Consider the following 71,576-nt stretch of genomic DNA (forward strand, 5'->3'; position numbering starts at 1 on the left):
GCCGGTGGAGACCCGAGAACAGCCCAGCAGATTGGCTGAAGCTTAGTCATAGGCCCCAGGTCCTGGATATTATTACCCGCCCACCCCGACAAATGTGTAAAAGTCTCTTTTAGTGAATTTAGGGCCCGGCCTCTTTGATCTGGGGGAAGACTATTGGGGGGTTCCAATTTCCTACATAGAGCCAGCAAAGCCTCCTGAGACACAGATGTCAGCTAATCCAGGGGTCATGCAGAAATGGGGCAGGGGCAGGGGTCAAAGAACAACACCCGCTTGCTCCGAGACGCTGGGGAATGATGCCAGAGCCCTCGGTCTCATAGGAACATGTCAGACGTGGTCTACACAGGCATCACCCAAAAACAGCACAGAATCGGGGCTGGACAATGAGCACTTGGCATCACCGGCAAGGCCGGCTTTCAGGGCCGCAGAGCCAGTGGTTGTGGCAGGCAGCTGTGGGAAGAGGCAGACCCAAGAGTGGAGGGTGCAACAGGGTGTGGCCCAGCAACCAAACCTCAGCTTGAAACTGCAGCCCACGCGATGTCACCGGGAAAGGTGCTGGGTTCTCACTCCACCGGAGACTGTGTGGGTCTGAGGGGCGAACAACTACTAAGCACATGATCTTAGCGCAGCGGAGGAGCAGCTCTGTGCTCAGAGCGGAGCAGGGGTATTCGGCCCGGGTCTGGAGTGAGCTGCGGAAGAAAGAACAGAGCTTATCGACACGGAGAGCCCGGCCATGCAGGTGAAGAAACGTGGACCCTGTTTGTTGATACATTTGGGTAAAGAATGCCAGGAAATGGCCTCTAATGCTGTAGACTTCCATTCCAGCCGCCCACCGCTTTCCCCGCCCGCCCATCCTTTCCCTTTCGCCTGTTGCGCGCCCTTATTATTATTGTTACTCCCACCCTGAGGTGCCAGTGTCTGCACACCTGACCGAGGCACTGCCTCGCCGCAGCTCTGACATGGTGAGCTGGAAACTTAGAATCCTTAGAATCCCAGGGTGGGAAGGGACCTCAGGAGGTATCTAGTCCAACCCCTGCTCAAAGCAGTACCAGCCCCAGACAATCCTCGCAACTCTGGTGTGGGTGCACTGGCTCTCCTGGGACATGGCCGGTGATTTGGTAACGACAGGCTGTAAGGCAAGATCGTTTACCTTTGTAATTTTTGTTTGTTTCTTATGCAAATTAATAAAAAATCACAGCCTCCTCCCAACGCTCCCTTCCCACACACGTAGTGTTAGCAGGCTCTGTAGGGGAGGCATGCAGGCAAGTGGAGGAATGCTGGACCACAGCAGGCTCTGGCATGTGGGGTTTTGTTGGGGAGATTCCCACTGTTACTTCCCAGGCCTGGGACTCTGGGCAACTCACCTCACTCTGGGAGCAGGTCTCACCTTATCCAGGAGGGCAGTGGGCTCACGCTCCTACTGTGCACAGAGTGCCAGCGCCTTCAACGACTGCAGCGTCACCCTCCCGGCCGGGGCCAACGCTACCCGTGGCTGGCGGCTGAGAGCTGGCCAGAGCCGCCCTGATTCTCTGCAGCACCAACCCTGCGGGAACCTACTGTGCATCCAGCCCGCGAGTCATTATTGCTGTGGCCCATGGCTCCTCTACTTTGACGGCTCCTTTGGGATGGAACCAGAACATCTGGGACAATGGTAGGGACGCACGCAGCCGGGGCAGTTCCAGCCACGGTGCCCTGGAGGGACCATTAATCAAGCTCTTCCTCATTCTCTCATCAAGCCACGGCCAGCCGAGCCGCGGTAAATGGGATGGGTGATCCCTCCCCGCCTTTGTCATTATCCTCTGATAACCCTCCGCTGGCTGGGACATGCTGGAGTGGTTTAACTGGAAAGGGGATTTCGAGGTGACCGCTCTCCTCTCAGAACCTGGTAGGGAGCCGTGGAGTCTGCAGGAGAGCAAGTGGAGCCCGGCATTTCTAGTTTCCTCCCTGGCCCTGAAGCCCGGGCCGCAGCCAGTCAATTGCGCTGATGGCTGAGGCTTGTCAGCAGGGACTCTGGGACAAACAATTACATCCGCAGGCTGATTAACCAGGATGACAGGCAATTAAGCTCAGGCTAGAGGGTTGTTCAGAGAGCACAAACGGTGCCCATTAGCATATTAACACAGAAGGAGGCGTCTGATGTGGGCAAATGGAAGGGAACCGATGGACTCACGAGTTACTGGCTATTTCTTTCAGTCTTGGAGCTGTGAGAGTGGCAGCCAAACAGCCAGCAGGGCTGAATCTCTCTGCATGGGATTTTCAAAAGCCCCAAAGTGATTTAGGAGCACAGATCCCTTTGGGGCACAGGATGATCTAGTCCCATTGGTCTTGTGCTGAAAGGCTAAGGAGCCGCCTGGTGGGCTGGCTGGTTCTCTGGAGAGCTGGCGTGGCTGTGGGAACAGAAGAGCAGTGCTCGATCTCCACAGCCCAAGCCAAAGCTACTGAAATCCACAGGAGCCGGTCCACCAACGTCAAGAGGCCTCGCGCTCAGGCCCTGAGTGTGTCTCTGCAGAGGCAGCCAGCCAGAGGGAGCCTAGCTGTGCTGGGGCCCTGTCCCACAAGATACCATCGACAGGCCCCCTAAATGGCAACCACCTGGTGTCTATCAACCTGGGCTGGATTGAACCAGGCGCCAGATGCCAGTGACTTGTTTTCATGCCCAGTCCTGGAGCCAGCCGGTCCCGTCCAGCTGCACGAGGATCTTGCAGCCACACCTCCCAGCTGGCGGCAAGTGTGCTCAGACATGGAGAGCCAGGCAGAGGCACTCACGGGTCCTGCAAGCTGCTCTCTTGTAGAAAGGCCCCAGAGCCACAGCGAGGTGGGAGTCCCTCAGTGGGAGGAGCTCTCTGTGCCCCGCCAGGCGGAGACCAAATCACAAGAGCCGGCCAGAGGTTGCCTGTTTGATGCACCCTTCCACGCAGACTTGTGGCAGCCCAAGGAATCCGGAACTGGTCCTCCAGCGGGAAGGTGCCTAGGAACAGGAGAGAAAATCCTAAGTGAGCTAGTCCACATCTCCCGCTGAAATGCAAGAATACTAGAACAGCCAGACTGGGTCAGACCAAAGGTCCATCCAGCTCCAGTGTCCTGTCTGGGCCGCACAGCGCCAGTGCCAGTGCCCCAGAGGGAATGAATAGAGCAGGGAATCATCCAGTGATCCATCCTCTGTCGCCCACCCCAGCCTCTGGCAAACAGAGACGAGACACCATCCCCGGCCTAGCTCACATTAGCTATTGACAGACCTATCGCCATGAATTTATCTATTTTTTTGTAGTCTGTTGTCTTGGCCTTCAGAAGACCCTGGCAAGTGGAGTTCCCAGAAGTCAATGGAATGATCATGACAGGATCAGACGGCAGCCTGCCGCGTTGTCAGAGCAGGAGCCAGGCCCAGTGGGCGATGCAGGCATGCAGGTTGGGGAACCTAGCTGAGGGGCAGCACCAGAGTCGCATCACAAGAGCCAGGAATCAAAGCGGGAGGGTCAGGAGGACCAATGCCAGGGCCAAGGTCAGGCTGGAGGTCGGGCCGAGCCCGGCCGGGTCACTGAGGATTACGGGCGGTGTCAGACAGAGGCGAGGAGGACTGGCACGGCGGGAACAGGAGCCAGGCCGTGGGAAAGGCAGGAGCCAGGAACCAGCAGGAACAGGGCTGGCTGCAGGCAGGCATGTGCCGTGGCCCAACAGTGCTGCCACACCAGGAACCCCACCTGCTGCTCAGACAAACTTCCTGTCTCCTGCCTAAATAGCGCTGGGGCCAATCGTGAGCCGGGCGATCCTCCAATCAGAGCTCCTGGTGGTGACTTGGCTGGGGGCCATAGCCTGGTAGCTGCCTGCCCCACTCCCAGCCCCATTGGGTGGCAGCCGGTCAGGGCCCGGGTTCATGTCACAGGGAGTGAGGTGAGCTCACCCGGGTGCCTGCTGGGCTTTGGGGCAATGCCGTTGTGTCTAAAGGCAGTGGATTGGGATCCGTTCCTGGGGGTTCTCTGCCGCTTTGCCCACAGAGCCCCAGCACTCACCGGAAAGCCGCAGGCGCCATGTGGATCCCTGGCGAACTGGCTATTCGCTTTATGTTACTTGGCTTCGCTAAGCGCTCTGTCTTTCCAAGCTGGTGATGTCTGGGATGGCCAGTAAACCACAGGGCCCGCCGTACGCGCCGCTGCCGCATGCTGATAAATTGCAGGCAAGGGGCTGCACGCTGGTACTCTGAGACCATTCCAGGCTAATGCTCCAGGACTGGGCGGTGGCTCGCGCCTGTGAAAAACAAAGGGGCCAGGTTGGCTCCATCTGCTTCGGCAGCAGTGGCCAGTGCAGGACCCACACGGAGGAGGCCCGCTCGAGGCTGTGCATGTGTGTGCAGTAGCAGTGGCAAGGTGCCTGCTACCCAGGCTCTTGGTTGAGACTCCAGCCATGCCCTGCTCCTGCTGCCCTTCACCTTTCTGGGCTCACTCTTATCTTCTTGCCCCCACTACCTGCGCACTGTCTCGCTCTGACCCTGGCTGCTGCAGGGCAGGCAAGAGGCATGATGGAGAAGGCAGATGGAGGCTTTCTCTCCCAGCCCCTGCAGAGGGTCTCTCTGCCTCCTAATCTCTTCCCTCCCTGCACTGTGGATCTGCCAGACCTTGTAGTCCTGGGCCAGGCTAGAAACAGCCGCAGCTGCCTCCCCCGACTCCCCTGGGGACGAAGCAGAACCGCTGCCCTGCTCACCTGGCCTGCATCTAATCCATGCCTGTCACAGGTGCTTGGAAGGCGTGCGGGCCTCTGGTCCAATCTCCAGCTGCATTCCCTTCTCCCTCCTGCAGCCAGCTGGGTGCACATTAATAATTCACAGCTCTGCTGGGCCCAGCTACAGGGCAGGGAGGAGAGAGACACAGGGGGTGTCTGGTGAAAACAAACAAAGGATTCAATAAATCATTTCCTCTTGCAATCCTCAGGAGACCTGAAGCCCAGCAAGATCCGACCAGCATTAAGGCTGGTTAGAATATAGCCTGCTGCCCCTGCAGCCCCTGAGTCGACTCATTGCGCTGCACTTGGTGTCACGTGCTGGAAAATCAATCTCCCAGCGCCAGTCCAGGTGGGAATTCTGCCGAGCCAGCTTGGGGGAGGGAAAGAATTTCACCAGATGGGGAGCTTTAGTGTGTGTCTTGGGCAATCCGGGAACTAAAGGGTTAATGAGTTCAGTAATGTCTGAGCATGGGCTGTTGGCGCCTGGGATCCATCCCCACAAGCTGCCGAGCACCCCAGCTCTCACTGAATTCAGTGGGACTCGCCCGGATCAGCCCCGTGAGTTACTGTGTTCTGATCGGCCCCGCTGCTCTGGGCTCATGGATGGGTTCTGCTGTTCCCAGCTCCTGGGTACTGAACTTGCTGCATCAAGCGGACCCATCCGGGTGCCACCGCAGACCCGGACGCGCCGCCCCAAGAACAGACGGACGTGGCCACTCCTTTCTATTGGGCCGCCCCAGGCACCTGCTTCCTTCGCTGGTGCTCTGACCCGCCCTGATGACGCCTGGAAGCCTGCTGCTCTCTTCTCTCGCCATTCCAGCGCTGACATGCCCGGGGCTTTTATGCACTCAGCCAGCGTCACGTGGGAAAGCCACCACTCTGCCCAAAGGCCTTTTGTTTTTAAAACAGGACCCCAGCCAGGACTGCTGGGCACAGAGGAGCCCACCCTTCCTCGTTATTTCATTCAACACCTGAAGTTAGGCTCCAATTATCTGCCATAGCAATTTTGAGCTTCATTGGCTCTCCGGCTCTACACATGGCTGGTTTCCCAGGCATGTCCCTGAGTTGAATCCAAGGCAGCCTGTCTCTGTTCCCTGGGCAGGTGTTATTCCAGGCTCTGGGACACCTTTATGAACTTTCACTTGTAAACATGCTGAGCTCACAATCTGGGAAAGCTGCAGGCCCGGTTATTCCGGTGGCTACATTGTATAAGTGGGGAGTGATTCTTTTAATCGCTTCCTAGATTTTAAAGCCAGAAAGCATCATTGCGCCATCTAATCCGATCTCCTGCTTCCAGTGGGGCTCAAATCCAAGACCGCTCACAGCCAGTGCAATTGCTACAAGCAGGGCCGCTCCAGGCACCAGCGAAGGAAGCAGGTGCTTGGGGTGGCTAATGGAAAGAGGCGGCACGTCCGGGGTCTTTGGCGGCACCGCCGGGCGAAGGGTCCTCAATCCCTCGGAGCGAAGGACCCGCTGCCAACTGTTGCCGAAGAATGAAGCAGCACGATAGAGTTGCTGCCGGGCGCCGCCAATCGCCGCTACGGGCCACCAAAGAGGAGAGTGACATAGCAACCTCTTTCACCACCGCCCCTGAGTCTGTGGCCCCATGGCTGAGCTGCAGTCAGGGCCCTGGAGAAGATTCACAGTGTTCAGTGTATTCGCCTTGGAATGATGAAACCTGGAGCTGGCTGACTCAGATCTGAACCTGGGGTGGCTGCAACCTCGGCTGATCATTTCAAGCCTGATGCTGAGGCCCCAGGCCAGATGCCGCAGCAGCAAGATGCCCTGGCAATGGGTGCCACAGAAAACCCTTTCCTAAATCAACCGTTTGTGACCCTTCATTGATACTTCCTTTGTTTGTCCTTCGACCAGATGCTCTGGGAGGTCCTACTGCAGAGACCAGGTTCTGGAGTCCCAGAGGGCAGAGCCCCAGGGCAGGAGACATCCGATCCTGACCCTCTCCAAGAACTTCCTACTCTAATGCTAAGTTCCCTGCGGCCCCATGAATCCCTCCTCCCAGGGTGTGTGCGAGGCTCAAATACCATGTTACGGAAGGTGCACAACAAATCTCTCCTCCTCTGTCTTTCCAACCCTTCCCCACAGAGAGACCCCTTTCTTTCTTTAAGGGGCTAGCAAAGAAGTGCCGCGTGGCTGCAGTCAGGGCCGGCTCCAGACTCCCAGCGCACTGCTGCAGGCTTGGGGCGGCGTGCCCATGGAGGTGCACCAGAGCCGCTGGACCAGCGGACCTCCGCAGGCACGCCTGCGGGAGGTGCACCGAGCCGCTGACCGGCGGACCTCCACAGGCACGCCTGCATGAGGTGCACCGGAGCCGCTGGACCAGCGGACCTCCACAGGCACGCTCTGAGGGAGGTGCACCGAGCCGCGGGACCAGCGACCTCCACAGGCACGCCTGCAGGAGGTGCACCGGAGCCGCTGGGACCAGCGGACCTCCACAGGCACGCCTGCGGGAGGTGCACCGAGCCGCGGGACCAGCGGACCCTCCACAGGCACGTCTGAGGAGGTGCACCGAGCCGCTGGGACCAGCGGACCTCCACAGGCACGCCTGCAGGAGGTCCACCGAGCCGCGGGACCAGCCGACCTCCACAGGCACGCCTGCTGGAGGTGCACCGGAGCCACGGGACTGGCGGACCCTCCACAGGCACGCCTGCGGAGGTGCACCGGAGCCACGGGACCGGCGGACCCTCCAGAGGCACGCCTGCGGAGGTGCACCGAGCCGCGACCAGCAGACCCTCCGCAGGCACGCCTGCAGGAGGTCCACCGAGCCGCTGGACCAGCAGACCTCCACAGGCACGCCTGCGGAGGTGCACCGAGCCACGGGACCGGCGACCGCCAGAGCGCCTCGCAGCGTGTCGCCTGCTTGGGGCGGTGCACTTCCTAGAGCCGCCCTGGCTGCAGTGCGGGCGGAGAGACTAGCCGGACTCTCCCAGAGAGGAGGCTTGGTTCACATAAGGAGTCTTCTCCTTCCCGTCCCTATCTCAGGAAGGCAGAAGTTCTTACCTGAGGTGGAGAGAATAAGGGATTGTTCCTCTCCAGCTGGATCCGCAGACTGAAGCTGTCAGTTACTTCCTGATAATTGCTACCATGAGGCCCCAGCCAGGCCAGCTGTGGCTCATTTAAGGCATCAGAGGCAGCTGTAACCAGTGTGCAGGAACTGACTCAGGCTGGGTAATTCTGCCGTCCGTAACCCCCTGCAGCAGACCCTGTGCTTCACCTCGGGTTGGTGTTCCACGGAGGAGACAAAGGACCGAGATCTCCGCTACATACACCAGCCTGACATTGCCACAACTTCACAAGCCCTGCCACTGAGGTGTGCCGCTGGGAGACGAGTGTGGGCCTACGACTCTGGGCCTGGGGTCCAGGGGGCTCCTGTAGCTGTCCCTGGGGAGGGCCGATGCTTAGGGTCCCCCTCGCGCTCTCTCACACTACAGAGTCTGCAGGGAACCCTCAGCTTCCAGGGGAAAGGGCTCCAGGCAGAGACGCCCTGGAGATACCCAGCGGGGACGAGACTGGGCGTGGGAACATGATGGGGATTTCTGAGAACTTTACTTGGGGAATTATTTTGCACTGTTAATACATCCAGCCCCAAGAAGGGATGTGCTGCACCTGACAAGAGTGGGTTGTGGTCATTTGACTGAGAAAGCCCTGAGAAGTGGGGAAACTGAGGCAGGCCACCTGCGCAGTGACCTCAGACCACCAGGGGGTGCATAGGAGATGACCAGCCTGTTCCCAAGTGTCCACACACATGCTGGTTTAACTAAATCAGTACAATATCATCACACCTTTAGTTACAGTGATACACGGGGTGTAGACCAGACCTCCTGAATTTCTAGGCAAATCTGAATGTACAGATGGGCAGAGCCCCAAGATTATGGGGTTCAAGGATGGGGAGGGGCTTCTCAGTAGGACAGCACCCTCAGAGCCTGAGAGCAGATCCGGCGCTGCATCCCTTGGGCACCCAAACTCCTGGTGAAGTCTGTGGGGATTTGCGGTGTGTGAAGAGCGTGGGCTGGTCCCCAAAAGACCCTCCCGCTGGCCAGCACTGTTATATTCCTGCTCTCAGATTTCCAGGAACTCAGACGGCCCGCCCTGCCGCAGCAGAAAAGTTACACTATAGAAATTAATCCCTGAATTTCCCAGGCTGAGGCAGCACAAGGATCTGCTTTCCCAGGAAGTACCCTTAAAGCACCAGTTTTGTGCCTGTCGTAATGACAGACCAAGGAGAGGAACAAGCTAAACCTCTTCATGGAGCAGGAGCCAAAGCAAGGACTTAGGGGCTGCGAGCTGGTTTGCCAGGCTCCTACCCCAAAGGCCTGGTCCAATGGACAGGGCACTGGGGAGGAATCAGGAGGAGGGTTCTCTTCCCAGCTTGCCATTTACTCATCACCTCACTGCTCCGTGCCTCAGTTTCCATCTCTAACACCGGGTTAGTAGCGCTATTCACCTCCGTAAATTGCTTTGAGATCTGCAGGTAACAAGCCCTGCATAAGTGTTAAGTGTTACTATGAACTCTGACAGCATTTACGCGTGGAAAACAAACACCACACAGCCACACAGGCCTCTTTGCTATCGTGATAAATGGAGGACGAAGAGTCAAAACAACTTAGAAGATTGTAAAGCTTTATTCTAGCTTAGTTTATCGCTTATCATTTTATCGCTTAAGCTTCACAGACTCAAGAGGCGACGTGCTCTGAAGCTAAACACGCTGGAACAGACCAAGGATACAACATTGGCGAAGACCAGGAGGCTGCATCCCAGGCCTTCATCAGATCCCCAGTTCTGTTTCCCAGAAGCTTGCACTGGAACTAGAGGAACAAATTCACTGATACTCTGGAGTTATCCAGGTCTTATTCTCTTCCTTATCCCCGTGTAGATTTAACTGAGGCCAGAGGGTGAGCACTCTAGAGCAATATGAAAGTCACCACCCATGAGAAGGTCGGTCTTGTGCGTAAGACACTGGGACTCAGGAGATTTGGGTTCAGTCTCCAGCTCTCTCACAGGCCCTTAAATAAGTCACATAGGGAAACCGAGGCACAGAGACTAAGGCCCAGATCCTCAAAGGTACTTATGCACCTAACACCCATTGAAATCAATGAAATACATAGATACATATGGAACTGGTCATATCCCAGTGGAAAGATTGCACAGATTTTGCAACTACGATATCTTCAGTTTACTATGATTGTAGATGAAACCTTTAACATTCACGGATACACAAAGCCTTGAATCTGAGCTGCCTGATCCAGCTGAATTCAAGTATTTTACCCCAGCCCATTCTTGAGTCGTGGAACACCAAGGTGGGATCGTTAATGAAAACAGCCACACACCAGCACTGTTGGCGTGGAATAGTCACAGAATATTTATGAATTCCAACAGCGACACTAGTAATAGGACTGATTAGCGAGTGGCTCTCAAACTTTTGTCCTGGTGACCCTTTCACCCAGCAAGCCTCTGAGTGCAACCCCAAATTAAAAACACTTTTTATATATTTAACACCATTATAAATGCTGGAGGCAAGGCAGGGTTTGGGTGGAGGTTGTCAGCTTGTGACCCCATGTAATAACCTTAGATCACTTCTGAGGGGTCCTGACCCCAGTTTGAGACCCCTGATTAGTGAAAGCTCCAGAAAGACAGTTTGTGTGTGTGTGTGTGGGGTGAGGTAGCCAGAGCTCTACAAATAACCACTTTGAGTGTCTTGATTTGGGGTTAAGTCCCAAGACGGAGCCAGGCAAAATCACTGGGCCTGGACCCCAAGGCCAGAGGGGACCATCGTGATGATCCGGTCCGACTTCTGGCTGGCACAAGCCAAAGACCTGCCCCAAACAGTCCCTGGAGCCGCGCTGGTAGAACAGCCCAGCTTGATTTGAAAGCTGGCAGTGCTGGAGAACCCCACCCCAGCCCCTGGGAGACTGTTCCGCTGGTTCACCCCTTACTGCCGGCCTGGCTTCACCTGGGGGTGGGCCCGGTCCTGCCCTGCAGAGCTGAGCCTGTTTCCTGGAGTCACACCCACGGACTGACAGGCACAGCCGGGCTCGGGACATTGGCGGCTGTCCGTGGCCACCTTCGAGGCGGTTTGTTTCCACCGCGGCTGGGAAAGCGCAGAGAGCCAGTGAGCGGGGAGCCGGAGCCGGAGCCTTCCTCTGCACCTTCTGGTCTCGCTCTCACCTATTAACCCCCGACTCCCACCTTGCGGGGATCACAATCCCGGGCGCGCCCCATTAATTCGCTTTAGTCTCAAGGAATTGCCTTGACACCAAAGAACCTGCCCACCCGGCTCCCCGCCAGCTGCCCGCAGAGCTCCGGCCGCTCCCCCGCTCAGTGTCTGCCCTGGGGAGCAGCGCGCTCCGATCCCCGCGGGCAGCGAAGGCGGATCACCCTCCGGAGCGTCCAGCTGCGTGTAGACACATCCTCCCCGGCTTTACACCCTACAGACGCTGCGTGAAGCCCTGCTTAGAGCTCAGCTGCAGGGGACAGAGCCCTGGGGCACTTACCCCTGGCTGGGATTTACAGAGTCAGGGGCGGGGCGGGGTTCCCGGTGGCGGAGCGACACACGCTCCTGCCGCGGAGAATCACTGCGGCGCCTGGCGGGGCGAGGCGCATCTGGACAGCCCCAGCTGCCAACATCTGCGGAGGCCGAGCGCGGCGCCCGGCGGGCTTTGCTGGCGCAGGCGGGCAGGCTGGGCGAACAGCCGCCGCCCCCGGGGACAGGCTCAAACCCCGCAGCCCCGGGCTCCTCCCGCGCAGCGATGCAGGCTGCAGAGGGACACCCCGCCCCCAGCGCAGCCCCAGGCCCGGTGTTTACAAGCCTCTCCCGCACGCCCGGCCTGGGGTAACTGCTGCCGCCCGGCCCCGGGCCCCGGGGCGCAGGAGATGGGGCGAGGCCGGGCTGCCGCTCAGGGGTGCCCTGGTGCTCCCAGGGCACCGGGTCGCCTCCTCCCGGCCGCCGTGTTCTGCGGTGCTGCCAGAAGTGCTGCACGTCCGGAAGCTCCTTCCGCCGCCGGCGCCTCCTGCCGCGCCTGGGTGCGCTCCGCGGCCCCGGGGCCGCCCTGTCGGGCCAGAGCCCGCAGCCCGGCCCGAACTCCGGGCAGGCCGCCAGCAGCGCCGCGGGGCCCAGCGCGCCCGGCAGGAAGAGCGCGGCCTGCGCCAGCCCCGCCAGCGCCTCCGGGGCGGCCGCGCCCCGCCGTGCCGCCCCACAGCCACAGCCCCAGGCGGGCAGCCAGGCGGCCTGGAAGAGCAGGCTGAGGCCCAGCAGCAGGCGGTGCTGGGGCCCGGCGGGGCGTTCGCGGGCGCGCAGGGCTCTCCAGCAGCAGCCGCCGGTGAAGGCGGCCGGCAGCAGCAGCGCCAGCAGCGGGCAGGCGGCGCCGAAGACCCGCATGAAGCCGGCGGCGCCCGGGGCGGCTGGAAGAGGCAGCGCGGCCTGTCGGGGCTGGGCCCAGCCGGCTGAAGAGCAGCAGCGGCAGCGGCAGGCCCAGCGCCGGCAGCCAGAGCAGCAGCAGCGGCAGGAGCAGCGGGCGGGCGGGGGCCCGGGCAGGGCGCGCGGGCCGGGGGCCGGGCCCACGAGCTGCTGCAGGCGGGCTCGCCCGACGGCCGCCAGCGCGAAGCACTTCGCCAGCAGCCCGGCGTGCAGCAGCCAGTCGCCGCCCCGGCACAGGAGCCCGCCCAGCGGCCATGGCGCGGCTGCAGGCGGCGGCCAGGCGCAGCGGGCGCCCAGGAGCAGCAGCAGCAGGTCGGCGCAGCAGAGGTGGAGCAGCCCGGCGAGGGGCGGCGAGCCCCGGCCCCGCCGCAGCTCCTGGCCCAGCACCGCCAGCAGCAGCAGGTTCCCGCCAGCCCCGCCAGGCCCAGGGCGGCCAGGCCCAGGGGCAGCGCCAGGGTCGCGTCCAGCCCCGCGCCGGGCCAGGGACGGGCTGGGAGCTGTTCATGGCCCCTGGCCGGCGGGGAGCGGGTCTCTGCGCAGCGAAGAGGCCGGCAGGGGCGTCGGGGCCCGCGGGGCGGCTGGTGGCGCAGCGAGCCGGGGTCCGGCGGGCGGGAGGCCGGCGGCCGGGCGGGCATGTAACAAGGTGCGTCGGTTTCTGGCGGCCCGGAAGCTGCGCTGGAGCCGAGCGAGGAGGGTCCGGAGCCAGCGGGGCCCAGGCCGCCTGCTCCCTACACGTCCGTCCGCGGGGTCCCGGCTGCGCGCTGGCCGGAGAGCGGCGAAATCCTCGGAGCTGCTCAGCGAGGCGCGGTGCCGAACTGGGACCTGCAGCTGGAGCCCGCCCGCCTATATGGCCCGGCCCGGCGTGACATCAACTCCCGCGTCAGGGCCCCGCCGGCCCCGATAACCAGCCCCTGCCGGCGGCGGAGCGCGGCTCGGGTACCAGCGCGGGCGGGAGCCGTCAGCCTTAGTGCGCAGCTGATTTCACAGCCACCGACTCCGCAAATCCCGCCCCGGTGCCCCCGCTCGCCCCTTCGCTGGAGCTGCGAAACGTGACTGACAGGCGTGAGCGCTGTGATAGACAGCTGATGTGCGGGGTCCCCACCCTGCCCCACCCCACTCCTCTCCGCTTCGTGTGCAAAGGGGCCTGGAGCTCAGCGCCTGTTGCTTCCCACCAGTGCCCGGCAAGGCGGGCGAGCTGCGATGTGACCCCACCGGGTCGCTTTAGTCACAGCCCCAGCTCCGCCTGCGCGCTGGGCATCAGTGACATTCCTGCTCCCCAGGAGCTCGGACCTGGCCTGTGTGTCCCACCCCCAGGGGCTCGGACCCGCTCCTGTGTCCCACCCCAGGAGCTCGGACCTGCCTGTGTGTCCCACCCCAGGGGCTCGGACCTGCTCTGTGTGTCCCACCCCAGGGGCTCGGACCTGCCCAGTGTCCCACCCCCGGGGGCTCGGACCTGCTCTGTGTGTCCCACCCCAGGGGCTCAGACCTGCCCGTGTGTCCCACCCCAGGAGCTCGGACCTGCCTGTGTGTCCCACCCCAGGGGCTCGGACCCGCTCTGTGTCCCACCCCAGGGAGCTCAGACCTGCCCGTGTGTCCCACCCCCGGGGAGCCGGACCTGCTCCGTGTGTCCCACCCCAGGGGCTCGGACCTGCTCCGTGTGTCCCACCCCAGGAGCTCGGACCTGCCCGTGTGTCCCACCCCCGGGGGCTCGGACCTGCCCCTGTGTCCCACCCCAGGGGCTCGGACCCGCCTGTGTGTCCCACCCCCAGGGGCTCGGACCTGCTCAGTGTGTCCCACCCCAGGGGCTCAGACCTGCCCGTGTGTCCCACCCCAGAGCTCGGACCTGCCCGAGTGTCCCACCCCAGGGGCTCGGACCCGCCCGTGTGTCCCACCCCAGGGAGCTCGGCCCTGCCTGTGTGTCCCACCCCAGGGGCTCGGATCCGCTCCTGTGTCCCACCCAGGGGCTGGACCTGCTCCGTGTGTCCCACCCCAGGGGCTCAGACCTGCTCCGTGTGTCCCACTCCCAGGGGCCTGGACCTGCTCCAGGTGTCCCACCCCAGGGGCTCAGACCTGCCTGTGTGTCCCACCCCAGGAGCTCAGACCTGCCTGTGTGTCCCACCCCAGAGCTCAGACCTGCCTGTGTGTCCCACCCCAGGGGCTCAGACCTGCTCCGTGTGTCCCACCCCAGGGGCTCAGACCCACTCCTGTGTCTCACCCCAGGGGCTCTGGACCTGCTCCTGTGTCCCACCCCAGGGGCCTGACCTGCCTGTGTGTCCCACCCCAGGGGCCTGGACCTGCCCGTGTGTCCCACCCCAGGAGCTCGGGCCCGCTCCTGTGTCCCACCCCAGGGGCTCAGACCTGCCTGTGTGTCCCACCCCCGGGGGCTCAGACCCACCTGTGTGTCCCACCCCGGGATGCGGAGAAACCAGACTGCGAGACCAAGGCGGAAGGGATCCTGGAGAGACTCTCGGCTGCCCCCTCCCCTAGACTAGCCTGGAGACCTGCCCCCAAATCCTTCCTGCCGCGGAGCTCGCAGAGGGAGAACCGGGGACGTTGCTCCAGCGGGTCGCTGCTTTACAATACAAAGGCCCCCGCGTTAGTTTTCTTTGTATTAACGTTTCTGGCACCGGATCCCGGCAGGCAGGGAGCGGCGTGAGGCCGGAGCCCGGGCAGGCGGCGCATGAGCCGCGCAGCAATGCCACGAGTGGGGCTGCACCGGTTGACGCGCAGCGGCTGGTTAACCAGCGTTTCAGCCGGGGGCATTTCTAGCTTGAGCCTGCGCTGCAGAGCAAACCCCACGAAACCCAGGCAGCGGCCACTCTGGTCACTGTCCGAGCGCCGCGGGGGACTCGGCGGGCAGAGCCGCGGGGAGCTGGGGAGCTCAGAGGGACTCGAGCCCGGTGCCCGCAGACCGGGCCGACCTGGGCCGAGGGTTTCTCGCCTGTGTTTGGAGTTCGGGTGACAGCGGCCCCCGGCCGGGTCCAGGGGAGGCAGCGCTTGTGCTTCGCAAGCGGCTCCGGCAGCTGGAGATTGGGCGCAGGGCTGAAGCGGAAGGGTGGGCTGGTGGGGAAAGCGCTTCCGGCTCTGGCAAGCGGCAGGCGGTCCCTGCCTCAGTCAGTGCCTCAGTTTCCACCCGCGTCTCTCGCGCCCCGGGACTTCCAGCTAGGGCGGTTGGATATCGGCAGTTTTGAAATAAAAGAAACATTTCAAGGAGGAACCAAAAAGGTGAAATTTCAAAGTGTCCCTTGGAACAAGAATGCGGAGGAAGCGTCAGTCCAGACCCTCTGTTGCTTCATTTGGATCGGGGCGGGGCGGGGTTGGTTGGCTGGCCCCCTTTTCTGAACTATGACACAGGACCGTGTTGGCCACAGGAACCTACATGATACAAATGTCACCCAGAGCCACCTGCTGCTGCAAAACGTTTCGAGTTTGACAAAACTGGAGTTTTGGGACAGAAAACGGTCTGTCAAAAACAAAACAAAACAAACCTAAAAACCTGTCGAGCAGCTCGTCTCACCGCACCCGGCACGCAGGGCAGTGCCAGGCACAGGGGGCTGCTGAGGTTCAGAGAGATTAAGTGAGGGGCCCAAGGCCACGCTGGCAGTAAGTGTTGAAGAAGGAACCCAGCCCCAGGGCACCTGTTCTGCCTCCCAGGCTGCTGTAAGCCTGTCTGGGCAGGGAGGTGACGCTGCAGCCTATATGGTTTTATAAAAAGATGGTAATGAGTGAATATAATGTAACTGGAATGTGCTTCATGCAAAAGGTCTCTTGTAAGGTATCATTACAAAGCTTATAATCTACTGAGTGTGATCATCCTATTTGTATAAAGGTACCACTCTTGTATCTGGGACTAGAAATATGAACTATAACTCTGAGGGTCTATTGTAGTTATGCAAAGTGGGGGACATTAATGGTGGTTTGGAATGTTGATGGCTCCCATCAACCAGGGCACCTGACTGCAGATGTTTCTGTTTTACCTGTAAGTCTCTGTATACGTGTGTGCTGGCAAGTGGGTAATGGAGTCTTGCAGTGACGTGATCATGTGACCTGAACTGAATCCATCTTTAACCTGGTGCTTTTCCCATTGAGAAGCAGGGGGGTGGGAACCCCAAGAGAGACAAAGGATTCCTGCCTTATGCCAAAGATATATAAAGGGGTGGAACACAACAAAGGGGAGGAGCCTTCCTGAGGGATCCCCTAGCTACCACCTGAGCTGGAACAAGGGCTGTACCATGGGAAAGGATTGTGCCCAGGCCTGGAAGGGGTCCAGTCTGAGGAAAAAACTTACTGAAGCATCTCTGAGGGTGCAATTATCTGTATTCAGTTTGATTAGACAGAGATTTATGCTGCTTTATTTTATTTTGCTTGGTGACTGACTTTGTTCTGTCTGTTATTACTTGGAACCACTTAACTCCTACTTTCTGTATTTAATAAAATCACTTTTAACCTATTAATTAACTCAGAGTTTGTATTAATACCTGGGAGCAAACAGCTGTGCATCTCTCTATCAGTGTTATAGAGGGCAAACAGTTTATGAGTTTACCCTGCATGCTTTATACAGGGTAAAATGGATTTATTTGGGTTTAGACCCACTGGGAGTTGGGCATCTGAGTGTTAAAGGCAGGAACACTTCTGTGAGCTGCTTTCAGTTAAGTCTGCAGCTGTTTGGGGCAGGTAATTCAGACCCTGGGTCTGTGTTGGAGCAGACGGGCTTGTCTGGCTCAGCAAGACAGGGTGCTGGGGTCCTGAGCTGGCAGGGAAAGCAGGGGCAGTAGTCTTGGCGCTGCAGGTGGCAGCTCCCAAGGGGGTTCTGTGATTCCACCCATCACAGGACCGTCTCACACTGTGGGTGGCTACACGGTAAGCGCTGCAGCTGCACCTGCTAGTGAAGGCAGGGGGCTGGACTCAATGACCTTTCAAGATCCCTTCCAGTTCTAGGAGATTGGTATATCACCTGTGCTGTGTAGTGTGGACACTTACTACAGACACAAAAGGAGACAAGGGGTTTCCTGACTCTAGTAAATCCACCCCCATGAAACGGTGGCTGGAAGAATTCCTCCATCTGCAGGGCGGGTTCCACCAGCCAGGCTACAGCACGCAGGGCAGGGCATTTTTCCCAGCCCTGAGCAATGTAGCCAAGCGGCCCTGCGTGGTAGGTACTTTCTGAGGTGCCGAGCTTGCCGGGGGCCTGGCGGTGCCACAGTAATGAGAATAGTGTAAAGAAGAGTCAGGCCTAGAGCTCAGCGCTGCTTGGATATCAGGCTGAGGCGGACTGGAACCGGCAGACGGGGCTGAGATTGGGCCAGAGGTGCCCGCTAACGCCTCCACCCGCAGAGCCGAGTGCAGAGTTTACACCGGGAAGTGGCTGATATTCCGAGCCGAGCTTGTGGAGCTGTTTCTGAGCATCCTCCCAGCTGGCAGGGAGCCTGCCCCAGCAGCAGGGCCTCAGCCAGGCAGCGAGAGAGGGAGAGCAGGGGAGACGGGCTGGGGCAGGGACGAGCGAGGAGCAGCCGGGAGGAGAGCGGCTCGCTCTCCACAAACCCAATGCGCTTTGACGCTGCCTGGTGATTTTTCTCCCGCCCGCCGCGCAGGATTTGTGGGTTCACCTTGCCCGCGGCACCCAGCCCGGGACAATGGCAGGAAAACCCAGCGCCTGGGGCCAATTGGTTCGCAGCCAGGCAGGCGAGTCCCACTCACAACAGCGAGTTGAATATACAAGAATAGTGTAGCTGAAGTCGACGTATCTTAGATCGAATTAAAATGACTTACTTTGCATCCTCGCAGCGCGCCGCGGCTCCCCCATCGACTTTGCTTCTGCCTCTCGCTGAGCTGGAGTTCAGCAGTCGACAGGAGAGTGATCGGGGATTGATTTATCATGTCTACACTACACACGATAAATCGATCCCTGATAGATCGATCGCTACTCGCCGATCCGGCTGGTAGTGTAGACGCATTCTTATGCTAATATGTGGATCAAAGAGCAAAAGACGCTGTGTGTGTTGCTGCTTCTCCTAGCCAGCTGGGTTTGTTGGTATAATGAGAAGAGAGATAAGGGACAGAGCAGTTAAAGTGTCACAGGGTGTCGGGGGAGTGTAATGTACCAGCACACACTGGAAGGCTGCCTGGCTCCTCTCTCAAGCCAAGGTCAAGCAACCACTTAGGAAGGGCAAAGGGGGTTGGCGGGGGAGACATAAGAAACACTAAAAGCGAAAGAAAAGCCTGGCCTTGGCCAAAACACAACCTCACTCCTTACCCCTCCCATGGGATACAAAAGAGGTGGGACAAAGACCTCGACTCACGACCTCCAGAACAGAACCTGACCATAAATTGTAAGGGGAGCGACTAGGGGCGCACGCTGCAGGTATATTTGGGCCTGCTAAGGAGGGGGGATTGGGAATAGGGAGGTGGGAATGGGGACGTAGGCAAGGCTCTGCGGCCTCATAGTGTTGGGATATGTATATCTCAATATATATTGTGATTCATATATTCATGTCATGTGTTATAGGTCATTGAGGCCTGGTATGAATGACGTGTGCTTGACATGAATACATGCATTGCAAGATGGCAACCGAAGCAAGAACTTAAGGTTAAGAAGGCTTTGAGCAGGGGGTTGGACTAGATGATCTTCTGAGGTCTCTTCCAACCCTAATCTTCTATGATTCCATGATTCTATAAGAATGATTAGAACTATTTGTGCAAAAACAATCTTGTCATGTTTCGAGAAAAAGAGAGAATCAGCAGAAAAGGAAACACCACCAACTGGACTGATATAAAATTGTATAAGAATTGGAGGAAATGGCACCCCTTGAATCATGGCGGCCCGCCCAGGATTGTCTCTTTGGAATAGTGTCGGTAAAAGACCTAGTAAACAAAGGCAAAAAACCAATGACACAACAAAATGAACTATAAATGGTTGCCTATAATTTCTGCAAATCAAAGTCATTTATTAATCCAAAGCCCCATGTGACTATAAATATGGTTTTCACCAGTGCAGCACATTTTAGAATCTTATCATAAAAAAAAAAATCTCGACTGGCCATCAAAACCATTCTAACCTTTGAACTCTGGCATAGTATGTTTGGGGTGTAAATGTAAAGTAAGGTTTGTTTTGTAATCAATAAAAAGCATTTAAAGTATTATATACCAGCACTGTGTCTGGTATCTGCCTGCTCCCCATCCTGTAAAAAACCCTCTATTGCAGGTCTAACAAGAGCTGGGAAGGGGTATACAGGGTAAAGCCTCTGTGGTGTCAGAGCTGGGAACGGAACATTGGGAAACAGACTCTGCCAGCGTGTAGAGCTCTGGAAGTTTGCTTGGAACTAACCCCAATAAACAGGCATTGCCTGCACTTTGGACTTCTGGTCTTCTGCTTTCTGTCTGCGTGACAAGAACCAGGGGAGAGGGTGTAGAGAAAGCCCTCTGACATCTTGGTGCTGTGACTCAGATTCATCACGCTGGACAGGTAAGTAGCAGTTAGCCAAGTCCCCTGTCCAACAGTCCGTGCAGCTGCTTGGAGGGGGTATGGTGGGCTCTCATAATAGTAGTTGAGGGTCCTTGCAAGCTGAGGTAACTGTCTTTTTGGATAAGTGCATATGGAAGAATCAGTTATTCCAGGTACAAGAACCAGGAGAGGGGGTGAAGGGAAAACCCTCTAACATCAGGGCTCCATGGTTTGATTTTGCCACTGACCCAGGGTGCCCCGAAAGTCATTTCACTTCCCACCAGTTTTCACATCTGTCAATACAAGCTAATGCTATCCCCTCTAGTGTGAAGCATGATGGAAGTTGTGATGTTCCTCTGGTGTTATCTGGACTGGTGATCTGCTAGGTCTCTCCAATCCTTGATTCCAGGAGTCAGCCTTACCCTGCTCTGCTGTGAGAACCCCCACTCCTGGGCTGTTCACGCACAGCCTCTGGCATGTAAGCTGCTCCCAGCTACTTGCAACCGAATGACACTAGCCAATATCTCCTGTCCCAGACACAACCCTAGGAACCTCCGTCTTGCAGTGTCCAGTTATGTCCACTGGATGCTGAAAGCTTATATGAGTTCATCAATTTAACAAAGAAATTGATATGTACCAGGCTTGTTATCCTGAGGGGAGTCTCTGACACGCTTCAAACCAAACACACTGCTCCAGGTAGAATAAACAAGCAGATTTATTAACTACAAAGATAGATTTTAAGTGATTATAAGTCAAAGCACAACCAGTCAGATTGGTCAAATGAAATACAAGCAAAGTGCATTCTAAGATGATTTTAACACCTTCAGTGCCCATACAAACTTAGATGCTTCTCACCGCAGGCTGCCTGGTTGCTCTTCAGCCAGACTCTCCTCTTTGATCAGCGCTTCAGTTGCTTGGTGGTGATGTCTGTGGATGGAGGTGGAAGAGAGAGGAGGGGCATGGGAAACATCTCTTCATTTTATCATGTTCCTTCTCCACTTTTGGCTTCCTCCCCTTCAGCGCCAGGTGAGCGCCACCTCATCGCAGTCCCAAACTGACCAAGGGAAGGGGGTGACTCTCCAGAGTCTAACAGATCCTTTGTTGCTGCCTAGGCCAGCGTCCTCTGTTCCTGTGAGGCTGGGCTGGGTTTGTCCCATCCATGCCCTGATGAGGTGTGAACTGCCCTCTGCTTCTGGAGAGTTTTGCCTGACTTGTTTTAAGCCACGGGCACATTTTCAGCCTCATAACTATATACATGAAATTACAGCCTATAACATCATTACAACACAATGCTCAGTGCACCATAAGCCTTCCAAGGCACCCGAGATGACAAACTTGCATTGGATACCACACAGTCATATTATAAGGATGAACACGGGGTGCAGGGTGTTCCCCCGAGGTACAGGGTGTCACAGAAGTGCAGTGCAGGATTCATGTGACCTGACACGTTTGTTTTGTGACTCTGTGGGTCTGCGTGATCCCTGCCACGTTCCCTCTGAATCTGCTGCCTTGGGCTCATTGCTGGTTGTGGCTGTGCCATGTTCCTGTGGTTTATTTCACATTGATTGTAGCTGCTCTCGCCGCAGTAGGACTTAGTAGAAGTATTAGGGGAGCAGCCATGCCCAGTGCACACAAACACACAGATCCTTACCTTGGAGGGTTTGCAGTCCAAGTAGACCAGACGTGGGCAAACTATGGCTCGTGGGCCACACCTGGCCTGTGGGACTGTCCTGCCCGGCCCTTGAGCTCCCAGCTGGGGAGACTAGTCCCCGGCCCCTCCCTGCTGTCCCCGCTCCCCTGGAGACTCAGCTCACTGTGCTACCAGCACTCTGGACGGTGGGGCTGTGAGCTTCTTCCAGGCAGCACGGCTGCCAGTCCTGGTGCTCTGAGTGGCATGGCAAGGGGGTGGATAAGGGGCAGGTGATCCCAGGGGGCAGACAGGGAACGGGGGGTTGGATAGGCGTGGGAGTCCTGGGGGGCCTGTCAGGAGGCGGGGGTGTTGATAGGGGTCAGGGCCATCAGGGGACAGGGAGCAGGGGGGGTTGGATGGGGTGGAGGTTCTGGGGTGGTGGTCAGGGGACAGGGAGCAGGGGGTTGATGGGGTGGAGGTTCTGGGGGTGGTGGTCAGGGACAGGGAGCAGGGGGTTGATGGGGTGAAGGTTCTGGGGTGGTGGTCAGGGACAGGAGCAGGGGTTGGATGGGGTGGAGGTTCTGGGTGGTGGTCAGGGACAGGAGCAGGGGGTTGATAGGCATGGGAGTCCTGGGGCCTGTCAGGGGTGGGGTGTGGATAGGGTCGGGGCTGTCAGGGGATAGGAGCGATTGAATGGATCAGAGGTTCTGAGGGAAGCCAGGGGCGGAAGTGGGAGGGGCAGGGGCCAGGCTGTTGGGGAGGCAAAGCCTTCCCTACCCGGCCCTCCATACAGTTTTGGAATCCCGATGTGGCCCTCAGGTCAAAAAGTTTGCTCATCCCTGGGGTAAATGGAGCTAGGGAGATACGATAAAGGAGTCAGAGCCTCCGCTGGTGGAAATTGACCAAGTTCCATTAAAGTCCCTGGAGTTAGGTCCATGGACACCAGCCGAGGATCTGGGCCCAAATGTGTAATCCCCCTCCCACCCCCAAACCTAACATTGTTCCAAAGCTGTGAGCGCTGTCTCGCCATGGCAACCTCCGTGGTGCCAAGGGCTTTTTCTGAAGCCATTTTGGGTTGTGCCTACTAGGCCCTGACAGCAACGGTCTTCTAAGGAGACAGAAACGGGTCATCGGACTGGAGATGCCCATCACTGGAGCCTAGTGCAGAGTAAGGAGCCAATCCTGGCAGGTGCTCAGCCCTTCTTGCTCACTGCTGGGCACTCTTAGCTTCCTCAGAAGTCCCCTGCTGTGCGGTCTCTGGTATCTGCCAGATCGGGCCCTAATGTGTGCAGGCTGCATTGTCAGGAGTTATTTAGGAAATAATCCCTTGCTATTGTCAGTCTACGGAATTAGTGTATTGTATTGGGCTGGCACTTGGCCAGGTGCATATACCTCTCTCCTAGGACGTAAGCCAGGGGGACATGTAACGATGTAAATCACAACATCTGCGTGGGGGAGGGGCGTAATCCTGTGGGGAGCATCACGTGATCGTCCCAATTGACAAGGGAGGAATTTCTCTCCAGCCGCTGCGCTGTGACGCTGCCCGTTGCAGTGGGAGCGAGTGGAGATGGGCACATGCTAGATAAGGGGGCTAAAGGGCTGATCCTGCCCAGCACTGGGCCAGAATATTGGGCTTCCTTGCCTGGTAAAGAGAGCCGATGCGGGGGCATGGCATGCAGGGGAGACCGAAAGAGCGGTGAGAGGCTGTTATGTGCCATCAAGAAGCAGGGGGAAGGTCGAAGAGGGGCAGGTCTAGTTAGGGGCTCCTTAGCATGTTGAGGATAGTGCTTTGATCCAGCCCACCCATACTCTGGCCTCACCCTGCCTCTTTTTAATCCAGAGTGTTTGCAAGCCCAGGGATGGGCCTGCAGGGACACCGAGACTGGCTCCTCTACATTTAGCTTCAGGGCCACAGAGGTTTGGTGCAAGAACTTGCTCTGTGGCAGGTGGCTGGTCCTAGGGTCAAGGAGGTGCCTTTTGTTGTCTCCATGAAGGTAAACCCAGATTTTATAAGCCACTGAAAATCACCCTTTGCACATGTTCAGCAGAACTGGCTAGAGGATTGCTCCTAAATTCTTTCCAGACCCTCTGAGCCTCCTGTGTCATTTTGAAGAGGCCACACAGACCAGCGCCCAGTTGGAACACAGAAAAATATGGAGCCTTCTTCTCCTTAGTCTTATGAGGAGGAGGCACAGGCAGAAAGCTCTCGTATGCCGTCAGCAAGGCATGTGCATTACAGCCCATCCTGCCGACGCAATGGAACGGGGTCATCCATTCCATTGCATCAGCAGGATGGGCCACCAGGGACATACCCCGCTGGGTACCATCTGCATGCTACAGAGATAGTAACACGTCTTCTTACTGACCCCTCTGGTGGTCTCATAAACACTGAACAAGGACGGCAGAGAGAAGGATCCGGCACTACCCTGCATGACAGCACCAACCAGGGGATGAAAACTCATTCAGTACAACCCACTTGGGTCCTCTCGTATGAGGGCTAAGGAAATCACATTCGATCCAGTCCAGGATTGAGGAGACCCAAACACTACCAATATTACCACAGCTGTCTGGCCACTGCTTTCTCAGTGATCCACCCCTCAGATGGCATGCGACACTGGCAGGGGCGGCTCTAGACATTTTGCCTCCCCAAGCAGGGTGGCATGCCGCGGGGCGCCTGCCGCAGGGTCCACTGGTCCCGCGGTCCTGCGGGAGGTCCACCGAGCCGCTGGGACCAGCGGGACCTCCGCAGGCACGCCTGCAGGAGGTCCACTGGAGCCGCCTGCTGCCCTCCCGGCGACCGGCAGAGCGCCTCATGCATGGCACCCCAAGCACGCGCCTGGCGTGCTGGGGCCTGGAGCCACCCTTGGACACTGGGCTGAAACTGGGGAGCAGAACTGGATACAATGTTTTTGAACAATCATCCAAAAAGGGCCTTTGGTTTTTCCCCCCAGGTTGAATTTTTTTCATGAAAATTCAACTTTAGGGGAGGGAATCAAACTTTTGGAATCCTCCCCGAAAATTTCCTGTGCTTTTTTTCATATATATATTGCAACTTTTATCACAAAGTTCTTGCTGACCAAAAGTCCTCCAGCTTTGGTAAACAACAGTTGGGAACAGCCAGGTTCACAAACCCTTTTGACAATGTGGCCAGTATAAATGTTGCAAAATTTTTCAAATGCCGCCTCCCCAAACCAGGTCCGTTTCAAACCCTGCAAAATGGGCAGCAACCCCTGAAGTGTTGCAAGTTTTGCTGTACAATCTTTGTCCACTTTTTGGTCAGCTCTGACGGCGAGGTCAGCAATGCAAAGGGCTGACTTGCTGCAAGGCCATCCCAGCAGAGTCTCCTGGAGATTTCTGGCAACCAGACTTCAGCCAAAGGCACCGAGTGACTGCATCAGCAAACAGGCCCTGTCATCTTTGCCATCTAAGCAGGACGTGGGATCAGTGCACTGTGGATGGTCCGAACTGCCCTTCCAGAACCTCACCGAGCATCCTGGGGACAAGTCCTTGCCTTGACCTCCACTTTAAACCCGAGACCTTTCTGCTCAAAGGCACAGACTTCTACCACGTGAGCTAAAAGACTAACTCCATCGGCTGGCAGCAGTAACAGGCTATTATCCTCTCTGGAGAAGGGCAGGACACACATGCATTAGGAGACCCCCACGCTGCTCCTCATTCTAACACGACGAGGGGTTTATGTTTCAGTGAGCACTGCCCTTGCCAGTCACTCAGGTACCGGGTGCCCAGACTTCAGCTGTTTGTGTACGTGGGTGATGCTGCATGTGGTGCCCCAGAGCCAGCTTCCCTCCTGTCCGTGCTTTTCCGCCTCCGCTCTGCCGGAGACACCGCCCCCTGGAGGAGCAGGCTGCTCAGCAGTAAGAGGAAATACAGACAGATAGAAGCAGACACGAGATCTGAAGTGCCTTGTCTGCCCCAAGGCAGGGAGCTCCAGCCCCCACCCCCGAACAGAAGCCAGGGCCCCCCCGCGTCTCGTGGGAACAAACCATTGCTGGAGCGGGTCAGCGGTAGGGGGAACGGTCACTTTGCGGTGCTGGGGAAGCGGCTGGACGGTGCCTGGCTAATTGAGTCTGCAGCAATTATGGGGGGAATTAGAACCATTGATCATGATGGACTGGAAAGAAAATCCCCCAGCTGCCGTTAGAAAAGAAGAAGTCTCAAGCGCCCTCTGCCAGAGCCGTGGATGTGCTGGAAATAGCCGTTTCTTCCTGTCCCTGCCAATTACCTCATTGCTTTCGCATGGGAACAGCAGCCGACAGGCCTCTGGTTCCCGAGCTGCCGTTTGAGCTCGAAGCCCGACTTCACATGCTGCAGGGGACGCCCCCAGGCCGCCATTCCCGGCTCAGCGGGACCAGGCGGGGGCGGTAATCGCTGTTATTGGCCCACCCCCTCCTGGCGAGCTGCAAGCGGTGTCGCTCAGCCACAGAGGCTGGGCCAATGAGAGAGATCACCGCCCCCCCACCTTGTCTGCCCAATACCCCGGGACCCCCCCCGGCCACACCGCCACTGCGAACCACGTGCAGATATTGGCCGTTCTCCAAGGGTGTGTCCCTGGAGCTCCTGCTAGCTTCAGCTCCACGCTTGTGTTCCCAGCAAACTGGCTCCTTCGGGCTCTTCCATTTCCAGTGTCAGGGGGCCGCGGGTTGTGGGTTTGTGTTTTAAATGATGAACCACCCCGGCTGCTGTTTCTGGGTCTCTGCAGACGTGTTTAATAGCAGCCCCGCTTGGCACTGGGGGCTGAAAAGTGGGTGTGTGGGGTGGAGACAGGCAGGCGGGACCGAGGGGAGAGGGACGGAGGGGCAGCCCGGGAGAGGCAGCTCTTGACTCTGGCCCATTCATCGGGCTAGAATCGGCTACGGCTTAAAGTCCCGAGTCACAGCTGCAGGCCGAAGAAACAGAGCCCAGGGGAGGGTCTGGCCAGGAGACAGCGGGGAATCCTGGCAGCTGGCCCTGATCTGCCCTGGCCCCGGCCCCGGCGGTCATTGATGGTGCCTTGCATGGAGCTCTGGAGCGCTGTGGGTGTGACCGTGGGCATGGGCTGGGCCGGCCCCTGTGCATTGCGTGGTAGTTAAATCTCCCTCCCTCCCGCCCCGCCTGCCCTGTGACCCATGGGTGGGGTTAGGGGAGGGCAGAGTCTGGCTGCAGCTGGGGGGGCGGGGTCAGGGAGTGACCCTGTCTCGCTAAGGAGGCTCCCAGCTCTGCCTACCCTTAAGCAGCCCATTCGCACTGGGTCTGTTAGACGTGTCACATCCAGCGGCGGCCCTGAGCAGGATCGGGCCCGTCTAACAACACCCTGACCGGGGCTGTCACAAGGCAGTGCTTCTGCCCAGCTTGCAAAGGATCCTCCCACCACCTCTCACCGCCTCAGGGGCCTCTCACTGCCCGGCTTCTGGGCTCATGTCCAACCCCAGGGGCCGGATCTGGGTCAGATGATGCCGTGCAGGTGCTGGTCCTGCTTCCCCAGAGAGGGCGAGTGGCACCTTGTGGCCTTGCTCCCCGCTGGCCCAAAGTCCTTGGCCACCCCTAGGCAAGCCTCATGGAACCTCCATGCCTGTGCCCTCCCACGGGTACAACCCCCAAGCATTAGAAAAGGGTGTTCCCAGGCATTACACACTGGAAACATATAGCAGGGTGGGGCGCTATTGGGTTCCTCTTCTGATCTTTGCCCTTGGATACTGGGGCAAGAGAAATACCAGGGCTGTCCATTAATCGCAGTTAACTCGGGTGATTAACTCAAAAAATTAATCGTAATTCATTAAAAAAATTAATCGTGATTAATTGCCGTTTAATCGCACTGTTAAGCAAGAAAATACCAAGTGAAATTTACTAACTATTTTGGGATATTTTTCTACATTTTCATATATTGATTTCAATTACAACACAGAATACAAAGTGTACAGTGCTCACTTAATATTATTTTTCATTACTAATATTTGCACTCTAAAAATGATAAACGAAAGAAAATCAACCATATGCTGGTGGCACCTGACTCAGATAATGAAAATGAACATGCGTCGGTCTGCACTGCTTTGGATCATTATCAAACAGAAGCCATCAGCACCATGGACGCACGTCCTCTGGAATAGTCACTGAAGCATAAAGGGACAACATATGAATCTTTAGGGCATTTGGCACATAAATATCTTGCGACGCCGGTTACAACAGTGCCATGTGAATGCCTGTTCTCACTTTCAGGTGATGTAAACAAGAAGTGGGCAGCATTGTCTCCTGCAAATGTAAACAAACTTGTTCGTCTGAGCGATTGGCTGAACAAGAAGTAGGACTCAGTGGACTTGTAAGCTCTAAATTTTTACATTGTTTTATTTTTGAACGCAGGTTTTTTTTACATGATTCTACATTTGCAAATTCAACTTTCATGATAAAGAGATGACACTACAGTACGTGCAACAGGGGAATTGAAAAATACTATCTTTTGTTTTTTACAGTGCAAATATTTGTGACAAAAATAAATATAAAGTGAGCACTGTACACTTTGTATTCTGTGTTGAAATTGAAATCAATATATTTAAAAATGTAGAAAACATCCAAAAATATTTAAATAAATGGTATTTTATTATTAACAGCGCGATTAATTGCAATTAATTTTTTAAAATCACTTGACAGCCCTAATAAATACCAGTAGACAGACAGACAGGCAGATTGAAATGCCAGGAGGGCCAGTAGAGCCTGTAGCCTGACCTCATGTGTGGCACCGGCCAGTCAAATTCATTCACTCCCCCCTGTACTGAGCCCAATCATTTGCGTTTGGCTAAAGCAGCTTCCAGAAAAGCAGCCAGGCTGGATTTGAAGACATCAAGAGCTGGAGAATCCAGCCGTTCCCTTGGTAGTTTGTTCCAGTGCGCACACACCCTCCCTGATAACAAAGCACCCGATTTCGAATCGGACTTTGTCTGGCTCCAGCTTCCAACACTGGATCTTGTTCTGCTTCTCTCTGCGAGCGGAAAGAGCCCGTTAGTGCCTGGTATGTTCTCCCCAGGCAGGTACTTACATGCTGTAATCAAGTCACCTCTCAGTCTTCTTTGTGCTAAGCTAAACAGGTTGAGCACTTTAAGTGTCTCACTTTGAGACATTTTCTCCAGCCCTCGAATCATGTTTGTGGCTTTTTTCTTCATCATCTCCATTTCAGCATTTCAAAACGTGGACACCCGAACTGCGCACCGTATTTTAGGTTGGGTCTACATGACAGAGACAGCTCAATGTAAGCTGCCTTGCCTCAACTGAACTATGGAAGTGTCCACACTGAATTTCACTGCTGACGACGAACTGCCCGGCTATGCCGACTTCATAACTCCACCTCCACCCGCGCGAGTCAAAGTTACATCCATGCAGAGTCAGCGAGACCTTGCGCTCCCACAATGCCCCGCACTGACAGTGCAATCGCACAAGGGTTTCTGGTGCGCCACGCCCGCCGACACAAGGAGCGAGGTGCAGCCACGCATGTGATGTGATTACTGCGGCACTGTCCGCTGATGTGTTAGGTCACAGCGAGACATGGCCCCAGTATTGGTCTCACCAACGCCAGATACAGGGTAAAATCACCTCCCACTCCGGCTCACTACTCCCCTGTTTATACATCCCAGGACTGTATTCGCCTCTTTTGCCACTTCCCTCGCCCTTCCCTTGGTTCTTGCCACGCAGACAGAAAGCAGAAGACCAGAGTCCGGCGCAGGCAATGCCGTGGTTCATTGGGGTTAATCAGGCAAGTTCTGTACACCCTCCCTGACCCGGTGCCCTTTACCTGGAGTGCTGCCCCTGGCAGTAACCCCTTTCTCTCAGGGTCTCCTCCCAGGAAACCCTCCACCTCTATCCCCACCTCGCCTCAGTATATAGCTACTGCCAGTCATTGTCTAGCCCCCGCGCCCCGGGGCAGACTGAATCATAGAATATTAGGGTTGGAAGGGACCTCAGGAGATCATCTAGTGCCACCCCCTGCTCAAAACAGGACCAATCCCCAGATCCCTAAATGGCCCCCTCAAGTGTTGAACTCACCCTGAACTCACACCCCTGGGTTTAGCAGGCCAATGCTCAGCACTGAGCTGTCCCTCCCTGAAGCATCAGCCACTCATCACAGGCAAGGAGGGTTTGGACCTGCTGCCTTCGCCTACTCCTGGGCTGCCCTCTGCAACCCCCAGTACCCCTTGGCCTTACCCTAGGCCGCAGCCTGGGGCTTTCCAGGCTGGAGCTCCCCAGCTCCTCTGCCTTTCCCCAGCCCTGCTCCACTCCGGTACCCTGTGTCCAGCCCCCTGCAGCCAGGCCCATCTCGCTCTACAGGCAGAGGGAGACTGACGGGGCTCCTGGCTCCCAGCCTCTTTATCCAGGCCAGCTGTGGCCGGATTGGGGCGTGACCCAGCTGCAGCCACTTCCCAGTCAGCCCAGCTTAGCAGCTCCCAGCCACAACCTTCCCCAGGGCTGTTTTAAGCCCTTCAGGGCAGGTGCAGGGTGACCACCCCACTACACTCCCTCTTAGAAACTCCTCTTTGCTGTCCCCTGGGTCACTTAGCCTCTGGCTTCTAAGGCTTCTCTCCTAGGTCAGCCCTGCCCCCGCGTTAATCACACGGGGGAGGGTGATCACAAGGCTGATCCCGGGAACAAAGGCTCAGACTGTCCACACAATCCCGACTGACCCTGTCGCTTGAAACAACCTGAAAGAGAAAGAAAACAGAAACAGCCAAACCCCAAACAAACGGACTCACCCCAAGGTTAGTACTCACACCCTGTTTGTTGGGTGGGGAATCTCCTTCTCTCCCTCTCAGACTCCCCTGTTCACTAGTTAAATACACCTCCACCCCGACATAACGCGGCCCTCGGGAGTCAAAAAATCTCACCACGTTATAGGTGAGACTGCGTTACATCAAATTTGCTTTGCCCCCCCACCCAGTTCCTTGTTCCTTGACTGCTCCTCCAGAGACCCCGCCTCCTAATCGCCCCAGGACCCCACCCACCCCTGCTCCCTGTCCCCTGCCCGCTCCACTCCACCAGCTCCCGGCTGCGGTGCTCCACTCCCGCCGCCGGTGAGTGCAGGAGGTTGGGGAAAGGACACTCCCGCACTCACCTGCGGGCGGCGAGTCACACGGCCCCAGCCCGCCCACTTCCTGCCCGGCCCCGGCAGAGCCGCGGCTGAGCTGGCAGAGTGGAGCAGGCTGGGGCCAGGCTGCCCGCCTCGCCGCTGCTGGTGAGTGCGGGCGGGATCCTTCAAGCCCCATCCCCAAGCGACACGGCTGGGGCTGGGGCGAGGAAGCGGAGTGGGTTGCCCCAGCCCCACTAATCTCCTGGGCCACTTGGGACTGCGGGCCCCAAAAGTGCCTCCCACAGCTCCTGCCCTCAGATCATGGGGGAGCCCTGACCGCCCCCCGAGACCCTCTGCCCCTTATCGAACCCCTTGGGCCCAGCCTGGCCGGACATCCTGAACACGCTGCTCAGAGCAGCATGTCACCTTGTACGCGAACCCGCGTTCTAGCGAGAGCCGGAGCTGGGAGCCAGTCTGTTCAGACAGGTACTGGAAGGATAAGAACGTGTTTGGCGTTCAGGCTTTATGGCCTGCTTGTAACAGCCACACGTTGGTCAGCCTCGTCCCGCAGTCAGCTGACTCGGGCGCTGAGCCTTGCAGTGTTTTGCAGTCTGACGCACTCCAAAGTGTTTTACTAGCACCTCTTTCGCAGCACGCAGCTTCTTCGCCGCGCTTATCCGGCACCTCCCGTGTCTCACCCGCGCCGCTGTCTCTGCTTTCGCTGCCATGTCCTTTACACACGGTGTGCTTCTGCTTTTCCTGGAGATGTTTGTGAGGAGCTGACGTTTGCTGCGGCTTGTTTCCTTTCTCTCACGCGTTCCACATGCCGTCACTTCTCCTGACTTCAGGTTTGCTTGCCTGGAAACCAGATTCTGTGAGATTGTGGCACCTAGGGGTGTGGCGGCGCTGTGATAACAGACCCGGGCTTGGCCGTGGCTGGCTCGCATCAGCCGACTCGGCTCGCGGGTTCGGCCGCGGGCTATAAAATTGCAGTGGAGACATTCGGCTCAGGCTGGAGACATTCCAGGCTCCAAGACCCTGTGCGGGGAAGGTCTCAGGACCCGGCTCCAGTCTGAGCCCAAATGTGTCCATTGCAGCCGGAGCCCCGCGAGCCCGAGTCAGCTGGCTCTGAGACTTGGTCCCCGGGTTTCTTATCCCGGTGTAGGTGTACTCAGTGACTCCTGTCACCCTGCCCCGCGGAGAACCAACCTCAGGGCAGGCCGTCGCGCCAGCACACAAAGCCCACACTGGCTGTGAGTTCTGTACTTCGATTTCCCCAAGCAAGTATTGTAGAACTGATGAATGAAATTGTTTTTAATTGTTCACTTTATTAATGTAACTTCTGTTCACCATTCACTACACTTGCCTACATTGTAACTTCTGTTCACTGTTTGCCATATTGTAATTCAAACCCCATTTTAAAACGCTCACTCCATTTTGTAAAAGCTTACTCCAACCTTCATTTTTGCAAACCCTGCTGTAATCTTATTAGTTTAGTTTAGATGTGTGAATGAGGCATATATGAATGATGGAATCAACCTCCAGCCCCACCCTGTCCTGATGAAATAAAGTTCAAACACCAATGGCTGAAGATGCAGACAAGAGCCCTAACAAAGTAAGAAGTGTCCACCCTAAAAAGAAAAGGTGCAATAGAAGAAAGATCAAAGCCAGGTCCGAGGCTGAAAGTCGCCTGCAATTGACGGGTGATCAATCACCAAACCCAGAGGCAGCGTAACACAGCAAGACCTATAGACTCTGGATTCAAACTAAAGCCTACAAAAAGGATGGGTGAGATGGAAGACTTTGGAGGGTAACATTCTGCTGCCAACATGGAAGGGCATCGGTGCCTGCCCAACAGAGACCCAGCTCGTCCTTGTGCCCGGCTTTCCGCCGCCACAAGCTACGAACCCAAGTTGCAAACTCAAGCCACGAACTCAAGCTATTTCAGGACTGGTAACTATGCAGCAGCTGCAGAACATCTGATGGATGTGTGTGTGTGTGTGTGTGTGTGTGTGTGTGTATAGGTATTAGGTATAATGTGTGTGTATAAGGATTAAGATATTAGTTATTGGTCATAAATCAGATTGTTATCATAATAAATGTGGCATCTTTGTCTTGCCCCCTGAAAAGATCCTGTGTAGTTTTGACTGTCAACAGTATCAAGTGCAAACCTCAGGCACCATAACAGCCTCAACACGGAGTCACAGACTGTCCCACTGGGGCTCTGATCTGTCCTGTCACCTAGGCAAGTTTGCTTTTGTGATACATGGTCCTTTACACCAAAAATCGCAACAATATTCAGGTATCAGAGGGGAGCCGTGTTAGTCTGATCTGTAGCAGCAAAGAATCCTGTGGCACCTTATAGACTAACAGACGTATTGAGCATGAGCTGTGGGTGAATACCCACTTTGTAAGATGCATGTAATGGAAATTACATGCTCTGATACATCTGTTAGTCTATAAGCTGCTACAGGACTCTTTGTTGCTTTTAACAATATTCAGGTTACTCCCAGGCCCAAAGGACCTCACTTACCCCAGATCAGTTGCACCTTAGATCTGACAACGCTTGTAGCCAATCCTACGATAAACTGTCTAAAGATTAATTAACTAGGGAAAGGAAATAAGAGTTACATACAAGATTAAAGTGTAGGGATATTAAAGAAGGTTTATATTGAGCATGGTTTATATGAAAATGATTTATTGTTAGAAATAATTTATTGTTAATTGATACTTTATAACTTAAGATTTATGTTAGAAGTAAATTTGTGATTCCCAACATTTAGCCTCTAACCTGCAAGCCACCAGCTGTATCTGTGTAAAGCCTGCTCAAAGAGATACTCGGTATAAAACTTGTTAAGCTCAAAGAAATACTTTGTATAAAACTTGTTAAACATTAATTATCTCTAAGTAAGCCAAAACAGTAGCTGTTATAGTGTATAGTTGGAGACCCCCACTCTCTGTAAGTTTTCATCTCACTTTATCTTTGCTTGTTAAAAGACAGTGAGTCTCACATAAATTGGTAACAACCCAAAAAGTAAAGAGACAGTGAAATAGATGTGATTAAGATAGAGAAATGTATGTGACTGAATGGTTAGGAGTCACCAGCCTGAAGAATTCAATGTCGGCTGAAGAAGGTGTCATGGGATCAACCAGATGACCCCGGAGAGCAAACTGGAATCCACCCACCACACCTCAAAGGAAGGAAAACAAAACACCTATTAACATGGAGCCAGCCATCTGCTGATTGATTTAGCAACAGCAAAATGAAGCAACTCTCATGAACTGACATAGGAATAAATTCCTATAAAACTGGACTCTAAAGACTGAGGACTTTGAGTCTATGGTTCTGATACCAACCTCCAGGAGCATCAGATGCATCTGACACAGACTCGGCTCCATCCTCATGACCAAGATACCTGGCCAGTAACTTGGCATGAGCAACATCTAGGCTGGTAACTATAACATCTATACAGAACCTGAATGAATGATTGTGTGAATGAATATGTGTGTGTGTATAAGTAATAAGTAGTAATAGAAACAAGTAGAAAAACATTGTTTTTGTTTTGTTATGGTATTTACAATAAATGTGGCATCTTTGCCTTATCCCTCTTAATAAGATCCTGCTGGTTTTTATTATATTGGTATAACAAAAGCAGGTAAACGCACGTGCGCACGCACACACAAACACACCCACCTACAAGTTACAGTCTTAAGTTTCAAGAAGTCATAGAAGTTTATATAATAAGCAAGCGCTGTGTGTCCTTTAGGGCTAACCCAGGCCAAGCACTGGGGATCTTTTGCTTATGCTTAGTAATCCTTGCCCCTCAGAGGCCAAGCAGCAAGAAAGATACCGTTCCTCCTTGTCAGGGCTTTTTATTCCTTCACCCATCCTACTTCAAGTTACAAATTCAGCTGTTGGGAGGAATTCACTTGCACAGCTCCTCTCCGTGGGGTGGAGAGAAAACAACAAAGTCTTTTGTCCCCTTATGTTCCACAATAGCTCGTCTGGCGTTGATGGGCCTCCTTTGAGGGACAGGAGACAACACCTCCTGTTGGCCCCTAGTATTTCATGCTCGTTAATGCTCCTCCTGTCTGGTGATTTGCAGTTACAGAGCAAACATTTAAATGTCACCTTATCACATGGGATACGGGTATTGTACATGAGATTAACACAAGCAGCAACTTACAACCAGTCCATAAAGTCTGAACACCAAACACATTCGTATCATTCCAATATCTATTTGAACAACACTAACACACAGCTGAGCCAGACTGGTTCCCAGCCAGGGCCGGCTCCAGGCACCAGCCCAGCAAGCAGGTGCTTGGGGTGGCAACGGGAAAGGGGCGGCACGTCGGGCTCTTCAGCAGCACCGCGCGGGTCCTCGGTCCCTCTCAGAGGGAAGGACCTGCTGCTGAATTGCTGCTGAAAAGAAAGCGCACGGTGGAGTTGCTGCCAATCGCGATCAAGGCTTTCTTTTTTTTTTTTGTGGCTTGGGCGGCAAAACCCTGGAGCCAGCCCTGTTCCCAGCTATGTATTTGACAGTGTTCAGTTGAGCTCTAGGGGCCTTGGCATGACCTGGTCATGTCACAGTACCGTCAGGCAGGAAGGACCATGTCAAGTCAGTGTTGACTGCCTGTGGTAGACCCAGTCTTGTAGCACCTGGAATCTGTTCCTGAGTTCAACTGGACATTCCTGCTGTGATGTCTCCTCTGGGAGCCTTTTGCTGTCAGTTTTCTGGGGCTTTGCGGATTATGATTTTCTTCATTTTTTCGTAAGTGCCTAATAGGTGGTTTTAAAAGTGTGTGAGATGTGGCAGCAGTCCAAGCCGGTCTGTTTCCTGGCGGAAATGAGTCCCATGGCCGTGAGCCTCCTCTAAGAATGCCCCCCCCCCCAACGCTCCTCAGGATCACAGCCAGGGCTCCAGCAGTCACCCCACGGAGTCTCGCTGGCGTGACAAGCTGTAGGAGCAGGTAGTCTCTGAAATAACTGGCTCTGGCTTGTGCCAGGCCAGGAATTGGACCCTGACTGGCAGCCAGCGTGAGATGTGGAGCATCATGGGAATGTATTGACACTGCTCCGCCCCTGCTGAAAAGGTGGCAAGGCCGGCTGCCTCTGGTGATCCTTGGGCCAGCCTGGGCTAGGCACAGGCTGGCCTATCTGTGTCCAGATCTGCATCTAGACAAGAGTGAAAATCGGATACAAATTGTATTTGGAACGCAGGCTGCTTCAGAGGGAGGGGTAATAGGCAGCAGGTTTAAAACAAATACAAGGAAGTTCTTCTTCACGCAGCGCACAGTCAACTTGTGGAACTCCTTACCTGAGGAGGTTGTGAAGGCTGGGACTATAACAGCGTTTAAAAGGGAACTGGATAAATTCATGGTGGCTAAGTCCATCAATGGCTATTAGCCAGGATGGGTAAGAATGGTGTCCCTAGCCTCTGTTTCTCCGAGGATGGAGATGGATGGCAGGAGAGAGATCACTTGATCATTGCCTGTTAGATTCACTCCCTCTGGGCACCTGGCATTGGCCACTGTCGGTAGACAGGTTACTGGGCTGGATGGACCTTTGGTCTGACCCGGTACGGCCTTTCTTATGTTATGTTCTAATGTTCATGCAATTGGCACCATCCCGTTAATGGACACCCAGGCTTGGACAAAGCCGGATTGCCTGGAATAAACAGCTCCTGAGCTTATGTTTAGGCAGCTTGGACCCGACAGCTTTGCTGCTTCATTGGCAAGCCGTCCTTCCAGCTTCCTTCCCTGGTGTGTCAGATGCTGAGGCCTTTTATCTGGCTGGACCATCAGCTGCTGCTAGAGTCCCGCATTCAGCTCCCTGCTCATGGGAAGCAGATGGCTCTCCAACGGAGCTGATGCCATCAGTTCACAGCTTCTCTGGGTAAAGACGGATGTAGCGTCTGTTCTCACCATGATCTGCCTGTCCGTGTGGCTCACCCCCGTTGCTGATGTGATGCTGCAAGGTAGCATTAGGGCAGAGGTCCCCAACGTGGTGCCCGCGGGCGCCATGGCACCCGCGGGGGCAGCTAAATGCACCCGTGTCCTGACCCCCAGTGGAGCACCTGCCGAAATGTCGCTGAATTTCAGCGGCATTTCGGTGGAGACGCCTCTCGATGACGCTGCTTGTCGCTGACAAGAGCGCCGCTGCCGAAATGCCGCAGAAATTCGGCGGCATTTCGGCGGGTGCTCCACCGCCGCAGTGGTCCTTTGTCTGGTGCCCACCAGACGAAAAGGTTGGGGACCGCTGCATTAGGGGGATGTTGGACTTTTTTCATAGATTCATGGCATTTAAGGCCAGAACTGACCCTTAGTCTATCTAGTCCAACCTCCTGTCTAGCACAGGCCATTAAAATTCATCCAGCTCCCCCGTGAGCCCAGTACATTCTGCTTGGCTAAAGCATCTTCCAGAAAGACATCATGTCTGGAGCTGAAGGCAGCAGGAAGCTGTAGAATCCATCATTCCCTCGGGAGTTTGTTCCAAGGGTCACTCACCCTACCTGGTAACAATTTCTGCCATATTTCTAATTTGAATTTGTCTGGCTTCAGCATCCAATCATTGGTTCTTGTTCTGCCTTTCCCGGGGAGATTAAAGGGCCTTTTTAACCGGGTATTTTCTTCCCAGTGCGACGTTATTGACATAAACTATGACCATATAGATCATTGTTACAACCACTGTTATATATTTGCAGCAAATATTGTACCACGGTTGTCGTGTGAGTTGTCTATGAAGAGATTATGATTTGCTGGTTATAATTATGCTAGCTGTATGTGTGTATCATTTTTGTATTTGAAGTTATGAATATTGGCTCTAGACTGTCTGTATTTCAAACTTGTGCTATTCTTCTGGGTGACACCCCAGACAAGTTGGTGTCAGCTCTGCTTAGCCTGCTTGATGGCCCATTAAGGACCATCAGCGACACAACTGAGCCTTGGAGACCTCATTAAAACAGGGTTGTGACCCATTTTGAGATCCCAACCCACAGTTTGAGAACCGCTGACAGCCCAATATCCTGTCTTCCCACAGTGGCCAATGCCAGATGCTTCAGAGGGGATGAACAGAACAGGACAATTATCCAATCATCTGTCCCCCTGTCACTCACTCCCAGCTTCTGGCAGTCAGAGGCTAGGGACACCCAGAGCATGGGGTAGTGTCCCTGACCATCATAGCTACCAGCCAGTGGTGGACCTTTCCTCCATGAACTTTTCTAGTTCTTTTTTGAACCCTACTATATTGCTACTAACATTAATAACTGCTCAGCTATAAACCTACTTCCGTGAAAGATGCTGTTGTGACGAGACCCCAGGGTGCAGCCTGGGACCGCTGTGCCCCCTGAACTCTCCAGCCTGGGCTGTCCTCACAATGCCTTGCCAGTGACAAGCAGCAAACCCTCCTGGCCCTGTTATCACTCAGCACAACTCAGCGGGTGGAGCCCCACACCCAGCTGGGTTGCATGAATGCTCCCAGAGCCACTCATGAATCACACAGAGAAAGGCACCAGAGCCAAATCTCCCCAGTTCCCAGCCTTGTACCTCAGCAATGTCACAGCCATGGCGACACGAGGCTGCCTGTAATTTTTGTGACTCTTGTATGTCCATTTGTCCAGCTGGTCTTATGTGGTTTGCTGTAGGGGGTCAATCAAGCAGGTTCACTTGCCCCTATGCAGGAGAGGCCCGTAACTCCAGGTGGCCCAGTTAACCAGGACGACGCCCATGCTGCTGTCATTCACGTTGAGGTTTTCCTGGCCCGGCTGAGCTCAGGAGTCTCAATGGATTTGTCTGTGCTGCATTAGAAACTCCCAAACCTTGCGGCAGCGAGTCTCAGAGCCTGGCTCGGCAGACTGGGGCTTCATGGATGGGGCTGAGATAGCAGTGCAGACGTTTCAGCTCGGCTGCAGCTCGGGCTGTGAGACCCACCCCTTGCTGGGGAACGCTTACACGGCTCTTTGGGCCCTGTAGCGTGAGCGCCACAAGCACAAGTCTGTAGGCCTGGGCTCTGAGACTCGCCATGGGGGTTTGTAGCGCAGTGTCAGGTGCCAGAGGTGGGGCTGGCCTTTCCTGGGTTACACCCCTGTGCGCTGGTTCTGCTGGGCCGTGTCCACTCAGCAGCACTTGGGGGACGAGGCTGTTGGGTCTCCGTAGTCCCTGCTGGTGGCAGCTCCGGCGGGCAGACTCCCAGGGCCGATCCCATGGCGCCTGCTGGGCAGCCACGGGCACACAGGGCCGAGCCCAGGACCCGGCCTGGAGAGGGGAGAAAGGCAGGACTCCACCCTGGGGCAGGTGGAGGCCCGGCCCCAGAGAGAAGGGGTCCAAGGTGCAGCTGTGACAGGTGCCTTCCTTCCATTTTGAACCTAACGCCCAAGGATGCCGACCATGTCCACGGGTGCAAGCTGAACAGGGGCTCCCGGTGCGATGCCCTGGCTAAACGGGCTAATGTGATTCCTGGATGTAGAAGCAGAGGAATATCTAGTAGGGGTAGAAAGAGGGTAGTTCCTCTGCACCGGATCCTCTGCACCGGAGGGGGGAGTGAAGTTTGAATTGGTGCTTGGGAATTCATCGGAGAGCCGCTCCCAGCGTGGAATCGCCCATTCATGCTTCAGTCTAGCCCCAGGGTTGATGGTGGTGTCCAAACACCTTCTGGACTTTATTAACTGATGTGGGAAACAGTAACGATGCTCTTCCCTGAAAACAGCCTTTGGCTGGTACCTGGGGGTCACTGAAGGGAGGGTTAATGCACAGGGTTCTCTGGATCTATGTTTATGGACCGTTTAGCCTGGACCACATGGGAGCTAATGCTGCAGCCACAGGGCCTGCATCCGATCTGGGTTACAGCAGTGTGAATGTGGGGTATTTCCAGGAGCTACTTTGATGTACAGCAGCAGAGCTTAGAGCTCGGTGTGTGTGTGTGTGCGGGGGGGTGTCTGGCTCTGTGTGTGGGGGGGCTGTCTGTCTGTCTGTGTGTGCGTGTCTGTGTGTCTGGCTCTGTGTGTGTCCGTGTGTGTGGTTGTGGTTGTGTGTCTGGCTGTGTGTGTGCATGTGTGGTTGTGTGCGTGTGTGGTTGTGTGCGTGTGCATGTGTGTGGCTCTGTGTGTGTGGTTGTGTGCATGTGTATGTGTCTGGCTGTGTGTGTGTGTGTGTGTGTCTGGCTGTGTGTGTGTGTGTGTGCGTGTGCGTGTGTGTGTGTGTGTCTGGCTCTGTGTGTGTGGTTGAGTGCGTGTGTGTGTGTCTGGCTCTGTGTGCGTGTGTGTGGCTCTGTGTGTGTGGTTGAGAGCGTGTGTGTGTGTCTGGCTCTGTGTGCGTGTGTGTGTGTCTGGCTCTGTGTGTGTGTGTGTCTGGCTCTGTGTGTGTGGTTGAGTGCGTGTGTGTGTGTCTGGCTCTGTGTGTGTGGTTGAGTGTGTGTGTGTGTGTCTGGCTCTATGTGCGTGTGCGTGTGTGTGTGTGTGTGTGTCTGTGTGTGTGTGTGTGTGTGTGTGTGTGTGTGTGTCTGGCTGTGTGTGTGCGTGTGTGTGTGTGTGTGTGTGTCTGGCTGTGTGTGTGCGTGTGTGTGTGTGTCTGGCTCTGTGTGTGTGGTTGAGTGCGTGTGTGTGTGTCTGGCTTTGTGTGCGTGTGTGTGTGTGTGTGTGTCTGGCTGTGTGTGTGCATGTGTGGCTGTGTGCGTGTGTGTGTGTGTGTGTCTGGCTGTCAGAAGTAAAACCTCAGTAGGGAAGAAACACCCTCTTCCATATTATAAAGGAAAATAAATGTCACTCTAAATATCAAATGGAACAGCCCCCTCCCCCCCCCAGCTGTTCTATTTTTGAACTGGGCTGACGCGGCTCTAGGCTCAGCTCGGAGGTGGATGCCCTCGTTTGATGCCTGTTTGTTAAGGGCCAGGCTGAGATTGTCAGGTCCATTGGGAGGCTCGCGGCTGGAGCTGAAGGCAGGTCAGCAGATGGGAGGAGCTGCACCCCCACACCCAACAGACACACCTGCGGCCCGTGGACGTTGCGAGGGAGCGGTGTGGAGTGCTCGTGACTGCGTGAGGATCCTGATTTATTCTTCCCGCAGGGATCTCTCAGCGGAGATGCAGCATCTGCTTCTCAGCCAGGCTTTTTCTTGTAATGCACTCAGAACCTGTACTTGCAGGGGCACAATCGATCTGTCCGACACGGTGACACGCAGGGCAAGCCAGTGGCTCGCCTGCCCATCAGAGCCTGGGTAGCTACTTCAGGCTTCCAATCAGCAGAGCACACGGCCTCTCAGTCTACACAATCCTCTGTGCTGCCACGCGCTGATGGAGGCCGACCGTCTCCTGTGGGTGTGGGCTCAGCCTGAGAGTCCTTGGCAGAGATGTGGCTTCTGGATCACGGGCTATGTGTGGCCAGTGCATGAGAGGAGCCTAGCTTGGCTGCTGCAGGGTCTGAGATGTGACCAGTGGGTCAGAGGAGCCATGAACCTCTGTCTTGTGTTGCAATATGGGGTTCACCGCAAGGCAGCAGCTCGACCTGCCCCACCATCCGTGCACCCCACAGGCAGGCTGGAGCTTGGGAGGTGCGCCCATGGATCTGGCTCTGAATGACGGAAGGTTGAAGGGGGAAAGAGACGCTAGGAAGTGAAGAGAGCTGGGAGGAGGCTGAGAGGGAGGGCTTGGGGGGAGATTCTGGAGGCTGCATTTCTCCCTGGCTGGAGCTGGAGCTGGAGCCGGAGCCTGGCTCAGGCCGGTTTTCTACTCAATGCCACATTTCCAGTTGAGGCAGATAGCCAGTGACTCAACGGCTGGCACCTCACCCGGCTTGTTCGGTCGCCCATACGGCCCAGCTCCACGTGGGCGTAAGAGAGGTTGGAATACGTGCGTGGCTGGCATCCCACCACTCCCACCCACAGTGCCGGCTGCTGCTAGCACCAGGCCAGCTGGCAGCGGACGGGCCCCTGCTGGCCTCTGCGCTGCTGATGGAGGCAGGCAGCAGCCGAGGGGCCTGTGAGCAGCTGCAGTGCAGGCTGGGGAAGTCCTGGCAGCCCCATAGGGAGGGACAGAGCCTGCAACTCTGGTGCCCGGAGGAAGGAGGAGCTGCAGGGGGTCAGCAGCGGAAGGAAATGCAGCGTCGGGCCTCAGTGGGCCAAGAAGTCACTTCCAAGACAGGCTGGCTGAGCTTCACAGCAGCCCGGGGGCCACGAGGCAGGAGCGAGATCCTGGCCCCGGTGAAGTCAATGGGAGTTTTGCCAACAACTTCAGTGGAGCCAGGCTTCCATGCTGGGCGAGAGCTTTGAACAAAGGCCACCCTTTTCCTTGTTTTCTTGGTGCCTCCCAGGCCAGGCCCTGGGTGTGTCAGTTCCCTTGGGCTGGTGGCGTTTGCTGGGGCCAGCTGTAGGAGGGCACCCCAGAGGCCCACGAGAAGAATGAACCATGGACTGGCAGACAAATGTGTGTGGGTTTAGGAGGAGAAGGAGCTGTGGGTTAGAGGCCCGGACTCAGGAGGTCAGGGCTCACCCCAGCTCTGCCACCACGTCCCTGTGCAACCCTGGGCCAGTCACTGAGTCTCAGTTTTTCTGTCTGTAAAATGGGGATCATCCCCCCCCCCACTGCTGTGGGACTAAAACCTTTAGTCTGAAGGCGCTTGGGTCCTGTGGAGACGAGGGCTGCGTAAGGGCGTGTCCACGCCTGAGAGTTATTCCGCAGCAAGGTAAGGCGGAATGCAAAGCAGAATGGGAATCACTCCATGTGAGGACAAACCCTGAATGCCCTCCCTCTGCTGCTTGTCCTCCTGGCTGGGGAATGCCTCAGGCAGGGCCCAGGGGTTTGTTCTGTGCAGAGGGGCCCAGCTCCTGACTGCAGTATGGAGGATGGCAAGCGCCTAGGCAGGGCTGCCTTCCTTGCAGGCCCCACAGGTTCAGGCTCACCGAGCAACTGGACAATCCCCTCACTCTCCACACCTGGGAAGGTCAATAACCCACAGGCACGGCCCAGCACTAATGGCAGCGCAGTGGCCTGCAGGGTGGTTAGGGAGGACACAGGGAGATGCCTCCTGATCCTGCCCTGGTGAGGAACCCTGAAGCCTTTAAGGAGCTGTGTCAGAATGTGCAGGAGTCCAGAATGGAGTCCCCGGCGTGGCTTTGCTGGCCTGGCCTGTGAGAGCTGTGAAGGCAGCGTGCCCATCTCCTAGAGAAGAGGGAGCACCTGCAGCCAAGCCAGGACTCTGGATAGGCCCGGGTTTCTGGGACAGCTCCATCAAAGAACGGTCAGCTGGCTGCAGGGCCTCCAGGGGATAAATGGTGCATCTCACCGGGAAGAGCCCCGCCTCCCATGCTGGTGTGAACTGATGCATTAAAGTGCCAGTCATCCCATGACACAAATGTCTGGGTCACACGTGTGAGGGCATGACACCTCAGCTGCCCATTGCAGGGTGCCGCCAGCCTCTCGGAGCTCAGCCGCCTCCTCAGCCATCCATAATGAAGTCCAAAGGTCAGTCGCCCACCTCTCTTCTTCCTACAGTCTCTCATGGCCCATTGCTGTCCTCCAGAGCGAGTGAGACCTCCTCATCCCTGACAGCCGTGCAGGGCTGGGCAAAAGGCCTCGAGCTTCCCAGAACGCCCATGCAGGAGGAGTCCATCCAGGTGGCTCTCCCGGGTCTTTGAACACCAGAGCCCGAGGCTGAGTCAGATGGGCCTGTGTGACGTTACTGACGAACCTGTGACCCTATAGATCATTGTTGCAACCCCTGTTATATATTTGCAGCAAATATTGTACCAAGGTTGTCGGTAAGATGTCAAGCTCTAAGATACAACCGCATTTGCTCCAATCCCTCAGACAGAGACAAGCACCTGCCAGATCTCTATCAAGTGTTCTTACAACTCCAGTACCCACCTGCTGAAGTGAAAACAGATTGACAGAGCCAGACGAGTACCCAGAAGTCACCTACTACAGGACAGGCCCAACAAAGAAAATAACAGAACACCACTAGCCGCCACCTTCAGCCCCCAACTAAAACATCTCCAGCGCATCATCAAGGATCTACAACCTATCCTGAAAGATGATCCTCACTCACAGACCGTGGGAGACAGGCCAGTCCTCGCTTACAGACAGCTCCCCAACCTGGAAGCAAATACTCACCAGCAACCGCACACCACACAACAAACACACTAACACAGGAACCTATCCTTGCAACAAAGCCTGATGCCAGCTCTGTCCACATATCTATTCAAGTGACACCATCATAGGACCTAATCACATCAGCCACGCCATCAGGGGCTCGTTCACCTGCACATCTACCAATGTGATATATGCCATCATGTGCCAGCAATGCCCTCTGCCATGTACATTGGCCAAACGGGACAGTCTCTACGCAAAGAATAAATGGACACAAATCTGACATCAGGACTCAGAACATTCAAAACCCAGTGGGAGAACACTTCAACCTCTCTAACCACTCAGTGACAGACTTGAAGGTGGCAATTTTACAACAAAAAAAACTTCAAAAACAGACTCTGAAAAGAGACTGCTGAACTCGAATTAATATGCAAATTAGATACAATTAACTTAGGTTTGAACAGAGACTGGGAATGGCTGAGTCATTACACTAATTGAATCTATTTCCCCTGTTAAGTATCCTCACACCTTCTATGGGTCATCTCGATTATCACTTCAAAAGTTTTTTTCTCCTGCTGATGATAGCTCATCTCAATTGACTGGCCTCTTCCAGTTGGTAAGGCTACTTCCACCTTTTCATGTTCTCTGTATGTATAAATATCTCCTGTCTGTGTGTTCCATTCTATGCTTCCGAAGAAGTGGGCTGTAGCCTACGAAAGCTTATGCTCAAATAAATGTGTTAGTCTCTAAGGTGCCACAAGGACTCCTGTTCTTTTTGTGGATACAGACTAACACGGCTGCTACCTGAAACCTCTGGAAAGGTTATGGTTTGCTGACTGTGATGATGCTGTCTGTATGGGTGTATCATTTTTGTAGCTGAAGTTATGAATATTGGCTCTGTACTTGTATCTCAGTGTGTTTTGATTCTAAATGGCCTCAGTGAAGCATTTGGTCAGTTCTTGAGAAGGGACTGTTTTCAGTAAGTGCCCAGTCAAGAAACACTTAAATGACAATGAACTTTGGGAGACGCCAATCCACATCTGAGCTTTCCTGGGAGCTTCAAACTAACATGTAAACAATGGCGCTGCCTGCAAACTGAGTCATGCATGGACATGTGACTTGTCCATGCCACCCAGACGCCTTACTGTGGAAAATTACAGCAGCAAGATGAACAAAGGGGTGTCCTTCCATGGGCAGGGACTATAAAAGGCCCTGAAAACTCCTCCATTTTGTCTTCAATCCTGCTTCTTACCTCTGGATGAACCTTGGTACAAACTGAAGCTCTGAACAAAGGACTGAATGACCCATCCCAGCGGGGGATGTACTCCAGAGACTTGATTTGAACCTGCAGTTTACTCCATCACTGCTACAAGCCTGAACCAAGAACTTTGCCATCACTGTATGTAATTGATTCCATTTAACCAATTGTAGTTCTCATCTATATTTTTCTGTTTATGAATAAACCTTTAGATTTTAGATTCTAAAGGACTGGCAACAGCGTGATTTGTGGGTAAGATCTGATTGTCTATTGACCTGGGTCTGGGGCTTGGTCCTCTGGGATCGGGAGAACCTTTTTCTTTACTGGGGTGTTGGTTTTCATAACCATTTATCCCCAGGACGAGTGCACTGGTGGTGATACTGGGAGACTGGAGTGTCTAAGGAATTGCTTGTGTGACTTGTGGTTAGCCAGTGGGGTGAGACCGAAGTCCTCTTTGTCTGGCTGGTTTGGTTTGCCTTAGAGGTGGAAAACCCCAGCCTAGGGGCCAGAACTGCCCTGATTGAAGCGATTGGTCTTGAATTGATACTCTCAGAAGTGTCCCACCAAAGGCAGCATCGTTACATCCTGGATTGGGTTGTAACAGCTCCACTTCTGCCACTGACTTTGACCGTGGTGAGCAAGAGCTTGGCCAGGTGTCCCTGTGGGCGTCAGGCTATGCCTGGGTTATATGGCCATGGCTGGAAGGGACATACACACAGCAGCATAATAGCGAGGGGACAGCGGGCTGTCCCAGTTCAGAGAAGAGGCTGATGACAAGTCTCAAGCTCCCATAAGACACTGCACTGAATACCAAGGATACTTCCTGAGTGTCACCTACATTTCTGTTCTTAATCTCCCTTTGAAATTTCTGCTTCTGAGCATAGACCTCAGCCCTATTTATCACCACTTAACTACTTGGCACTAGCCAAAGGCACCTCCAGTAGCTACAGTTTATGAGCAGACTGTCTCGACTGAATGGCAGTAACAGTGTCATTCCCGACTTAGATCTGAATCAGGAACTGCATGATCTTAACGAGCATTAGGAACGCTTAGTGCACACTCAGCAGGATCTACGTGGCCAGGCAGGGCACGACACACTGGTGCTTTAGAAATCACACCCTGCTAGTGGGCATCACCGCGCTGTGCAGCCAAGCCCTCTGCCTCTGCAAATAGTTGTTCTAATGACACGTGGATCGTATGCTGTCCCTGCCGGTTTTGGATCTAGTTACTGGCATGGCGGCGCCTGCATCCCTGAGTTGTGAACACAGGCCAGTGAAGTTGCTCCTGAGGAAGCCCTGCTGGCCGGCTCTGTATCCCCATGGCTGCGATTCATTATCAGCAGAGATTGAATTTCATCTCCGGCTCAGGCGCTACCTTGGAAGCCAGATGATGTATTCACTGCAAATGGCCAATTCATTCCAAGGTGGTTCATGCAAACGAGCCTCTCTGCATTGCATGAGGCTCCCCAAAGGCAGGCAGAGCCGGAGGCTGGGGATTGGCATGAAAGAGGAAATTAAAATCTGCTTTGACGGGCCCCAGGACCCGGCTGTTGGGGCCTCTCTCACTGCAATATAGATGCCGCATTCTGTTCAATCCGCACTGATCTCAGAGAGTTCAGCTGGGCCTGTCTGGGGCACTGGGGGTTTCACACCTGCCAGGGCTGGGCACCCGTGGGTGGGGTGGCTGGCCTGTGGCCCTGAGACTTCCCTGAAGAGCACTGCAAATCCACCCCTTTATTTGGGTTTAGGTGCTGAACGCTGGGCCTTAACCTCCCAGGCCTCACTTTCCCATGGTGAGTTAGCTCGTTAAGTATTTGCGGTCGGTGGGCATGGAGGGCTGCACTACTGGGGCCTGAATTCAGGGCTCGAGGTTTGAAAAGGTCACTATGTGACTTGCCCGTGGTCACCCCATGAGTCAGTGGCAGAGCTGGGATCAGACACTGCTTCTCCAGCAAAGGTCCATCTGGCCCCATCATTGCAATACCTGAAAGCCTCACTGTCCTCAGTATAGTCTGGCTCCCAGCGCCCGCTGTGCATCAGGGCAGAGCTGTTAACACCACTGTACAGATGGGGAAACCGAGGCACAGAGAAATGGAGTGATTTGCCTGTCGGGCCACACAGGATGCTTATGGCTGAGCAGGAACTGAAGCCGAGTCTCCCACACCCCAGGCAAGTGCTGTAACCACTGGTCCGTCCTTTCTCTCCTTTTGCACCTTCCTCAAACCAGGCCACCTGACTCCCTATTTACAGGCCACGCTGCCGCTAGGCAATATTTTCTCACTGAGACCCTGATGCGAGGGGAATCAACTTCCTGGATCTGCAGGGGAGTCGCATGGGGTGGCCAGGTCACCCGGGACTCAGACCCGCCGATGAGCCAGGTCCCTTTGCTGCAGCTTTCAGATCACCCCGAGCAAACCTCAGGGCTCCGTGAAGGATGACGCTGCAGATGTAAATCTCTCTCTCCCTCCTCCCCTGCCCCCAAGGCCTTCTCTGTGGCGGGGACGGTTGGCGGGTGCTCCTGAGTAAGCAGAATATTATGAGCACTGGGAAAAGGAGCCAGCTGACTGGGTTGCCACTTCCCTCTGCCCGTCATTCCTGCACAGTCTGGCCCTCCCTGCTTCAGCTCCCACCCCGCAGGATGGAAGGGCAGCCAGAGAAGACATCAAAGGAGATGCACTTAAAAGTGCTAACGCTGCAGGGAATCAGATCAGAGAAGGTGGCGGCATGGAGCTGAACAGAGCCCGAACTCCAGAACGCAGTAAAGGGACACAGTGAATTATGCAAAGAAATCTAAGGAAAGTGAAAAGCCATTGTACCCGCCCCGCTTCATCCCGGCTCGAGCCATTCAGACTAGACAAAGCGTGACTGCAGTGACCAGCCTCTCTAGTCACCTCCTGCACGGAGCTGGAATAGACACAGCGTTAAAGGCCCTTTTTTCATCTCTGGACTACGGGACGGCAGAAGTAAATACACCAGCTCCCGTGCATGTGACGAAGTGCGTCTCGGTCTCCTCTGGGTGGCGGGCTGCAGTGACTGACCGCCTGCCACGTTACACCACCTGCAGGGGCGGCCTCCCCTGGCTGAGGAGGGGCCAGGTGGTAGGCCGCAATGGTGAGCGTCCAACACTGGGGCTCAGCTTGGCCCCACTCTGCTGGGTGACTGTGACACTGCACTCCCAGGCTTCACAGGGCTATTATTAGGGTTTATGATTATAACATAAACATAATATAGTGCATGCAGGATGGGTCATATGAGATGTCATTGAGAGGTTGTGAGTTACTGGGAACATGATTGTCCTGTTTGTATTCATGGATCAGTTTTGTATCTGACGTTAGGAATATTGACTCTCTATCTGTACTAACGTGGAAGTGTTTACGCCTGGAAGGCCCACTCAAGCAGAGGCTGTCAGTCTAGATGGCTGGCTGGGAAGGACCCATTCAGCCAGGGGTAAGGCCATTAGGAGAAAACAACAGGCTTTAGGGAAGCAGCTAATCTCCCACCAGGAAACCTTCCTGAGGAGGCTGTAAAGCACAGCCTCTGACTCGTGGTTGCTCTGACACTACCAGGTCACCTGGTGCTGGACTCCATCTTGGACTACCGTCAGGTGACTGGGTCTGGGAACCAAACATTGAGACAAAGGGTTCAGCTTCTATGCAAAAAAGCTATTTAAGGCAGAGGGAGGGGAGTGGACATCATCGTGGGCTCTTCTCCTGACTCCTCGCCTCCCAAAGAGACTCCTGAAACACCTGAGGAACAAGGACTGAACTGGAGTGGGAAGTGCTGACCCAGGCTAGTGTGGGACTTTAGCCTGTGAGACTGCTCACAGAACTGGAAGGGCCCTCGAGAGGTCATCTAGTCCAGTGCCCTGCACTTTCAAGTGGCAGGACTAATTATCTAGGACCATCCCTGAGAGGTAGTCTGTCCAACCTGCCTCTTAAAAATCCCCAATGATGGAGACACCCCAGGGTATCAGGTTGATTTGACACGCTTTGTGCCTTTTTTTTGATTTGGGGATCCAGGCTGACTCGTTACTATCACTGTATTATTCTCTCTCTGGGTGTTTTTAGAAGACCTGCGGTTTCTCCGTTGTCAGCCTGTGCAGCTGGCTCTTTCAGAACTTGCAGCCTGCTGGTATCATCGTATAGGGTGAGAATTTGCTATTTATGTCCAATCTATGTCGTCTCATAGAATCATAGAATCATAGAATTCAAGATCAGAAGAGACCATTATGATCATCTAGTCTGACCTCCTGCAAGATGCTTGAGGCCACATCGCTGTCGCATCCACCCACTCCTGAACTAATTCTCCTCCCCTTGACTCTGCTAAGTTGGATGCTTGCTCCAAATCATGACGATTTAAAAGACTTCAAGTAGCCAGATACATCCACCAGCAAGCGACCCCTGCTCCCATGCTTGGAGGAAGGAAAACCTCCAGAGACACTCCAATCTTTCCCTGGGAGGAAAGAGAAAGAGAATTCCTTCCGACCCCAAATGGCGGTCAGCTGAACCCCGAGCATGTGGGCAAGGCTCTCCAGCCAGACCACTCTGGAAAAGGCTAACAATATCCCCAACATTGGACCCTTTGTACTAATTACCAGTGTGGCAATGCTATTGACCTATTGACTGAACCTAAACCGTTCTATCATCCCCTCCATCCCCTCCCATAAACTTATCCAGCTTAATCTTAAAGTCATGGAGGTCGCTTCGCCCCACTATGTTTCCCTCTGGTAGGCTCTGTTCCAGAATTGCACTCCTCTGATGGTTAGAAACCTTTGTCTGAATTCCTCAAGCTTCCAAATTTCCTGACTGACACCTTTAGAGTATCCATTTGTCCTCGTGTCCACATTAGCACTGAGCTGAAATAATTCCTCTCCTTCCTGGTATTTATCCCTCTGATATATTTAAAAGGGGTACAATCATATCTCCTCTTATCCTTCTCTTTGGTTAAGGAAAACAAACCGGAAAGCTCCTCAAGTTCTCCTTTCATATGACAGACTTTCCATTCCTAGGATCATTCTAGTGGTCCCTTCTTTTGGTACCTGCCTCCAGTTTGAATTCCATCCTTCTTAAAATAAGGGAAACTATGGGAGAGCAAAACTGCACACACAATACTCCAAATGATGGAGTCCTGCTAACGCTTATATAACAGGACTAGTAACTTCCTTATCTCTACTAGAAATACCTGCGCCTAATGCATCCTAAGGACCGTGACATTAGCTTTTTAACAGCCACATCACATTGTCACTGCACTCACTAGATCATCCTCACGATCAGCCAGGGACTTCCTAGGTCCTTCCTGCTCTCTCAAAGTATTTCCAAGTGGTGCGTCCCAACCTGTTTATAACTAAATTCTTGTTAGTCATCCCTAAATGCATAACCTTACACTTCTCATTATTGAATTTCATCCTGTTACTACACTACTCCAGTTTACAAGAGTCATCCAAATCTCCTAGCGGATATCCTGGATCCTTTTCCGAATTGGCAATACTTCTCCCAACTTGGTGTCATCCATAAACTTTATCAGCCCACTCCCTACTTTTGGATTCGAGTCAGCGATAAATAGACCCAAAGCCAAACCTTGAGAACTCCACTGGTAACCCCCTCCAACCTGACAGATGCCCTTCAATACGACCCTCTGCAGTCTCCCCTTTGTAGCTCATATCCACCTCTAGTTTTCATTTGATGCCGTCACTTTCCAGGTAACAGTAATTACTCATGCGGTACATTGTCGCGCCTTACTGAAATCAAGATATATTAGATCCACACGCATTTCCCTTGTCTAAAATCTGTTACTTTTCTCTCAAAAGAAGGAGATCAGAGTTGGTTGCTTTGATCTTACCTTTAGTAAAACCATGCCTTAATTTGTCCCAGTTGCCGCCACGACTCAAAGTCCGTAACCACTCTCTCCTTTAAAATTTTTCCATGACTTGCATACTACAGATGTTAAACTAACAGGCCTGTAGTTACCTGGAGTCACTTTTTCCCCTTCTTGAATATAGGAACTATATTAGCTAATCTCAGTCAAGCAGTACAACCCCGAGTTTTAGAGAGATTTATTAAAAATCATCGCTAACGGGCTTGCAATTTCACTGTAATTCCTTAATATTCTAGGATGAAGATTATCCGGGCCCTGATTTACTTCCGTTAAAGCTGTTTCAAGTTTTGGCTTCTGCCTCAGATACCGTAATGTCTACCCCATATCTTCATTCCCGTCAGTCCCTCTACCACTATTCCTCCAGCCCAGCCATTAGCCTCATTAGAGCCCGTAAAATATTACGTTTAGATATTGTGCCATGCCAAGATTATCCCTAATCTCCCTCCGTTTAAAGTTTTAAGCGGTCCACTTCTTCCTTCTTGAGTTTCTTCCTATTTATATGGCTAAAAAATGCACACTATTGGTTTTAATCCTTCGCTGAGTCCATCTCCACCCGGCTCTTTGCCTTTCTCACTGCTTCCCCTACACCCTCTGACCTCAATAAGGTAGGTTTCTTTGCTGATCCCTCCCATTTTCAGTCCTTATGCAGCTGTTTTCTTAATCACCCCTCTGAGGCCTTGCTCATCAGCTTGGTCTAAAAGCACACTACCTCTGAACCGTTTCCCTTTCTCGGGATGGGCCTCTGGCTTAGCTCCACCACAGCTTCAACCTGAAGTAACCCCAGGCGTCTTCACTTTAGATCCCTAAATATATTGGTCAATCCACTTCCCCTAACTAGTCACTTTGTAATTTAGTAAAGTTAACCCTTTTGAGTCGTAAACCTTAGTCTCAGATGCAATTTTGTTTATCCTTCCATTTATTTTGAAACGAATTAGCTCTATGCTCCTCCCGAACCAAAGTTGTCCCCTACAACTATTCCTCAACAAGGTCCTGGGTACTCACCAAAATCAGATCTAAATGCATCCCCCTGCATCGGTTCAGCAACTACTTCAGTGGAAGAATTCATCAGCTATCACGTCTAGGAAAACTGAGCCTATTATTATTACTAGCATTTGTTTCCCAATCTATATCGGGGAGAGTTAAAGTCTCCCCATGATCTATGTCGTCTCATAGAATCATAGAATCATAGAATTCAAGATCAGAAGAGACCATTATGATCATCTAGTCTGACCTCCTGCAAGATGCAGGCCACATAAGCCGATCCACCCACTCCTGAACTAATTCTCTCCCTTGACTCTGCTGTTGGATGCTCCAAATCATGATTTAAAGACTTCAAGTAGCAGATAATCCACCAGCAAGCGACCCCTGCCCCATGCTTCGGAGGAAGGCGAAAAACCTCCAGGGACACTCCAATCTTCCCTGGAGGAAAATTCCTTCCCGACCCCAAATATGGCGGTCAGCTGAACCCCGAGCATGTGGGCAAGACTCTCCAGCCAGACCCTCTGGAAAAGGCTAACAATATCCCAACATTGACCCTTTGTACTAATTACCAGTGTGGCACGTTATTGACCTATTGACTAAACCCGTTCCTATCATACCATCCCCTCCATAAACTTATCCAGCTTAATCTTAAAGTCATGGAGGTCCTTCGCCCCCACTGTTTCCCTCGGTAGGCTGTTCCAGAATTGCACTCCTCTGATGGTTAGAAACCTTTGTCTAATTTCAAGCCTAAATTTCCTGACTGACAATTTATATCCATTTGTCCTCGTGTCCACATTAGCACTGAGCTGAAATAATTCCTCTCCTTCCCTGGTATTTATCCCTCTGATATATTTAAAGAGTGCAATCATATCTCCTCTTATCCTTCTTTTGGTTAAGGAAAACAAACCGAGCTCCTCAAGTCTCCTTTCATATGACAGACTTTCCATTCCTCGGATCATTCTAGTGGCCCTTCTTTGTACCCGTTCCAGTTTGAATTCATCCTTCTTAAACATGGGAAACCAAAACTGCACACAATACTCCAAATGAGGTCTCACCAACGCCTTATATAACAGGACTAGCACCTCCTTATCTCTACTAGAAATACCTCGCCTAATGCATCCCAAGACCGCATTAGCTTTTTTAACAGCCACATCACATTGCCTACTCATAGTCATCCTACGATCAGCCAGGACTCCTAGGTCCTTCTCCTCCTCCGTTACTTCCAAGTGGTGCGTCCCCAGCTTATAACTAAAATTCTTGTTAGTCATCCCTAAATGCATAACCTTACACTTCTCATTATTGAATTTCATCCTGTTACTAATACTCCAGTTTACAAGGTCATCCAAATCTCCTGGATCCCGATCCTTTTCCGAATTGGCAATACCTCCCAACTTGGTGTCATCCGCAAACTTTATCAGCCCACTCCTACTTTTGGTTCCGAGGTCAGCGATAAATAGACCCAAAACCAAACCTTGAGGAACTCCACTGGTAACCCCCCTCCAACCTGACAGATCACCCTTCAATACGACCCTCTGCAGTCTCCCCTTTAACCAGCTCCTTATCCACCTCTGGATTTTCATTTCGATGCCCATCTTTTCCAATTTAACCAGTAAGTCCTCATGCGGTACCGTATCAAACGCCTTACTGAAATCAAGATATATTAGATCCACCGCATTTCCCTTGTCTAAAAAATCTGTTACTTTCTCAAAGAAGGAGATCAGGTTGGTTGATCTACCTTCAAAACCATGCTGTAATTTGTCCCAGTTGCCATCGGCCTCAAGGTCCGTAACCACTCTCCTTAAAAATTTTCATGACTGACTTTGCATACTACAGATGTTAAACTAACAGGCCTGTAGTTACCTGGGTCACTTTTTCCTTCTTGAATATAGGAACTATATTAGCTAATCTCCTCAATCTATGTACAACCCCGAGTTTAGAGATTTATTAAAAATCATCGCTAACGGGCTTGCAATTTCACTCACACCCTTAATATTCTAGGATGAAGATTATCCGCCCCTGATTTACTCCGTTAAGCTGTTCAAGTTTGGCTTCTACCTCAGATACCGTAATGTCTACCCCATATCTTCATTCCCGTCAGTCTACCACTATTCCTTAGCCCTTCATTAGCCTCATTAAAGACCGAGGCAAAATATTCGCTTAGATATTGTGCCATGCCAAGATTATCCCTAATCTCACTCCGTTTAAAGTTTTAAGCGGTCCCTTCTTCCTTCTTGGTTTTCTTCCTATTTATATGGCTAAAAACCTTTGCTATTGGTTTAATCCCTTCGCTAGGTCCATCTCCACCCGGCTCTTTGCCTTTCTCACTGCTTCCCTACACCCTCTGACCTCAATAAGGTAGGTTTCTTTGCTGATCCCTCCCATTTTCCAGTCCTTGTACGCGTTCTGTTTTTCTTAATCACCCCTCTGAGACGCTTGCTCATCCAGCTTGGTGCTACCTACGAACCGCTTTTCCCTTTCTCCCTTTCGGATACAGGCCTCTGACAGCTCCTGCAACTTCAACCTGAAGTAACCCCAGGCGTCTTCACTTTAGATCCCTAAATATGTTAGTCCAATCCACTTCCCTAACTAGTCGCCTTAATTTAGTAAAGTTAGCCCTTTTGAAATCGTAAACCTTAGTCTCAGATGCAATTTTGTTTATCCTTCCATTTATTTTGAAACGAATTAGCTCATGCTCACTCGAGCCAAGGTTGTCCCCTACAACTATTTCCTCAACAAGGTCCTCGTTACTCACCAAAATCAGATCTAAAATGGCATCCCCCCTCGTCGGTTCAGCAACTACTTGATGAAGGAATTCATCAGCTATCACGTCTAGGAAAAGCTGAGCCCTATTATTATTACTAGCATTTGTTTCCCAATCTATATCCGGGAAGTTAAAGTCTCCCATGATCATACAGTATATTATGCTTAGTTTGTGTGTTTTGTTTATTTGCAAGATAACCTGCTTTGATCTGCTCGACTATAAGGGATAGCAATCTTCTGTACTTGTCATGGGTGGTGCTCTCCACCGTGGCACCTCCTTCTGGTTGCTCCGGGAATTAGCTTTGTCTGCAGGACACCCTCCTCTTGTGGTGTCCCACTCTCCGTCACTGCCGCTCCACCGTCTCCGCTGTCTGTGGGGACCTGCGTCGCTCCCAGACCACAACGTCCTCTTCAGGGCACGGCCTCCGGGGTAACTGGCGTCCTCTGCCCGGCCTCTCGCCGCAGTGGTGAACTGCAGCCCCTAATCCAACCCCTCGCTCAGGGGCAAACTGCCTTCCTTTGCCTGGCCACTTCCCTTGGTCCCCAGTGGGGCAAAGTGGGGGGAGACAGGCCCGCCTGCTACACTGGGCCCCGACCCCGGGACCCTATAGCTGGCAGCCGCTCACTGCCTCTCCTTCCCCTCTACCTGCTTTCCCTGGGCTACTTCCCCGTAGCCCCAGCACCTACTTGGCCCCTGTATCAAGGCCTCAGTGCGGGAGCCAGCCAGGCTCCCCTGCCCCTGCCCAGCACTGCGCTGTCCCAGGCACTTCTCTCTGCAGGCAGCCAGTCGTCCCCCCTCAAGCTCCAGGGGAGACTGAGCCCCTCTCTGCCCTGCAGCCCTTCTAATAGGCAGGGCCGTCCTGACCCATATGCTGCGTAGGGCACCCGGAAATTGGGGCACCACATTTCCTGGTGCCCTGCACAGCCGCATGCTGCTCCAGCCCCTGTTCCGTCTCGTCCCCATGTGGCTGCATCTGTATTGCTGCGTTCACACTTGGCCATCACTCCGTGACACATTGACTTCCCACCCCCCTTATTCAACTGGAAGTAAAAACCTCCCCGGCTCCCCTCCCAGCTGCACCCCAGAGCTGGGTTTGAGTTTCCGACCCTGCAACAAACCCCGTCCTGTGACACTGGAGTGCAAAGGCTTTGGATTGACAAGGCTGCCGGCTGCCAGGGCTCAGGGCCTCTGGTGGTGAAAGCGCCCCCTGGAGGACAGTTGTAGCCATGCACGGTCTGCACCCTGGGGTGGGTCAGTGCAGCCGAAGCGGGGGTGGTGCTAGCCAAGGAGCCAAGGGCCTGGCTAGGGTGATGCAATGGGTTAGCACCACCCCACAGCAGCCTGCAAAAGGGAGCCCATCCCCTGAGGTAAAGGTGCTCCCTGGGCGGGTCCAGAAGTGGATGGGATCTTCTCCAGAGTCCAGGCGGGCGCGGGTCGAGCAGCCACTGCGGCGCACTCTGCTCACGTTCCTGCTTTCCTGGACGTGCCTTTGACACCCCCATGACATGGTGTGAAAGGGGGACAGGGTGGCACTATTCTGGCAGGTCCCCTCTCCCACCTGTGCTATTCCTCCGGAGCCACCTCTACCCAGTCCATAGCCCATTCCCGGTGCCAGACTGTCAGAAAGGGGTCAAAGGGCAAGCAAAAATTAGGCCCTCTGGTAAGACAGGAAACAGCTGGGCCCAGGAAGCACAGCTGCCGTCTGGCTGATTTCTGAGTGGCCAGCACATGCTTTGAAGTCAATGCAGAATATTGGGTTAAGATCAATTCCAAGCCTCAACCTGCTCTCCTTTTGAGATCACCCGGGGGGTGTTTGATTGGCCCAGCAGGGTGGGGGAGACCGAGCTGGCTGTGAATACACTGCGAGCCCATTAGCAACTCTGAATGCATCCTGTACAGGAGCTGTTGAGAGAGAAAGGGAGGAGAAAGGCCCCGTCTGCACTGGCTCTGGCTCGACAGAGAGGGTCCTGGCCCGTTAGGACATCCATGATGACAGGTCTCAAAGTCTGGGGTGGGGAAGAGAACGGGGACAAGAGAGGGAATGGAGGTGCTGTCTCCAAGGCAGACCCAAGCCAGCCAAACTAATGCACCCATGTATGCACTAGCACGTGCTTTAACAACCCCAGCAGAGGTCACTGGCAGGGAATGAACCTGGGATCTTCAAAGCACAGACCTCTGCTGTGTAAAGCTAAAGGACCAACTCCATTAATGGATAGCAGTAGTGGGTTGTTATCCTGTATGCGGAGCAGCCACTAGAAGGAAACAAGACTCACACGTCACAGTCCCAGCCCTGTGCCTAGAAATGCCGCTGTTTAGTTTTAATCGAGAGAGGTTCTGTACTGATATCAAAACCACCAGATGACGGGACCCTGGGCAAGTCTGAGACTCCTTGGCACTAAGGGGAAAGGAAAGATTTTAAACAAAGAAGGAGGCTGGGGAGGGGATTCTTCTCTCTCTTGTATTTAACTACACCTGGCCGGGGCAAGCTCAGGTCTGGTCAAATATCAACAAAAAGGCACCAAGGTCACAAAGCCAGCAGACCTCGGCACATTCCAGCTCTCCTATCCATGCCCCAAACCAGGCTCCCAAGTCACCTCCTGCCACACAGGCATGGTCCTGCCCATCGCCCCAAAAGGACGGGATTTATGGTGATCGGGAGATTATAAACCCTTGGGCCAACCTGTACCCACCAGAGGGTAGGAAGAAATGTTTCCCATGGATGGGTTAGCCCATTGTTGCACACCAGGGATTTTTTTGCACTTGCATCTGATGCTGGCCACTGCTGGAGATGGGATACTGGGTTAGACGGACTTTGGGTCTGATCCAGTCTGGCAATTCAGTCAGGATCTCTTGACAGTGAGGTCTGTAATATATGGATTGCCAGACTGGTTCAGCCGTGAGCCCACCTAGATCGGTGGCCAGCACTAGATGTTGCAGAGGAAAGTGCAAGAACCCTGCAATAGCAGATGTGAGAGAGTCCGCCCCCATAAAGGTCTCTTCCCGATCTCTAATACTTAGGGATTGGCTTAAACATCCCTTCCAACCTTTTTGTGAGCATTAACCGTGATCCAGCGTTAGCTATATCAATGTCAACCCCCTCTTTGAGTCTCACTCCATTCTTGGCCGTAATGACATCTGGTGGCAGAGAGTCCCACAGTTTCCTATGTTGTTTAGGAAAAATAGCTCCCCACCTTTCAGCTTCATTGAACGTCCTCTTGTTCTTGTGTTATGAGCCAGGGAGGTTCAGACTGTAGAAGAGTCTTGCTGGTGAAGCAGCAGAAGCCCCCTTCCTGGAGACATTTCACATGAGATTGGAGTAAAGCCCTAGGCAGAGCAGGAACCATACTGTGTTGTCCTGGAGGGATGGATGCTGTCATCAGCCTTTCCTTCTCTGATTTCCAGATTCCTTTGATAAAAGGTTGGAGCGCTCACAGGAGGAGGCAGGAGAAGAGCATGGAGCCATCACCATGGCATTGCATGGCGTCGTTTGACACTTGGCTGCGATGTCTGAACAAGCAGCTGTCAAAACACACTAGCATGTATTCCCAGGTGTGACGTTGCACTCCATATGCTTTATAAAAATATGTTCATAAGTGTGAATATGATGTAACTGGAATATGCTTTATGCATAAGGTCTCTTGTAAGGTATCATTACAAAGCTTATGTTCTACTGAGTGTGGGCATCCTATTTGTATGTATGCATCATTCCTGTATCTAAAACTAGAAAGAAGTATTACTCTGAAGTCCTATTGTAATTATGCAAAGTGTGGGCCATTAATGGTGGCTTGGAATCTGGATGGCTCCCATTAACTAGGACAATTGGTTGTGAATGGCTCTGTTTACTTGCAAAACTTCCTGGGTACCTGCTGGCCAGCCTTGGAAGACTGGAGACTAGGGATCTCACAGAACATGTGACCATGTCACCAGATACTGGAATCCATCTTAAACCTGGTGCTCTTCCATTTAGAAGGAGGGGTGGGAACCCAGAGAGAGCCAAAGGATTCCTGCCTTGTGCCAAAGCTATAAAATGGGGTGGAAAAGAACAAAGGGTCCCAGTCGTGTGAAATCCCCAGCTTTTCACCTAAGATGCTGCTGGAACTAACAAGGTCTGTACCAGGGAAAGGATTGGGCCCAGACTAAGAAGGAGTCTAGTCTGTGAAAGAATCTTATTGGAACATCTCTGAGGGTGAAATTTTACTTGTATTCAGTTTCTTAATGTATTAGGCTTAGACTTGCATGTTTTGTTTTATTTTGCTTGGTGACTTACTTTGTTTTGTCTGTTATTACCTGAAACCACTTAAATCCTACTTGTTATACTTAATAAAATCACTTTTGTTTATTAATTAATCCAGAGTAAGTGGTTAATAGCTGGGGGAGCAAACAGCCGTGCATCTCTCTCTCTCAGTGTTATAGAGGGGGAACAGTTTATGAGTTTACCCTGCATAAGCTTTATACAGAGTAAAACGGATTGATTTGGGGTTTGGATCCCATTGGGAGCTGGGTGTCTGGGTGCTGGAGACAGGTGACCTGCTGAGCAGTTTTTGGTTAAAGCCTGCAGCTCTGGGGGCATGGACCAGACCTGGGTCTGGGTTGCAGCAGGCTGGCATGTCTGGCTCAACAAGGCAGGGTGCTGGAGTCCCAGGCTGGCAGGGGAAATGGGCTCAGAGGCAAATTCAGCACATCAGGTGACAGTCCCAAGGGGGTCTCTGTGACCAAACCCATCACACCAGGAAACGGAGGGAATCAATAACCTGGTGAAACGTACTTTTTTTGGTGCCACTTATTTGAAAGGAAAAAAAAAAAGAGAGAGACACAGAGAGAGAATTCACCCATTTCCCCAGGAGACACATGTCAGAGTCAGAGAACATGGGAAGGTAGGACAGGAGCTGGCTGGAAAACAACAATTTGGTTTCATGAAAAACCTTGAGGTTTTGAAATTTTAGTTGCATTTTGATGTGGAACAAAATTATGAAAATTGATAAGGGAAGTCAAGGGATACAAGGAGAAATCTATGGGCCGCAGAGTTCAGGAAGAGTTTAAAAGTATATTATGAATTACCAATAAGAATGCAGAAAAGGCAGAAGCATTCAATAAATATTTCTATTCTGTATTTGGGGGAAAAAGAGAGATGATGTCATCATATATATGATAACATTCTTTCCATCCCACTAGTATCTCAGGAGGATGTTAAACAGCAGCTGCTAAAAGTGAGACATTTCTTAAATCAGCAGGTCCAAATAATTTGCATCTGAAAGTTTTACCAGAGCTGTTTGAGGAGTTCACTGGACCATTAATGTTGATTTTCAATAAGTCTTGGAACGTTGTGAACATTTCAGAGGATTGAAAGAAAGCTAATGTCATGCCGCTGTTTTAAAAGGGTAAATGGGATGACCCAAGTAATTATAGGCCTGTCAGTTTGACATTTATCTTGGATAATGGAGAGTCTGATAAGGAACTCGATTAATAAAGAATGAAAGGAGGGTAATATAAATTAATGCCAATCAACCTGGGTATATGGAGAGCAGGCCTGCCGTCAGTTTATACTCTGCTTATGAAAGCTCAGACACGCTGGGCAGGCCATGTTGTAAGGATGCCAGAGCACCGCATCCCCAAACAGCTCTTTTATGGTGAGCTGTCTCAAGGAAAGCCATCGCACGGGGGACAAAAGAAGCGATACAAAGACATGCTGAAAGCCTCTCTTAAGTCCCTGGATATTGACATCACCTCCTGGGAAACCCTGGCACAAGACCGATCGACATGGCGTACGCTGATCCATCAAGGCTGCCAGACATCTGAAGCCAGAAGGATAACTATAGCACAAGAGAAGCGAGCACTCCGTAAAGCCAGAGCTGTAAATGTTGTAACAGTGGTGCCCACACATGTCTGCCCGACATGTGGCAGAACATTTCGTGCCCGTATTGGCCTTATCAGCCACCTGCGGATGCACTGTGGACAGCTCACAACCTGCTAGATGTCAAGGTCTTCGAAAACGATGGACGAACATCATGGAAAATAGATCCTGTCAAACTAACTTGATATCTTTTTGGATGAGATTGCAAGTTCGGTCGATAAGGGTAATAGTGTCACTGTAATATACTTAGACTCTATAAGGCATTTGACTTGGTACCATACAACATTTTGATTAAAAAACTAGACTGATATAAAATTAACATGGCATACGTGAAATGCATTAAAGGTTGGCTAACTGACAGCTCTCAAAATAGGAACCATCCTTGGACAGATGTGTGTGACACTTGGCACCCCATATTTAGCAGCGTGGTAGGATGATATAATTATGATGCATCTTGTACAAAATGCATCAAGTAAGGTGTCAATGATTTGCTGAATATGATTATCCTATTTGTGTACACGTATCATTTTTGTGTCTGGAGTTATGAATATTGACCGTGTATCTGTATTTCAAATGTGCTTGTCCTGGGTAACACCCACAACTACCCTTTCAGGTACAACAATGAAGAAGCCAGACAGTGCTAACGGCCCATCAGTGAAAACAGGCCATGGAAAAGGCTTGTCCTCACCTGGGGACACTGCAGCCAGCCTATGGATATTGGCTGCCATGACTCATCGGGACATGCAAGGGCTTGTGATTAGACCACATGACGCTGAGCTCCATTTCAGTACCCATAATTTTCCACAAACCGGGCTGGGAAAATCTGGCTTGGTTGGAACAAAGGGGTTCCCACCATATGGAAGAAACTATAAAAGGGGGAAGTGACATCACCAAGGGAAGCAGGGACTTGAGAAAGAATTGGGGGCTGTGGTGGATAATCAGCAGAATGTGAGCTCCCAGTGCGATGCTGTGGCCAAAAGAGCTAATTTGTGATCCTGGGCTGCATAGACAGGGGAATCTTGAGTAGGAGTGTGACAGACTGACACTACCCTGTAATACTCTGAACGCACCTGTGGAAATAAGATAAACTTTACTAAATGAGCTAAACCTTATTGAATGAGGGTTAACGCCTTTGGGGAACATTGCATGAAAAGTGCAGTTGCGTCTGGGTCGTTACAGCATTGTATGCACCTTCTCCTGGTAGGGAGGTGGGATGCTAGTGAATGGGATGTTCCTTAGTACAGTAGGATGCCTGGTTTATTAGTGGGCTCATTAAATATTTCTGTTATAAGCAGATGTAACACGAGCCAATGGCTAGACAAATTCAGACTGGGACTAAGGCGTGCGTTTTCAACAGGGAGAGTAATCAACCATGGCTCAATTTAGGAAGGGTCACGGTGGATTCTCCATCAGTGACAATTTTTGAATCAAGATTAGCTGTTTTCCTGAAAGCTCGGCCCTAGGGACTATTGTGGGGCAGGTCTCTGACATGGACTATCCAGGAGGTCAGACTAGATGATCACAATGTTACCTTCTGGCTTTGGAGTTTATGAATTATGGCATTTTGAATGACTAAATAATGCGCCTTTTGGTCAGCACCAGCAGCATCCACATGGGGCAGTTAGTGCACAACACTCTGGTGCGCTCTGCAGCTCACACACCCCTGGCAGTGCAGAGAACGTGAGCCCCAAGACGTTTTCCTACCGCCACAATAATAAGGGTTTTGGGGGATATTGTCATCATCATAATCTATTAACTATGGAGTCCTGCCAGGGTGCATGGAGCTGTACAAGTGTGGAAGAAGATATAGCCATCTCTCTGCCGTGCCCACAATGTAAGGCAGTTGGATTTTTCAGGGCAGCCAGAAAGGGAGCTGAGGTGTTCCCCGTAACACAGACGAGGATGACTTCACTAATGACTTTCGGATGCTGCGCAGAATGCCAGAGGCAGCCCTGGGAAGCCCTCAGCTCAGTTCCCAAGAGCTGCGTGATTTCCTCCCTGGCACATGGAATAAAAAGAGCAAAAATGTGTTCAGTGAATTGCAACCCAGCAAAACAGGCCTCCTCAGAGGCAGCGTGGGACAGAAAATAGGAAGTAATAAAGAATGAACTAAACGTTTTCTTGCAGCTAGAGGAGCTCCTGGCTAACAGCTAAATCCCCGTCTGCTTATAACAGAAACATTTAATGAGCCCAATAATAAACCAGGCATCCTACTGTACTAAGGAACACGGCCCCGCAGGGCCGGGGAACTGCGCTCAGGAGACAGCGCAGGAACCGGGGCCGGTGACTCAGCAGGTGTCAGAACTCCACGTCTCTTGCCCGGGCTCCAGACCTGGCCTCTGACAGCCAGAGAGGAGGGTGAAGAACTGGAGAACGTCGAGCTGGGGAGATTCTCTGCCATGAGGCCCCGGACAACTGCACCCCAGAGGAACCTGAGCTGCAAGTACAATGAGGGGGAATGAAGGGAGAAGGGGTGTGAGAGCAAAGTCTCATGCACAGAGGTGCCCGGTGGCAGGAAAGCGCTAAGCGATGCTAGAACCGAGGCGATCCCTCAATGGAGGTAGCACGTGGAAAGGGAAGAGACGTCTGTAGCCTACAGGACTAACCTGATTCTTGTGTATCTCTCTATCTATATCGATATATAGCTAGAGATATAGATATAGAGATCTCTATCTCTATCTTTTCTTATAGTTTAAGTATTTGGTTTATTGAAATAGATTTATAGATATATATTAAATGTAAGTTGGCTGTAATGCAAGAGACCTACAGGCCATATCCTATATGTTAAGCTAAAGCAAAGTTAGCATATCTATATTAAGATCTTTTACTCAGAGAGCAAAATTGACCTTTATCTTGTTTATCCTGTACCCAAATGGATAAAGTATCTACGCCTATGACCTTTTAGTTAGACCAACAGACAATGGAGAATGGCATAGGGGGGTTTTCAGTGTTGTACCCACAGACTTAACAAGTACACCACAAGAGACTGATGTGCATACATACCTGTCATCAACACGCACATACATACTAGCCTTTGGGGTAAGGGTACCCTAACATTTCTGTGGGTGAGGAATGAAATTTGGGCATAAGAGGAAGGATTTCTGGTATTTGCCCTATAAAAGAGGTGACCCACCTCAATGGAGTACTCTGTTCTCACCTACTCCATTTCTCACTTTACTCTATTTCTTACTTATTCTCACTTACTTCTCCCACTCTATCTATCTACCATGACTGCTACTATTAGTAGGCTAAACTTGTTCTTCTTAAACTTGAAGTTTCAAAGGAACTAGGCCAAGCTCGGTTTCTCTAAGTTTTATTCTTTGTTTATTAGGTTTTGATTTTCAGTTTAAGTTAGTTAGTCAGATAAACCCTAAATTTGCTTTAATAGCTCATAGCATTCGTTTCTTTAAAAACTTCCTGTCAGGGTGGTTAAGCACTGGAATAAATTGCCCGGGGAGGTTGTGGCATCTCCATCATTGGAGGTTTTTAAGAGCAAGTTGGACAAACACCTGTCAGGGATGGTCTAGATAATCCTTAGTGCTGCCAGGAGTGCAGGGGACTGGACTAGACGACCTCTCCAGGTCCCTTCCAATGCTACGGTTCTATGGCAGTTTCTATAACGCAGGCTGGAGAAACACTCCGTGCATCAGCTCCCCACTGCCCCACAAGGGTAAAAATGCTTCCTTGTCTGCCAGGCCCCTCTAGCCTGGTGCAGGGAACAGGTCTCACTCTGTGCCTGCCCAGCACCCAGCACTGGGGGCCCCGATCTCAGCTCCAGCAATTACTGTCCAATCCTGGCTTGGCCCAATGATCATTCAGCCGATGCAGACGCAAGTGAGAAACACAGCGTAAAAGCAGGATGCCCCGGCTGCTTGCCATGCTCTCCAGAGAGAACTTCCACTATTCTGAGCTCTCCGGGGAAGTGGGCAGGTGCAGCTGAGATGAATCCCACAGAGCTGGAACGTTATCTACTGGGACAGGAAACTTACATGGGTCCCCAGAGAGATCCCTGCTGGGGGTCAAAGGAGGGGGACTCCCATGAGAACGGCTGGAAGAGGAGTGGTTAGAGATGCCGTGTGTTGGTGTGGGGCTTTGGGGGTGTGTGTTTCTGAGCAGGGATATACCCCTAGGACCTGTTCTTCGAAGGGTGCCGAGCACCCCTGGACTTCTGCTGGATTTGCACTACAATTCTGGAAGCCAGAACATCACAAGCTGGGCTGACCATATTTCCCTATGCTGAATACAGGACACCTGGTAAAATTACTCATATTCAAGGAGCTCAACAGCAATCAATCAGAACTATGCCGTGCAAACGTTCAAATTAACGTCAAGTTGACTCAGCCCCTGAAGAAATCCTGCATATGTAACCCATGTGCCTAATAGGAAGATATCTCTTTAAGAGACCCATTGGGGAGGTAGGAGTGAGCTGTGTCTGGGTCATTGTTGCTAGGCAGATTAAGTACTCTCCATCCAGAAGTTTCTGGAATTGGGTGTCGTAGATTTGGGCCTGCTCCACTAGGTTCCCTGTCGCTGGGCTCAGACTCCAGGAGGGTGAGCGGGCAGGGCAGGTGCTTTGCAGGGGGCCCTGTGCCCTGGGTGAGTCGGGAGAAGCTGAGCCCAGGAGCAGGAAGCCGGCTGCTGTCCCGAACTCTGGAGCATTTTGCAGCAGGTGAGTGCTACTGTGAACCCTCCAACAGGGAACCCTGGGCAATGCTAATTATAGCCGGGGGACACTGGGAGGGGAAAATAACTTCTTCGGTTTTCATTGTGCACTTTGAATGTGGTTTTGATTTTAGCCAAACCGTTCTAGTTACAATGTCTCAACTAGTCTGAGTCACCAACTTTTCTTTAACTGTAGCAACGGGGAAAGAGTCATTTCTAGTTTATTCTTCTCAGTTTTGTATTATCTTGTAATGGGGTTTTCTTGAAATCTGCACACGTAACGGAGTGGTGGGTTGATCAGTTCGCTGGCTGGCTAGCAGGGATGGGAGCAGAGGAAGAGTCTGCCTGGATTCCAGCTAGGGTGACCAGATGGCCCCTGCAAAGCACCTGCCCTGCCCACTCACCCTCCTAAAGTCTGACCCCAGCTACAGGGAACCTATTGGAGCAGGCCCAAATCCACTACACCCAATTCCAGAAACTTCTGGCTGTGGAGTGCTTAATCTGCCTAGCAACAATGACCCAGACCCAGTCAGGCCGCGGGACAAACGCCTAAACATTGGGACAGTCCCAATTTGATCGGGACGTTTGGTCACCCTAATTCCAGCTGAAGATCCCTTCAAGCAAGGGGAGGGAAGATGTTGTTTTAGACTCAGCAGATTGCCCAGATTTGGTGACCAGAGACTCTAACAGAGACTTCAGTGAACAAAAGCGAAGCTTTTGGGAACTTTCAGTTTCTTCTCACTGTGTTTGTGTGGGGACTGAACTGTTCCGATTTTCATTTGTTTTCTTTATTTATGTTTCTGTAGAACTGTGAAGATAATGTCTGTGGGGTATAAAATAGCCATCTCATGCTGTAAAAATTCGATTATTTGTTTCTCTATCATAAGATTTTCTAAAGTTATTAAATTAAATTAATTTCTTTTGTTCCTTTTGGGACTTGAATGTGGGGAGGTTGACCCTATGCACTCCTTGCTGAAAGCCCCTACAGACTGAACTCTGGGTCTCCAGCTACTTTCTAGGGGAGTTGGGTTTTTTTAAAGCACTGGAGATGGGAAATGAAGTGAACTGTAGCCCACCCAAAGGTTACATGTAGTTGGATTCTTTTTATTTACCTTCTTATCTTTAAGGCTTTAGGGTTCAGACACTGTCCTACTGGGTGAGCTTTGGCACATACCTTCCTCTCCCTGGGCCTGGTTCCCCTCCTGCCTTTTGCCTGTCTTGCCTGCACAGCTTTTATCCAGGGTCACTAACGCAGGGTCGGGATGTGTTACTTTCCCTGGTGCAACCCTGGCGTGGACTCAGTTACTCTGGCATCAAAGTGCCTTATCCTGGAATGCCCCTTCCCCATACCAATATACGCACCTGCATAGGGGTTGAGCAGCATCCACGCCGGAGGGAACCTAGCCTGGTGTGGGTCAAGCCCGGTCTAGCGAAGGGTTTAGATTGGAAGCTCTCTGGGGCAGGGACGCTCTCTTGCAATGGGTCTGTCCTAGCAGGAGGAGGCCCTGATCTCAGGGGCTCTAGGCACCACCACAATGCTAGTGGGACAGGTGTCCGTCACCACGGCAGCTGTCGCCATCTGTCGCGCTCCCCTCCCGAGCTCCCCGTGCGTAGCCCCTGTACACCGGGCAGGACGTCTAACTCCATTGCCGGCTCTGCCTGTGGTGCTGCTTTGTGCCGCATGGGCCGTTACCTTAGGACTGTCCTGAGCTCCCAGCCTAGCTTGGCCTTGGGTGGTGCCTCCTTCGGCAGTTTGATCTGTCTTGTGAGAGATTCCGCGGAGCCAGGCCAGTCTCGAATTCCTCGGTGCCTCCGGCTCCTCCCTCCGCAGGTGGTGGATCTACCCCCCCCCCCCACATACATGAGGAGAGGTGACACACATATTCCCATACACGTCTAACATGGGGCGGGGGGCAACTGACCTGACCCTCCCTGCCCAGCGCTTTCCACCCTCCGTGCCTGGCTGGGCCCCCGGGACAGACCCGCCTCTCCTGGCACCTGGTGCCGCATCTTCCCAAGGCAACACATGGTGGGGGGGCACGCAGGGTCACATGTCCCCTCCCCGGATTGCTGCCAGGGTTCACACCAGGGCGGGGCCAGCAGTAGGCTTTCTGCACTGTGCGGGAGGGAAGGGACGGGCTCGTCTCTTCCCCCGCCCACCCCCCGGGGCTGGAAGAAGCTTGCCCCGTCCTGTCCATGCAGTGTCAAAAGGCAGCTAACACCTCCAGGCTGGCCACCGACATACCCCAGCCCCTCCTGTCCCCTGGCTACAGCGCGGGCAGGAAGGGGTTAAGCATTGTGGGCCAGGGCCCAGGGAACCTGACTGCAGGGCATTCAGCGAACCCGGCCAGAGCGGTGGCTCAGCAGGGGACGGAGCAGCCCCGCGCCGGTGAGTGGAGGGGAGCAGAGGGTGCTAAGCCTCTGCCTCGGGGGGAAGGAAGGCGCCTGCCGGCCAGGCTGTTGGTGAGCTGCGCGCTCCGACCAGGGGCTGGTTCTCCGCCCAGCGCTGGGAGCGGGATGTGCGCCGCCGGGGGGATATGGAAGAGCAGCGGGGTTGTGGGGGGTGAAGGGGCAAAGCAGGGAGAGGACAGCGAGCTGGGGACCATGTAAAGGGCTGATGGGTGGGCAGCGGAGGCGACACATAACCAGCTGCCGCCTGGCACCTGCCCGCACTCACCAGCCACTGGAGCACACAGTGCGCAGCCAGTGCCGGTCGGAAACGGGACAGGGAATGAGGCCCTGCTGGCAGAGAGCCAGCACGCGGTGGGGGCTGCGCTGATGGATCAGCAGGGGGAGCGGCCAGCCCGTCTCCTTGCCACCAGCCTGGCACACCCAGCCCCATGTTGGCCACTGGACCCTACCACTCTCCGCTGGTGGGCGGGCGGCTGGCGAGCAGGGATCTGGCCAGCAGCAGGACCTGCCAGTACTGATGTGGGGGAGACAGAAAATACGGGACAATTTGCCCGTTTTTAAGAAAAGTCGGGACAGCTGCAGGAGATCCTAAATACGGACTGTCCCTTTGAAAACAGGACGTCTGGTCACCCTATCACAAGCCAAGGGCCGGGAGCTTGAGCTGCTCATTTCTAATCCTGCCTCTGTATGCCTGGGGGCCACTTGGTTCACTCACCATGGAACTATTTCTGCGCTTAAAATTATGCACATGCTTAAGGGCTTGGGGCCTTAGCATGCGTCCTGCTCCCATAAAAGTTAATGAGAGTTTTGTCCCTGACTCACGGCTGCAGGAACAGGCTTTTAAAAACGGCTGCATCGGCTGCAAAGCGCAATTATCTGCGAGCACTGTGAGCTGCCAATTTCTCTACAAACTACAATCCATAAATCATAGAGTCCGGGGCTCCCAAGGAAAGGGAATTGCAATCAGCTGGCCGGGCTGCGTCTAAGGCTGAACCTTGATGTGTTTTAGACTGTATCTCCACAGAGCGTCCTGACCATGCAGCGCATTCTGCCCAGCGGTAGCTGGGTCTCAGAATGTGTCATTGCATTTCCACCTGTGGCTCAGTCCAGAGGCCATCGTCTGAGAACTGCACCCCAGAGGAACACTCACCATCAGACACAACTCCTCAAGCCAGGACGTTGCAATCGGCTAGCCAGGCTGACATACCACTGCCGGTAGAAGTGTGGCTGACTCTCATGAGCCATAGCAGAACTGGTTAAATTTTTCACAAAGGCTGGCTTAGTAGATTAACACTCAGTTTGGTTCCAGGTGGCTAATGGGGAGCTGCTGGGCATCCATGAAAATGGGTCACAGGTCCCCAAAGTCTCCTGGATTTTAGCAAGGCTGAAATTCCATACGGCAAGTCAAGGGGCCAGGGAGGAGAAATGACACCAGGTGACTCAAGTGACCAATCATGCCCCACAGATTGTTGGGACCTGAACCAAACAGGTCATAACAATGCAGTGGATGAAATCTGTTTGTGTAAACAATTCAGTGAATCTTCACCTCTAGAGTCAGAGAAATCGGGGTCCATTCGCTGCCCAGAGAAGAGCTAACTCAGTGGTGGTCTGGGTTAAGAAGCCCATCCAGAGCATTACATAAAGTCGCAGACAAGGCCGTCCTTAGGATTTACGGGGCCCTACGAAGTATTATTAAACTGGTGCCCCTGTGCCCGACGGCAGCCTGGGTTCACAGCCTGCGGGAGAGGGACAAGGCAGCAAAGGATACGGAGCCGCCCGGCTCACCTCACAGCGGCGGAGAGTCTCAGTTCCCCGCAGAGACCCCCGGACCCTCTCCCTCACGCAGAATGCGCGGCGCCGGTGCATTCGGTTCTGTGAATACGGCCCCTGCCGAAGGACACAGCAGCGCACGCTGGGTGTGCCGGAGCCGACCCGCTCTTAACTGCTGTCATGGGCAGTGGGTGAAGCTGCCGCTTGGGGAGGCAGCTCCCCAGCCCACCTCTTCTGCCTGCCCCCCCCATACTCCACCCCTGCTCCGCCCCAGGCCCCGCCCCCACGCTGCCCAGGCTCCGCCCTCTCCCCACTCTCTCTCTCTCCTCTCTTCCCTCCCCCTCCCCGCTCACCCCCTTCCTGCCAATCCCTGAATGCAAATGAAGCAAATGACATTAGAAAGTAATTGCACAAGAGTGGTTTTGTTTTTGTTTTTTCCCAAAAGAAAATGGAGCATGTTTTCCACTGCATGCCAGAAGGTGAAGACTGGACATGCAGAAGGTACCTAATTAAAAGCACAAAATTTAGGGGAAAAAAATGTCAGTCACAGGTATTTTGATATATCCTGAAGTTTGTTAGAGATTGATTTGCAAAAACTTTGTAGTAAGGGGGAGTCAGCTGAACCGCTGAATACAACATGAAATATTATGGAATACATGATGCAGCTCTTCTCTGTTTTACATTTTTTAATCAGTATTTCTAAGCTGATTTTATATTTGAAATGTACTTTTAAGCCTTCATTAAGTAATCATTCTGGATTACCACATATTTAACTCACTGAAACAAAGACAGTATTTTAAATTAATCGGTCACAGAGGTTTAGTGTGTTCATAACAATGTTCATTGCTTTTAGGAAAAGGGAACACTAATTTACTGTGTGTGAGCTCCATAACAAGAGACATGGTTATGAAATTTCACCAACTTTAAAAAATGTTTCCAAAGATTTTAGGCATAACAAAGGAGTTTATATCTTAAGAGTTACTGATTTTACTGGAGGGTTCGCTTAAAACTAGTTCATCAAATAGTCAGTAGTAAAGAAAGCTGGACAAATGAGTTTCCCTATCTTGCAGGAAAGGGGTGTTGTCCCTTTAAGGGGGGTGAAGGGAGAAAGGGATGGACAGAAAGGACGGGAAGACTTTGGAGGCAAGTTTTTTCTACTATAATAATTCAAATTGAAATGTGTATTTTAGATAAGGGTGGGGTAGCAGGGTGGTCACCCCGCTCCTGCCCTGAAGGGCTTAAACCAGCCCTGGGAGACGCTGTAGCAGGCGGGGGAAGCGGGGCTGATTGGTGGAAGCAGCTGCAGCTGCAGCCACACCCCAGTCGGGCCCCAGCTGGCCCTATAAGAGGGCTGAGGGCCAGAGACTGAAGGACACTCTCTCTCTCTCGCCTCATTGAGAGGAAAGGACCTGGCTGCCTGGGAGCCGAGGAGGGAACCTAGGGTGGAGCAGGGCTGGGGAAGGGCAGAGGGAGCTGGGGAGCAAAGCCCCAGGCTGCAGGCCGATTTAAGGGCCCACAGGGGTGCTGGGGCTGCAGAGGGGCAGCCCAGAGCCAGGCGGAGGCGGCTGGTCCAACCCCCCCCCCCTCCGATGATGAGTGGTTCACAGGCTGCCGTCTGCCCCAGGGAGCGGGGGCTGGATGGTGACTGGCAGTAGCCACTGAGGCGAGGTGGGGATAGAGGGTTGGGGGCTCCCCTGGGTGGGGAGACCCAGAGACTGCAGGGTACTGCAGGGGGCAGAACCCCTGGTCAAAGGGCACCGGGGTCTGGGAGGGACACGGGGGCCAGCGGCAGGCAGACATCAGCCGGCAGAGGGCGCTCCGGAGCTGGAAAGGAGCTAATTCCCTGGCCGACCAGCAGGAGGCGCTGCAGCGGCGAGTCATCGCCCCGCCACAGGTGGTCTTTGGAAGGATTTATTTAAAAAATGATATGTCTGAAGACCCACACTACAGTAATGGGCTACCGTTTTTGTCAGTAAATTCAGAAACTGACAGTAGATACCTGGGGGTTGGCAAGTGCCTGTTAAATGGCTTCGTTACACCTGAATGGCTCTTTCACAGGTTCAGTGCTGGGCTAACAGGGCTGGCAGGCTGGAGGCCTTTTCACTTCTCAGTTACTAGATCCCCTCGGAGGAGGGCTCACCAGGCTGCAGCTGCCGGCTGCGGGAGCCTGCAGGAAGGGTCAGAACAGGAATAGGAAAGGGGATGGGTGGACACGAAGACCCAGCGGTGCCCCACATTTTTTGTTGCCCTACGCAGCCCCGTATGCTGTGTATGCCTGAGGACCGCCCTGGTCACAGAGCAATTCTTGCTGGTAGAAATAATATGAGAGAAACAAACTGCCTTTGCGCTAGCAAGAGACCCACAATATATAGTCTTAGCAGGCAGTTTCTACGACTCCAAAGAGAGATTCTGCTAATTTGCTTCAGCGGTAATACTACCACGTTGAATCCCTAGGACAAGGCCGCATCAAGCCGATAAACCAGACAATTTCCAAGTCAGGATGCCAGCGGCCGAGCTCACTCAGACCTGGGTAAATCAGGAGTTGCTCCTGTTCCACACAGGCCTGATGCTGGATATGCCTCGTCCCTTGGTCCCGTTGGGGTCTCTGCTCTCTGCAGGACAGGAGACACGAGTGTGTCTTGGACTGACACAGGACGCCGCGAAGGCACATCAG

Source organism: Mauremys reevesii, unplaced genomic scaffold, assembly GCF_016161935.1.
Source record: "Mauremys reevesii isolate NIE-2019 unplaced genomic scaffold, ASM1616193v1 Contig38, whole genome shotgun sequence".
Classification (NCBI taxonomy): domain Eukaryota; kingdom Metazoa; phylum Chordata; order Testudines; family Geoemydidae; genus Mauremys; species Mauremys reevesii.